Source organism: Mirounga leonina, unplaced genomic scaffold, assembly GCF_011800145.1.
Source record: "Mirounga leonina isolate KUSES-001 unplaced genomic scaffold, KU_Mleo_1.0 Mir_115, whole genome shotgun sequence".
Taxonomy (NCBI): domain Eukaryota; kingdom Metazoa; phylum Chordata; class Mammalia; order Carnivora; family Phocidae; genus Mirounga; species Mirounga leonina.
In genome coordinates, this window is record NW_023270268.1 from 71,456,509 (window position 1) to 71,517,894 (window position 61,386).

General features: G+C 38.6%; 1 protein-coding gene and 1 pseudogene across 1 annotated transcript; both read right to left on the reverse strand.

Moving 5' to 3' along the window:
• Positions 1-455: 455 nt before the first annotated feature.
• Positions 456-6,977, reverse strand: DNAJC19 (DnaJ heat shock protein family (Hsp40) member C19). The gene is made up of 6 exons (XM_034999633.1): positions 6,809-6,977; positions 5,914-5,965; positions 5,761-5,834; positions 4,493-4,572; positions 3,161-3,231; positions 456-1,923 (listed from the first exon to the last, which is right to left on the reverse strand). The coding sequence occupies exons 1-6, from the start codon at positions 6,809-6,811 to the stop codon at positions 1,853-1,855; spliced, it is 351 nt and encodes a 116-aa protein (XP_034855524.1). The 5' UTR covers positions 6,812-6,977; the 3' UTR covers positions 456-1,852.
• A 4,090-nt stretch (positions 6,978-11,067) lies between these two features.
• On the reverse strand, positions 11,068-19,265 carry LOC118000721 (annotated as a pseudogene).
• Between the last annotated feature and the right edge of the window lie 42,121 nt (positions 19,266-61,386).

Consider the following 61,386-nt stretch of genomic DNA (forward strand, 5'->3'; position numbering starts at 1 on the left):
GTGCTATTTGCATTAAACACCTGAAAATCTACCCACTACATGAAGTTTTCCCTTCTAGGGCCAATGCTTGATGGTCTCTGGGCATATTAGCTCATATTTCCTATTTGTCTTTCAAAAATTTGCTTTTAACTTACAATTGATAATCTCTTAAGGAAACTTTTGATTAGTCCAAAAGACTGAAACAAAACATTAGTAAGCCAAAATAGTTGATCCTCATTATTAGCAGATTCCTTGTTAGCAAATTGACAATCACCCAACACCCAAAGTGATGCTTGCCTTGTTTCAGTTACCATACTGTAAATAAGCATTTCTTCTGTGGTCCAGGTAATGCTGAGTTTTTCATATTTTTGTGCTTACTGGTGATTTTCCTGTTTAAGAGGGCCCTCAAGCCTAGTGAAGTGCCGCCTAATGTTCCTAAACACAAGAAGGCTGTAATGTAACGACAGGAGTTAGTGTTGGTTGCAAGTTTAACGTTAATGAATCAACAACATTAAGGTCTTTAAATAGAAACACATATATATAAAACAAGGTTATATATTGACTGGTTGATAAAAACATGACCCAGAGGGTCAGAGGAACCTTTATTTCCCCTATGAACACATGGTTCAGTATTTTCTGATTTCAGTGTTTTCAGTAACTTCATAGAACATTACTACTTTGAATAACAAAGTGTACCTTCATATCCCTTCTCCCTAGAAATAACTAAAAAGATTTATCTTACATAAAAGCCATGGCTGCCTTAAGCTGGTGCTTTCTCCTACTCTAAATCATAACAAGTAGACTTGATCAGATTTTAAGGAAACAGGAAAATAAAGAGCAGATCTAACCCAAATCTGAAGTGCCAGTAAACACATTCCTACACCAAACAGGATTGCCGCCACTATTTTGATCTTAACGGACCTTGAAAGTCTTGTGTTCTCCATTAATTAGAACTTTTAAGATGATGTAAAGTAGGTAGTATACTTTATCATCTTACAGCTAAAGATAACATTCCTGCTGGTGGCCACAGACTTTGACTTCAGATGTTTTTACAGGTCCTCTAGTTAAGATCCTTCTATATTTTATGTTAGACCAATTATAATAAGCCAATTTACCCATAAACGTTATTTAAATATATGAGTTTATAAATTCTCCAATAGTCCATGCTGGGTATTTTCCATAAATGAGAGCATTTCAGTTTTTAGTTTTGCTAATTGTGTTTAAGCTTGGTCATAACAAATGCAAAAACTTACTACATAAAAAACCCCCAATAATTTATAAACTTTGTTTCTTTAAGTGGCTCGTGGCTAGTTCAATACATTGTAAATACTTCTTGATTAAAAACAAGACCTCTACTGTCAAACCTTATGCGGTTAACAATTTTTAATGTATGAAATCTAAATTCTGCCAATTATATACATATAATTAGATATATTTCTTAGATCAAAGTTGTGGCTAAACTCACTTTTAAAATTTGAGGTTCCAAGCAGTGGGGTTGGTTTTCTCAACTTTGAGTGGCCTTTTCTCCCAATAGGATGAATCCCTCCTATAACAACCTATGCAAATTTCATCCTAATATCACATTGTATTTTAATTACCAATTTTTCACTATCCCATTAGATTGGGGGCTCCTTCAAAGCCAGAGACGGTCTAATTTCTATTCAAGTGGTATCTATAATTACTGAATGTTAAATCTCCAAATATTCTATAATCTCATTTAAAATCCTCACATTCAAAGAAACTTCTACCAAAGCTTTGGTTTAGTTTGTGCCAAATCATTCTTAAAATTTGTAGCTTTGAGGCATTTTATTATAAAAAGCTAGCACTTGTATACATAAACTAACAAGAACTTAAAATTCATCACACATTTACTTCATTTTTTAGCTTGACCTTCTAGTAAATCTTTAGCTTCATTGATTTTGGCTGCTATATAAGGAGATCCTCCTATAGGAAGAAAGAAAAAAGGAATAGTTATAATACGGCTTCTCAATTTCTGCTTGGTGAACATTCTCGTTTAAAGGATTCCTATTGCTTATCTGAGAGGTGGAATTAGCAGAAACGGCATTTTGACTTTTTAAAATAACTATGACACAGCAAACAGATGACCAAATGTATGGTAGTATCTTTCACCAATGGGAAATGAAGTAATTCACATGAAGATTTCCACAAAAATGGCACCTTTAAAGACTTAAACTGATAGAAATAGGATTAAAAAACCCCTACATATGTGACCTTGAAATAGTGTTACTATTTATGATGATTATGTCATACATGAACATGAATTTATTGTACTATGTTACTTTGAAAATATGTTCTCAGAGGTTTCTGAGCTTTGTTGGAAAGACCCCCCACTATGATTTGTACTCTTTTTCTGTCCACAGTTTTTCTCTTTTCCTGTTACTAATTGTGCCTTCATAATATTGGGTGCTTTCCTGTTACTCCGCTGGAGCACTGATTCTCAAAATGTAGTTCTCAGAGCAGCAAGCATCAACATCCCAATAAGAAAATACACCTTTATAGGCTCCATACTACACTTAATGAATCAGAAGCCCTTCAAAAATAGAAGCTAAATTTTGTAAAGGAGGCTACTACAGTCCAATACCAAACAATCACAGCCCTGTTTAAAATCAAAACATTCTTAAAAGGGCCTATTCGTTTTTGAGCAGTGGAACAAGGATTTTGGGATCTATATTTTGGTATTCCTAGTAATTATTTGCTTTCAGCACAGTCAAGTCTGCTTAGAAATAGAAACAAATCTTACAGGTTTCTAGATACAGATAGAAGTGGATAATGGATAGGAAAAATTAAATTTTTAGTTTCCTTAACTGAAACTTAACATTTCCTTTAATAATATAGACCCCCCCCCCCCGCCACCAAAACAGTATTGATGGTATTTAGACTAGGAGAAGTCACATTTATCACTACTGCAGATCTGAAAATGGTAATGTTATCACCACTTTCAAATTACAGTAGTTACTAGATAAACTTATTCTATAAATTTTTCATTCAGGATTTATTCTTTTAAGACATTGGAAAAGGATGGATCCAGCCTGGGCAACAGTGCTCCCACACAGATTTAGGCATTTCCCTTGAAATAGCCAAGAATTAAGTATGAAATTATTCCACTAGTAACAATTAGTGACTTAAAAACCTGTACAAGAAGAATTTAATGGCTACTTACCCTTGTCTGGGTGGTTTAAAAGCATAATTCGTCGATGAGCATCTCTTATTTTTCCTTTATTGGCAGTAGGGCTAGTTTAAAAAGAAAAAGGTGGAGTTTACTTCTGGATCATATAAAAAAATTGTACATAAAGGCTAATTAAAGATATTGTGAAACTGGAGTCAAGTCAACACAACAATATGGAAAGTGGTTTAGGAACCTCTTCCCTAACATACAAGGATGATGAATCTTCTGAATCAGGGAACTAAATAGCTCCTTATTTATTTATTTGACACAGAGTGAGCGAGCATAAGCAGGGGGAGTGGCAGGCAGGCAGAGGGAGAAGCAGGCTCTCTGAGCAAGGAGCCCGATGCGGGACTCGATCCCAGGACCCTGGGATCATGACCTGAGCCGAAGGCAGCCGCTTAACCGACTGAGCCACGCAGGCGCCCCTTCCTTTTTTTTTTTTTTTAAGATTTTATTTATTTGACAGAGAGAGAGAGCAACAGCAGGAACACAAGCAGGGGGAGTGAGAGAGAAGCAGGCTTCCTGCCAAGCAGGGAGCCCGATGCGGGGCTTGATCCCAGGACCCTGGGACCATGACCTGAGCCGAAGGCAGACGCTTAACGACTGAGCCACCCAGGCGCCCCCCCCCTTTTTTTTAAGATTTTATTTGAGAGCATGAGAGAGCACAATTGGGGGTAAGGGGGAGGAGGAAAGGAAGAGGAAGAAGCAGACTCCCCGCCGAGCAGGGAGCCTGACATGGGGCTCAATGATGACCTGAGCCGAAGGCAGACACTTGACTGACTGAGCCACCCAGGCACCCCATAAAGGCATTCATAAAAAATTAGTTGAGGGGCACCTGGGTGGCTCAGTTGGTTAAGTGTCTGACTCTCGATTTTGGTTCAGGTCATGATCTTGGGGTCCTGGGATAGAGCCGCTTTGGGCTCTGAGCTCAGCACGGAGTCTGCTGCTCCCTCTCCCTCTGCTCCTCCCACCACTCATGCTCGCTTGCTCGCTCTCAAATATTAAAATTATTTGAACTTCATAATCATAAAAGTCCTTTTACTGAAAGGGAAAGCATGTTTAACTATCTGGAAGTGGAGAATTTCACTACAAAAAATGCTATAGAGAACAACATTGAGCGCTGCAACTGTCGGTTTAAAAGCCTATCTTTCAGTGAATTAAAAAGTGCTTATGTGCCAGTGTGCCTTCTCAATGTACTTTTGTAGGGAGTGTTTAGATCTTACAATGTATGTAACACTATTATAAGTTTTAATAAAAGGTCTTTCTACATTTGCTCATAGCTCTAAGAGTTGTACAAAAATGTTACAAATATTAGAAATTATTTACCTTACGCCTAGTATTAATGCTGCTTCTCGTTTTGTCATTTTGGGTTCAAACCCACCTCTATAATAGCCACCACTGAAGGCCTGAAAGAGGAAATGCATCCGTAAAAATAGATTATTAGAATAAACTGAAAATTGCTAAAAAAGTGTTGAAAATGTTCATAGAAAAATTAAGACATTTCAGAGAACCTTAACTGCAACTCTTACCGCATTTTAGCTTTATAAGTAGCAACGAATATTTTAATGATCATTAAACATCCATTTTTTCCCCTCAGAAAAACTATCTTAAAAATATAAGACAAAAGAACAGTGCCTCAAAGCCAGTTCTTGGAATAAAGGGAAGATTATTCCATGTTAGCTATGTTATAGATAAAATTTGATCTAAGAGGGGCGCCTGGGGGCTCAGTCGGTTAAGCATCTGCCTTTGGCTCAGGTCATGATCCCAGAGTCCCGGGATGGAGCCCCACATCAGGCTCCCTGCTCACTGGGGAGTCTTCTGCTCCCTCTGACCCTCCCCCCGTCTCATGCTCTCTCTAAGTCTTTAAAATATAATTTAAAAAATTTGATCTAAGAATATATGTTAGAAAAACAAGTGCTTTAAGAAAAGGATTTGGAGATCCCTTCAAATGAGTGGTTCAAGGGTATTTTGAGGGTAAAGGTAACTACTAAAACAAGACTTTAAGATATGTATTGAGAAAATCAGGCTACCAGGTCCTCTGACCTTGTTATGTCAGAGATGATATTAGTAAAATCTACCGTCACCCTATTCTGTCACATTCAATCACAACAGTAAAAATAAATACTGAACAAGCTGTTACAGCCAAACATCACATCCACTCATACTCTATAGCCTACTTAACTCCAGTGCTACCCAAGAATCTTATTAGGGAGTGCCAGGGCCACACAGTTAAGAATGGATCACTTCAGACCCCTAGATCTCTCCGTGTTTGTCATGCAGAGCAGATAAGGGAAGGCAAGAATTTGGACAAATGCTGCTGAAGTTAACAGTATCTAAACAATAAAGTGATATAATTTTCATGATACTAGAATTGTGTTAATACCCCAATTCTGTCATACAAAACATTTTTTTAGGGTTAACAATATTACAAAGCTCAGAACTTCTAAGAAAACCCTCTTTGTGGGAAGGAAGAGAAGGGGCCCAAAGCAATCTCTCAAAACTCCACGGATGTTTGGAAATTTACCCTCTTCAAGTGTGACTCTAGGCTTCATATACAGGAATGAGAATTAGCAAAAATGTTTAGTAAGTCTTACAGATTTTGGTAGACTCTGAAAAACTTGTTTTACTTGCGGCTCCATATGTTTCATGGCTTGCAAAACATAACGGCCTAAAAACAAAAGCAATAAACTAATTAAGCAATCTCCAACCTCCCCTACTTCACTTCCACTCCCAAACCATAAACAAACCTGCAAATCCTGCAGCAGCAATGGTCAGTCCAACTGCTACCACTGTACTGGCCTGGTAAGGGGAAGCAGAGTAAATAGTTTACTTCTCGAATTCTCACCCTTCCCCATGGTACCTATTGTCCCATCCCAAACTCATTACAAGTTTTATTTCAAAAGGAGAAACAACTTTTAGGAAGTAAATAGTCTGCCCATGATCCTTTAACTGCAACTTTTACCTCCAATTCCTCGTAAAGGTATGGGATTTTCACTGTGAAAGACAAGAGCGAGTGGATTTGCTTAATTTACTTCTACAACAGTGAAAAAGATTACCCTCCCTTTGAAAACCTCTCACCTCCGGGCAAATGAAACCACATTAATGTTCAATCAAGAACAATGGAAATAAAGTTTCTGCTAGAGAAAGAACTATTTAAAGTCACTGCAGAATTCTGACAACACGTTTCAACGTTACACGTGGGCTTAACGAGAAGAATAGCTTTTCCCAGCGCCTTCGGCACTGTGGCGTCTCACGGTCACTGTACAGAGGCTCCAAATGTATTCAGGAAAAGATGTGTCGGCAAAAGCCAAGGGGAAGGGTACAGCAAAGTAGAGAAGGTACTGTGAGGCTGTATCAGAGGAAGGGCAGGTATAATCAAATGCGTTTCCACTAATCACTGAGCCTCGGGGACGACGAACCAGGGACTGCAACCCCCTGTAGAAGGGCCATATGAGAACATAAAGGCCCTCGAGAGTTGGGCCAACAGCTCTTGTGTCCTGGAGAGCGTGGCTCTCTGCGGTCCTGTATCTCCAGCCCAGAGTCGCAATGGGGAGACAACCTCGGCTCCCCTGCTCCGAGGTCGCAACTTGAGATTGAGGCCTGGACCCGAGATCGCTAGGGAGACCAGAAGGCCGCACTCACCATGGCTCTGGCTCGGCTCCCCGGCCTCCACCGAGAGCGCGGTTCATCCCAGCCCAAAGGCCGCAGCCACCAACTCCCAGTCCTCCACCAGACACCGATGCGGCCACCACCAGCGGACACAAACCGCCCAGATACGGACGCCCCAGGAAATACGGCAGTAGCCGCCGCAAATAGGTCGGAAAACTGTCGTAAAAGGGGACGCAGTGGGCCAGAGGGAAAAGGTCGCTCAAGCAGTGGGCAGGTGCAGAACACGACTTTAGATTGGTTGATGGGTGGGCGGATTGCCTCCTTGCTTGGGCTCAGAGCTGGGGCTTCTCTGTGTTTTGCCCTTTGCTACCGGGCCGAAGGTGCTTGGAAATTCCTGTGGGGAAAGGTATTGGTGCAGAAGGGCGAGAACAAATACTGTGTAGCCTTACTCAGAACACCCGCCCCACCCCATTTTTCAGCAAGTCCATTCGCCTTTCATTTTGTTTTTAACTGTCAAGGGTAATGAATATCCTTAAAAATGCCGTAACAGTTCCACCTTGAAGCCAAATAAATACGCAGCAAGCCAGTATAGCAAATGAGAATATGTCCCAGAAAACCAAAACAACAAGCCAAATTGTGTTTCAGGGGTGCTCGGTAGCATTTTCTTATTTAAAATAATTATTTTAATTTGTGATTTGACCTTGTATAAATATTTGCGGTTTTGTTTTGTAGAACGGAATTATCACTTCAAAGTCAGTTAATACTCTGATCCTGGGATTCCCCAAATCCCAACTGAAAAATGCTATTTAAAATTTCTCTTCCTCTCCTCAAAAACTAAGGTTTGGTTTTGCCATTACAGGGCATCAGTTTTATATATCCCTCCATAAATGCTTGAGAAGAGGAAAGTAATGGAGACAGTAATGGAAGTTTTACAATGTTTGATCAAGTAAGTTTGGAGTTACTTTCCACTTAGAACTTATAAAGTACTAGAAATCGGTTTACATTGCAATGAAATTCTGCTTTGATGAGCTGGTTGCATATTAGACAAGTATGCAACTTTGTTGGCCTTGTTTTCCCCATCTGTAAAAAGATTCTGCATTTGGATCCTTAAGAATTCATCTAGCCCTGAGATTTTTGTAATGTAATTTATTGTCAACCAAAATTTCTCATGTATTATATAAAGAATTTTCTATTATGTATATTTTTGGTATGTACAAACTACAGCATATAGGTTGCTTGAGGAACAGGTTAACATACAGAAGCCCAGTCTCAGGAAACTAGGGATAGGTAATATAGGGAGACACTTTAAGTGGACAAGGCTCTGTTTTTGGAGGCAAGTCAAAGTAGCTGTACAACCTAGTTCTGTCACTAGTTGTATGATTTTAGATAAGTTATTTCTCACTCTGAATTTTCTCATTTGTAAAACAAGGGTAATGATGACTACCTCACCAAATTTTTGTGAGGATAGAGAATTATGTACATGGTCTGCTCTGCATGTAATTATCACTCAGTGTGTTGGCCATTATTATGAGGCATGTTGAAGTACAAATTGGTGTGCGGGAGGCCCTCTCAATTCTCATGATACCTCACTCATGGATGTAAGTCTGGTAATCTTTTCCCTTCCCACTAAGGACATGGAAAGAAGCTATAAAAGTAATCTTTTGAAATTTCCATCAACTGATGAATGGATAATCATTCCTTGCTTCTTCTAGCTTCTGATGACTGCCAGCATTCCTTGACTTGTGACTGCATCACTTCAATTTTCAAGGAAGGTCAGTATCTTGAAATCACTCTCTACTCTGTCTTCACATTGGCTTTCTTTGTGTGTAGAATCTCCTCTTCCTTTTGAAGGATACATATAGTTGCATTTAGGGTCCAATTCTATAATCCAGGATAATCTCCCCATCTCAAAATCCTTAATTTAATCATAGCTGCAAAGACTTTGGTGTGTGAGAGGTGAGAGTAGAAAGAAGTGTTCTTGATTGTGCCTTTCAAATACTTTTTGACCATGACTCTTAGTAAGAAATACATTTTATATTGTGACCCAGAGAACAAATACATACTTGAACACAGACACACAGAAACACACACATATGCACACAGAAATACACATTGAATTTAATGTGTATTTATTTATTTATTATTACTTTTTATGACTTTTTTTTAAGTGCTTGAAAGGCAAACAGAGTTTAGAGCATATAGCAGAGAAAGTGGTAAATGTTCTCCAATAGAGAAGCTACTACACCAGAGATTTATAGTAATAGGTACAAACTATTCAGACCTCTTAAATAGGAATATTAAAGAATCTTTGAAAGGAAACAAAATCCTATATAATTTGGGGGACAGATCAGCAGCCTCATCAGGTTAGGAAGACTTGACATTGCTGAATCACTTTCTACATTGATGCTATATTGCCTTCTTCACCTTTCCTTCTCAGTAATCAATTTATATTCTAGGACAGCTCAGTGGAGTGGCTCATTAATATGTACCCATAGAGCTCTGAATCTAAAGTGCTATGTTCTATTACTAATAGGAATCCAAGTATCAGTGAGATCATTCTTAGGTGGGTATAGCCAGGAATTCCCACGACCACTTACCCTGAAATGAAAACGACACTCTCAAATTAGTTTAAAATGTTATGCACAATCAAAAGTGATTGTTAGAGATGATCTCTCAGAGTGATGTAACCTATCATTACTTCTAGATCTGTATTAAAAACAGCAAAAGAGGGGCACCTGGGTGGCTCAGTCAGTTAAGCACCTGCCGTCAGCTCAGGTCATGATCCTGGAGTCCTGGGATCCAGGGATCCAGCCCCGTGTCAGGCTCCCTGATCAGTGGGGAGTCTGTTTCTCCCTCTCCCTCTGCCACTCCCCCTGCTTGTGCTTGCTCTCTCTCTCTCTGTCAAATAAAAAAAATAAAAAATAAAAACAGCAAATGACTCGACTAGAACCTGAAAGAAGATGACATAGGACATGAGAAACTATGGGAATACTTAGCATACTAGTAGAGCTGCAAACCTCTTCAGAGAAAAGCCTCCTTATTGACCATTTTGTTAAAACACACTCCTCTGCTCCATTCAGAGCTGAGGAGTTTGCTGAAACCAGAGGTGACTCAGGAAACTGGATAGTCTCCTGCTTTCTGCCAGTCCAAAGCAAACTGCTGTCTGTCTGCATGTCTTGCATCCTGAGCCCTCAAATAACTGCTCTGCGAAGTTAACAATGTCAGAATTCTAATTTGCATTTCTTGTTCTAAGATATTGTTGGCAGAATGTTTGTGCTTTTCTTTTTAAGAATATAAAATGAATGTTTAATTCAGCATAGAAAAAAACGGAATAAATGTTCAATTAAAGAATAGTTACATAATTTGTTTCATTCTCTGTAAAGTCGACATAATACTAGTACTTCATTGCATTGTTTTAAGAATGAAATTAGATAATATACGTAAAGCATATAGTATATAAATAACATAACTGCTCAGAGAGCATATTATTTTTACTTCAGCTTATCTCCTCAACCCTGTATTCTCTAATTTAGCCCTTTCCAGCTCAGGTCAAAGTTCTCTAACCTGGCCCCACAATTCCAGAGAGTCTCATTATTCTCTCAATTTTTAGTCTCCAATGAGATGAGATTATTCTGTCAACCCAGTAGATACCAAGGAAACGTATTCCTCTGTGTCTTATTTCTCACAAAGATGAGTTCTGCTGCATCGTTTTGCAGGTATTCAATATGTCTCTCTGATGGACCTAAATCCATCTTCAGCCACAAATTACCAACTCTAAGGAATTAGGGCTGCTTGGCCTATACCCCTGGTTTGTCCCTTTCTCTTTTGACGGCTACTTTGTCCAAGTTTTCATTCACTTCCTCTCCCTGGGGATTGTGGTTTTCTTTTTTGTCCTCTCAGAGAATATTTAACATCAAAGTTTATTTTCCAAGGATTAGAAAAAGCCAAGTTTTCTCACAGATTGCTAAATGATAGTTTGTCTTGCCAATGGCTAAACATTCAGATAACCAAGAGACAAATTTCTTAAAACATGATATATTACAAATACTTTCTTGCAGTTTTGAGATACAGCTTTCTGAGACTCCATATTCAATCCAGTGGGTTCCAAATGGATCTAAAAGGGTTCAGTTCAATCGGAAATTGATGTTGGGTGCTACAGTCAGTTCTAAGATAACCAAATTGGAGAAAAATTATTAAAACTATATGACTGGATCTGGTTTTAGACTGGTTTTAGGTAAGTTCACTTCAAAAAAATAGGATTGTGGCATGTGGCAAGGAAACAGAACTTCTGATCAGTTATATGTCAGAAATCTTGGATGGATTTGAGAAAAAAGCAAACTTAAAGGCCCGTGCATGGGCTTCATCTTACTCTCTTGCAGAGGCTGAATGGGCGAGAGGGTAAGACCACCTTTCTGATGCAAAAGAACAACTCTTTCTCTTTTCTGCCTGAACTTGGATCAGTTCTCTGACCTTCTCTCTTGCCACAATATATATCTGCTTTCCTAGGGCCCTGGAAGCCATTGCCCTGCTGGTTTTGGAGTGTATTCAACCAAGAATCAAGTTTCCTCTTTTTGATACATAAATCATTTGTCTGATGAAGCTTTGGGTGTGCTTTTTTGTCTTTGTCATCAGCTCCCATTGCACTTGAGCAAGCTTTTCCTATTACATCTTCCTTTGCATTCAATAATTCCTTTCAAAGTTTCTTGATCTTTAGCTCTTCAAATGTGTTCACAGAAACTGTCTGAAGGGTTTCTAGGTCCATCCCACAGCTAAACTTGCTGATCATTAGTTGTTTCTTCCATTTTGCTTATTCTTTTTACCATCTCTCTCTTTTCTCAGATAAGCTGTTTACACCTCTTCCAACATTCTTTGTTAAGTTTTTGTTGCTTGGAATTTTCCTCATGGAGTTGTACAGTTTGTTCTTGCAGCCTTCCCAAGGAATGGTTAGAAAAGACCAAGGTTCCAGAAAGATCATTAGGTATTTCTCCAAATACTACATGATCTATCCGGTGGAGCTTGAGTGGAATCATAACCAGCAGTTCATTCAGCCACTGCTGTGTCTCTCATTGGTAAACCTCTAGGGCCTCCTTTGCTGCATTCAGGTTATTTGTCACAATTTTTACTTTTTTGGATAGTGCATCATATTTCTTTTTGAGGTTATTGGTAATTTTCTTTCCTTCAACTAAGGCCTCCTCAGTGTCCATCCTGTTCTATCAGAGTTGAAGGGCCAGTTCAAAAAGACCCATATCACAATTTGTTGGGCAAATAATATCATCAAAAACCTTATTATGAGATTCATATGCATCCTCATCACTCTCCCAGCCGGATTCTTCACTTGATTCATCATTATCTTCAACTTCATCAGCATCTCATTCAACCTCCTTTTTCTTCATCCACTTACTACTCTTTTAAGACTTTCATGAGGAAATTAGCAAATTTATTGTTTTCTCCAATGGCAGCTTGGAAGCCCATATAGAGTGACTTTTCTTGGTCCTGGAGCTTGGCAATTTCATTCTTTTTCTCTTCCATCTCTTTAAGAGTTTCATTTATTTTCCATTGCAAGTCCAGTTCCTCTCTGCCTCCTGAATTATGTGCTCTTGAAGTACATTCTCCTGTTTTTCAAAATTCTCAAGGAGAAGCATTTTTTGAAATAATGTGACATGGTGCAGGTCAGATCATTTCATTTGAGTATCTAGTTTTAGTTTCTGATGCCTTGGGAGATAGAGTTCTGCATCAAAAGCGACAGTTCTTTGATCCTGTTGGTCAAATACTGTTGCATGTATAAGTGTTTAATGTCATCCCTTTTTGTAATCTCCAGCTTTACATCAGTTGGATCTGCTTTTTCAAATTCCATTAACTTTGGAGTATCTAGGCTGAGTGTTGATGCCGTTGATGATCTAGACGATGAATCTCATGTCATCAGATCACTGTCCTTTCCAGAAGAGAATCTGAGAGCCTGCAAGACCCTGACTTTTCATCCTGACTCTTCGTCCGCTGTTGCTTAAAACTAGGAGAGTTTCCTCATCATACTGGAATCTCTTTTCTGGAACTTCTGGGTATATCTGGGGGGATTTGGGGAATAGGGATATGCTTGGATATGTGAAGAATCAACTGAATGCTCTTCAGTTCTTGTACCAGGCACTGTATTTCCTTGATGACAGCCACAGTGAGGTCTTAAAGAGAGAGAATGTACCTGTTCATGTGCATTTTCTTTGAATGGGCCATGGAGTCTAGGTGTCCCAGTTTCTCTTTCTTCTTCATGGCATTTATTCTCATATGCTGAGGTATCTTATAGTATAAGGCTGTCTTCAGATTTAAGTCTCCCATATACAACTGGTCTCTCTGATGGCTTCAGCATCTTGGGAATCTTCATAGTCATCATCAGGTTTACTCTTGTACAGTTCCTTCCATTCTTTTTTTTCACTGCTGAATCTTAAGTTGGGCCCCTTTCAGGTTTTAATATGTTTCTTCCTTTTCTCAATTTGATTTTTCACCATAATTTCTCTTAGGGTTTTAGGTAGAATTTCTTCCCTTTTTCTGATAATTGATTCTTTTTTTTCTATAATTGATCTGTTCATTTAAACTGCATATGCTTTGGTAATTCTTCATTCATTTCTAGAAGTTTCCAAAATTTATTCCTTAAAGCTTTGAGTTCTCTCTTTCCAGCCTTTACTCTCCCACTTCTTTCATTAACTTGTTATGTTCTCTTTTTCTTCTGGCATTCTCAATACTGTAGGCTTTAGGATTTTCCATATCTTCTGGAGTTGGCTCTGCTTCAGTTCCTAACCTGGGAGACAGCACTTTGGCTTTGATGGCTTTGTTTAGCTCAAATTCAGAAAATGTGGTGAAAACAAAATATTAATACCTGTTCCAGTGGTCACCAAAAAACGGTCATCAAAGCTAGGATAGATGCCTTTAATCCATAACCATAATTATTGGCATGCATATTGAAGTGCCAGTAGTCTACCATATTCGTCAATGAAGGATTTTTCTGGCTTAGGATACTAAGACTCAAATTTCTCCATTTTGCATTCCACAAAACATCAGTCTTGGCTAATGCTGAAAGTGATAGTTTGGATGGGATTATTCTCTGTGTCTTCAAGAAGAAAATCAGAAGGCTCATCCTTCTTTTCTGTGATACCACTGCTTTTGTCATATGGGGGAACTCACAATGATACAGAAAACCAGAGTCATAGTCACCCAAAGAAACCCAGAACTTCCTTGGCTCAGAGTAAAATCCACAGAGGATGTGACAGGGAATTGATGGAATAAAGATTTCTGGTAATGGCTCCTCTTCCTCCTCTTCACCCTGGAATTCCTTTTCTCCATCTTCTCCCATCTCTGCTGCTAGCCTCTTCCTCCTTGCCTTCTCCTTTGACTCCATTTGTTTCTTTCTCTTTTTGTTTCTATTAATCTCAGAATCTTAGATTTGACACTTGAGAAATGGAAACATTTTATGCACATGTCTTTGATTTCATAGGAAACGACATTATGATCTTCCTCTTCCTCCTTTGTTTTTTTAAAAAAGATTTTATTTATTTATTTGAGGGAGAGAGAGAGAGCAAACCTGAGCAAGTGGGAGAGAGCATGAGCAGGGGTGAAGGGGAGGGAGAGGGAGAGGGAGCGGCAGACTCCCCACTGAGCAGGGAGTGCGACATGGGACTTGATCTCAGGACCCCGGGATCATGACCTGTGCTAAAGGCAGATGATTAATTAACTGAGCCACCCAGGTGTCCCCCTTTTCCTCCTTTGTAGTTGGAAATGGATTTTCAAGAACATGGCCATTCTCACAGATAATCAGTAAAGTACTTTCAGGATGGGAGATTGAAGACCATGTTAACTGGCAAACACATCCATATTATATAATATAATCGATTGGCTTATAATCTTTTTCTACCTCAAAGAAGAAGACAGTTTGATCTTTACTCCCTGTAGCTAGAATTTCTCCATCATGTTCCTAAGCTAAAACAGTGACACAAACAGTATGGGGTTTGAAAACCTGTTTCAAATGAATATCTGCATTTGAAATTTTCTTCTGTCCTACAAAATTATGAGTCATTTTGGATCATAAAGTTCAAGAATTTGAACAACTCCATATTTGAATCCTACAGTAATCTGTGTTTATGTGTAGCTAACCAGTCAGGGTACATAAGCAAGGGCAGTACCTCCTAGTTTGAATTTCATTTGAGCCAAAGGAGTTTTGCTAGCAGAATCATAGATTTGAACAGAGCGTTCAAGGCAGTAGTGGCCATGAGATACATGAGGGGAGAGATAGCCAAGGCTTCAGGAGCTTCAGAATAGAAGGAGAAGAGGCATTCTGGGTCTTGAGTCATATTTGAAGTTTGAATTTTATGTGTGTTCTAATTAAATTTAATTGAATGTTTTTTTTCTTTTATTATGTTATGTTAATCACCATGCATTACATCATTAGTTTTTGATGTAGTGTTCCATGATTATTGTTTGCATATATCACCCAGTGCTCCATTCAATATGTGCCCTCTTTAATACCCATCGCCAGGCTAACCCATCCCCTGACTCCCCTCCCCTCTAGAACCCTCAGTTTGTTTCTCAGAGTCCATAGTCTCTCATGGTTCGTCTTAATTGAATGTTTTTGAGACAATACTTATCTTTACTTCATGAGACATATGCTGGTCATTTCTATTTCTTAAAAAAATGCTGGGAAACCCTTTAAATTCACAGCCCACTGATTTGTCATGATTGTAAGTATGGAAAGCATCATGCCATAAGATTCCACACTTGGAAATATGATGCCAGGCAAATAAGAGTTGTTTTTTTCCCTAAAAATTATGTGGCAGACTTTGTGCTGTATTCTTTATGTAGATTATTTCACTTTATTCCATGACAGTAATACTTATTTCTGCTTTGCAGATGAAGATATTTTGCTGGATGTATTTATTTTTCCCTCTAGATCCCTTCTCTGTTATTTTCCATTCTGCTCTGTATCCCAGAGGAACACACAAAGTTAGGAGCCTCTCTCTTCTTCTGGCTTAGGATTCAGTTATATCCATGATCAGAAGATCAGAAGGTAGGAGAACAGTGAGTTAATGATGTTCATTTCTCCATCTTCATTCCTGGTGGTTGCCACAGGCTGATTGAGTTTGTCCACTGAAGAATACAGTTTCTGTTGTGTGTGTGTTCAGGTAATTATTCCCACTCTTTGCTCCTTCAGGTCTAAGAATAGTAGTGACTTCTTTGGCCCCAGTGGCCTTACCATACTCAGGACAGTTGGCCATCATTTGTGAATTTCTCTTAATCTTGTGTGTACCTTTGTAAACAGTCCCTTTATTAAATTCTCCTCAGTTACTCCATTTGAGTATAGTTTGCATCTGTTTCTAGCATGGATGGTGATTATTATAAGAAGCTACTTCAATAATTCAACTAGGAGTTGATGGTAACAGTGGAAATGGAAAGAAGGGCTGGACTCCTGCTTATGTGTTGAAGAAAGAACCAATAGAATTTGCAGATGGACGAAATGTAATGTGTGAGAAAAAGAAAGGATTCAAAAGTGACTCCAAAGCTGTAGTCTTGAGCAGCTGGAAGGATGGAGTTGCCACTTAATGGGACTGGAAAGACTTCGGGAGGAATAAGTTGGGGAACTTTCGTCATGTTAAATTTGAACTTAACTAGGTATCCAAAGTGTTTTCACATAAACATTTGGATGTACAAGTGTGATGTCAAGAGAGAGTTCTGGGAGTCATCAGCCCAGAGATAGTCTCCAAGGCCATGGAACAGATGAAATCATCCATTGCCTGAGTGGAGAGAGAAAGAAGAGGAATAAGGGCTGTCTTGTAGAATCTTCCATATTTGGAATTCAGGGAGATAAGGAAGAACCAGAAAATTAGATTGAAAAGGGGTGACCAGCAACGAGGTGAGTGTGGTGTCCTGGAAGCCAAATGAAGAAAGTGTTCGGTGGAGGAACTGTGTAAAATTCTGCCAACGGTCAAAAGAACAACTCAGAATTGACTACTAGAGAGATCACTGGTGACATTTATGTGAAGAGTTTCTGTTCTGTGATGGGGACAGAAGTTTGATTGGAGTGGATTCAAGGAGGATGGGAGGAGAAAGAGTAGAAATATGGATTATAAGACATCTCTTTCAAAGAATTTTGCTGAGGGCGCCTGGGTGGCTCAGTTGGTTAAGCGACTGCCTTCGGCTCAGGTCATGATCTCAGGGTCCTGGGATCGAGCCCCTCATCAGGCTCCCTGCTCAGCGGGAAGCCTGCTTCTCCCTTTCCAACTCCCCCTGCTTGTGTTCCCTCTCTCGCTGTCTCTCTCTCTGTCAAATAAATAAATAAAATCTTTAAAAAAAAAAAAAAGCATTTTGCTGAGAAGGGAATTTGAGAAATAGGATAGTACCCAGAGGGAGAAGCAATATAAGGAGAGTTTTTTGTTTTTGTTTTTGTTTTAAGATAGAAGAAATAAAAGCATATTTATCTGCTACAGGAATGACCTTATAGAAGGGGAAATCTGACAATTCATTGAATCACATAATCATATAGTTAATATTAATACTTTAATTCAATAATTTTAATAATATTAATTAGATAACATAATATTAATAAATTATATAATTTAAATATGAGAAGAAAGTATAGATACCATTTTTTCCCCCCAACGGCATTGCTTTATTAATGAGAACACGGGGCCTCAGAGTAGCTTACTGACTTCTAAAGCCCTGGCAGAGTCCAGTACCTGCCCACCCTTACTGTCCACTTTCCAGATGTGTATAATGTTAGGGTCATAAGATGAGAGATGAGAGGGTCACAGAATTGCCTTTCCCTGTATTTCCTGACCATTGTTTTTAGGAATTATCTCAGATCTGGATTAATGGAGTTGAAGTTCCTGACTAGCAGCCATTTAGTCTAGGGAGTATTGTCTGGGCAGTTGCTCACATAATGCTATATGTAAAACTAAATGGCACTCAGTAAATATTTTCTTCCTTTCCTTCTTCATTCCACCTCTGCTTATCCTTTTCCTTCCCTCCTTTCCTCCAATGATCCTGCTGTGACCTGATAATCTACCATTGGGAATTCATCTTGTTGTCCCCTGTTTGGATATGAATATTCTTGGTAGATGATCACACTGAACTGTGGTCTATAGCTCTCTTTGAAGTATTTTAAGAGATCGTTTTGGGGTTATAACTAGTAAAGTGAATACTTTAATGGGGTATAGAAAGGAAGGAAGAAGAGATTTCAAGCAACAGGGACCAAGGACAGGCCCAGGTAGGAGTCATGTGAAGACTAGGGTGGCGGAGAAGTGGAGGGAATGCTGCGAAGCCAGAAGGGAGGGCCCAAGGTACAGCCGCTCTACTCCAGTCATCTGCACCCAGTCAGCTAAGCTCACCCTGCCCTGTGGCTATTATAAAATAATTTATAGCTATTTCTCCTGTGATTTTTCTCTCCCCTTTTCTCAAGTTGTTTCATTTTTTCCTCACTGCATCTGTTTTAGTTTGATTTCCTACTTTGCTTTTTAATTACAAGAACTGTTGTCCTTATTTAGTCTGGAGTAGGAGTAGAGGGCCAGTCAGAGAACTGAAATATGTTTGACCAGAGTGACAGCACTTAGGAGGCATGTATTTGTGGATAAAGTCTTTGCTTTCAGTCTATGAGGAAGGAAAATTGAGGCACTCAGGATTTCAGGGGACTTGGAAATTGGGGTAGCCTTGGCATCTTTTTGCAAATGGAGATTTTCCATTCAGTCCTCCATTTCATTCCATCTTTGCATGTCTTTTTCTGTTGCATTTCTCAGTTCTTTTTCCCCCTTCCCTAGCCAAGGTTCCATTTGTATGTAGCAGCTTTATGCATTGAATAAATCAAGCCCTCCCTGCTGAGCTGTCAGCAAATGGAACTGACCAACAGAACAGCCTGTGTAAGTGCATCTTGTGCTGGGGCCAGACAGACAAGCACAATTATTTGATTGCAGGAGATTGCCACTAAATGAGAGTGAAATAGTGGGTCTGAGACTTGTTGGTGAATATTATTAATAATATAGTGTCATGCATTAATAACATAGTGTCATGTGAAACAAAGCTACACTGGAGGGTCTGTCTGAAGTCACATTTTAAATCACATTTTCAGGGAGGTAGATGATGGAGGAGATGAGATAAAATAAAGCAAGGTGTCTTTAGGCACCCATTTGGGAGTTTCAGTTTGACCTAGGCTGAAGTTAGGAGAATACATGTTGCCATCATAAGTTATTTGGTGGCCAGAATGAAGTATGGGATTTGTTTCTGGCTAATTGTCATAAAAATCTCATTACTATAATGCTCTATTGTGAAAATCATCTTCACTCTTATTAGAGTCCTTGAAGAGAGGCCATTGCAAAAACTCCATGAAAAATGGAGTGTGATGTCCTTCATTATTGCATAGTCAGCTTCCTTAGCCCACCCACCACAGACAGTCATTCCATACTCTTCCACCTCTCCCTTCATAAACCTCATCATCCTGCCAAATAGGATGCATCACCATCATCCTCTAGGCGTGCTTTGAAGTTCACTGCCCCTGGGCTTTTACTCAAGTCATTCTCTCTATTCCAAGTGCCTTTTCCTGGTCTTACCGCTGTCCATCAGTTAAAGGCCCAGATCAAATGTTCCTTCTGTGAAGCTGTCTTTGTTTATTCTTCTTTGTTCATTGTGAACAGGTGTCCACAAACTTTATGTAAAGGAACAGATAGTAAAATTAGGCTTTGTAGACTACATATAGTCTATTTATTCTTTGTTTTATCAAAATGTGAAAACTAGCTCATGGACCTTGACAAAAACAAGTCGCAGGATGAATTTGGCTCATGGGCCTTAGTTAGCCAATCCACGGTCTAAAATGATCTCTCCTTTCTCTGAACTTCTGTACAATTTTGTTTGTGTTACACATGCCACTTACCACATGTAGCCTTGTATAGTAATTAGTGGTATCTGAGTATTTTCTCTATTGGACTGAAGATTCTTGACAGTTGAAATCATGTCTCATATACTTTACAACATCTATTGTAATATCTGAACATAGAAAGTAGCCAAAGAATATTTGTAAAATGAATGAATCTATTACTTATAATCTCTTTCAGCAAGAATATAATTTATTTCCCAACCCTTCCAAGCTCTTCCAACCTTTGACTTTCTGACAGGTAGGTCTTCCACCTTTACTCTGACGCTGGACCCCTTAATAAGGCCATTGTGCACCATAAATACAATACAATGTATTGTATTCTGTACATAGAATATTGTTTTCACTTATTCAATATTGTATTCATTGAGCACTTATTATGTGCAAAGCTCTGAGAAAACATCAATGGATAAGATAGACAGCAACCTCAGCCCCTGTGGTGCTTTTACAGTCTTGGCTGGGAAGCATGATCTTAATATGAGCTCCCTTCCTGACATGTCTCAACTGCACTTTTCTGTTTCTCAGATCACCACTTAATATTTGCTACTTGGTTTACCTGGGTAGAAGAAATAATAAAAATTATAATACTAGAAGCTAACATATATAAAAGTTTTTATTTATTTATTTGACACAGAGAGAGAGAGCACAATGAGGGGGAGAGGGGGAAGCAGCCTCCCCGCTGAGCAGAGAGCCCCATGTGGGACTTGATCCCAGGACCCTGGGATCATGACCTGAGCTGAAGGCAGCCGCTTAACCAACTGAGCCACCCAGGCACCCCTAGAAGCTGACATTTAGTATATACTTTAGACAGTAATAGATATCCTCTTTAATATGTACACCCATAGGGACATTAGGGAATTTATCCATAAGGAATTTCAGGAAGCAATTAACTGTGTTTAGTTATTTTGTTGTCAATCTGGATAGGCTGGTGATCACAGCTGTGACTTAACCAGATTATAGGAGATAAACCAGTCTACTAGAGGCAGTATCTTGATCACCCACTAAAGTAAGCAACATCAGTTAGCATAGGCACATTAGTGGTGGTTTAAAAAGATAACTTAGCCAGTAAGTGAAGGACTAGAGATTTGAGGTCTGTTTGAGTCCTAAGCCTGATATTTCCAGTGTAATCAAAGTAGTGTTGCCTCATGTTGTTTCATTCTGAGCACAGATTTGCATTGATAGGAACAACAGTGAAGTAAAACATAAAAATAAGAAACAAAAATAAGTACACATACAATTTGTTGAAAGACATTAAGATATTTATGGCAATCTCTGAAGAAAATATTTAAAGAGGGACTAAGTTCTTAATAAGAACTTAATAAAAGTTCAAATAGACTAAGTTCTTTGTCTGCCTCACACAAAATCCATTACCAAACAAAGCTTTTAGCTCTCCCAGTTCCCCCCAGTGCTGTTTGCTCAGCTCTTTTTCCTCTTGCCACCATTCCTCAATCTGTTTTATTCCCTTTTCCAGTTACTATGTGCACATTCAAAGTTTTCCTATTCCTTTATATTGTCTGCCCCCCCACAGTCCACACTGTGGTAAGTCAAATTCTAAGATGGTTCCCAAGATTTCCTAGGCACTGGTGTTCACCTGCTGTATGATTTTATCCCCATGGGTGTGGGCTGGACCTGTGAACACAGTGGGATCATCGCCCCTTGATTAGATTAGGTAATGTGGCAAAGGTGATTAGATAGTCATTCCTGTGGTTATAGTACTTTCTGTAAGAAACTGTTGTAGCAGACCAGAGTGAGATTCTCATGCTTGCTTTGAAGACTTAAGCTGTCATGTTTCAAAAGGCCTATGGTTAGGACCTGAAGGTGGCTTTTGGGAGCTGAGAACAACCTGTAGGAGCTGACAGCCCCAAGAAAATGGGGCTTAGTTCTACACCTGCAAGAACTGAATTCTGCCAACAACTTCACTGAGTTGGGAAGAGGCCCCCAAGCCTCAGATGAGATTGCAGCCCAGGCTGATATCTTGGTTTCAGCCTTGTGAGAACCTGAGCAGAGAATTTAGCTACAGTCTCCTTTCTTACCTTCTTCTGGATTAGTCAAGTGTTTTTTTTTTTTTTTTTTCAATTCCATTTCTGGGGTGCCTGGGTGGCTCAGTAAGTTAAGCGTCTGCCTTCGACTCAGGTCATGATCTCAGGGTCTTGGAATTGAGTCCTGCATCTGGGTCCCTTCTCAGTGGGGAGTCTGCTTCTTCCTCTTTCTCTCCCTCTGCCCTCCTGCCCACCGCACCCCTGTGCATGCATGCTCTGTCTCAAATAAATAAAGTCTTCATTTTTTTTTGTTTTATTTTTTTTATGTAAAGTTAGCCACTGTATAGTACATCATTAGTTTTTGATGTAGTGTTCAGTAATTCATTAGTTGCATATAACATCCAGCGCTTATCACAACACATGCCCTCCTCAATACCCATCACCCAGCTATCCTATCCCGCCACCCCCTTCCCCTCTGAAACCCTCAGTTTGTTTCCCAGAGTCCATAGTCTCTCATGGTTCGTCTCCCTCTCTGATTTCTCCCCCTTCATTTTTCCCTCCCTCTCCTATGGTCCTCCATGCTATTCCTTATGCTCTACATATGAGTGAAACCATATGATAATTATCTTTCTCTGCTTGACTTATTTCACTTAGCATAATTCCCTCTAGTTCCATCCATATCAATGCAAATGGTGGGTATTCATCCTTTCTGATGGCTGAGTAATATTCCATTGTATATATGGACCACATCTTCTTTATCCATTCATCTGTTGAAGGGCATCACAGCTCCTTCCACAGTTTGGCTATTGTGGACATTGTTGCTATGAACATTGGGGTGCATGTGCCCTTCTTTTCACTACATCTGTATCTTTGGGGTAAATACCCAGTAGTACGATTGCTGGGTTGTAGGGTAGCTCTATTTTTAACATCTTGAGGAACCTCCATACTGTTTTCCAAAGTGGCTGTACCAGCTTACATTCCCACCAACAGTGTAAGAGGGTTCCCCTTTCTTCACATCCTCGCCAACATTTGTTGTTTCCTGTTTTGTTAATTTTTGCCATTCTAACTGGTGTAAGGTGGTATCTCATTGTGGTTTTGATCTGTATTTCCCTGATGGCTAGTGATGTTGAACATTTTTTCATGTGTCTGTTAGCCATTTGTATGTCTTCTTTGGAGAAGTGTCTGTTCATGTCTTCTGCCCATTTTTTGCTCCCCCAAAACAAGAGTCCAGGGTCAGATGGCTTCCAAGGGGAATTCTACCAAACATTTACAGAAGAATTAATATGTATTCTACTGAGGCTGTTTCAAAAAAATAGAAACAGAAGGAAAACTTCCAAACTCTTTCTATGAGGCCAGCATTACCCTGATCCCCAAACAGGCAAAGACCCCATCAAAAAGGAGAATTACAGACCAATATCCCTGATGACCATGGATGCCAAAATACTCAACAAGATCCTAGCTAATAGGATCCAACAATACATTAAAAGGATTATTCACCACGACCAAGTGGGATTTATTCCTGGGATGCAAGGGTGGTTCAACATTTGCAAATCAATCAATGTGATAGAGCACATTAATAAGGGAAAGGACAAGAACCATATGATCCTCTCAATTGATGCAGAAAAAGCATTGACAAAATACAACATCTTTTCCTGATTAAAACTCTTCAGAGTGTAGGGATAGAGGGAACATTCCTCAATATCATAAAAACCATCTATGAAAAGCCCACAGTGAATATCATTATCAATGCGGAAAAGCTGAGAGCTTTTCCCTTAAGGTCAGGAACACAACACGGATGCCCACTCTCACCACTATTGTTGAACATAGTACTAGAAGTCCTAGTCTCAGCAATGAGACAACAAAAAGAAATAAAAGGCATTCAAATTGGCAGAGAAGAAGTCAAACTCTCTCTCTTTGCAGATGACATGATACTTTATGTGGACAACCCAAAAGACTCCACCCCCAAATTACTAGAACTCATACAGCAATTCAGCAATGTGGCAGGATACAAAATCAGTGCACAGAAATCAGTTGCTTTTCTATATACTAATAATGTAACTGTAGAAAGAGAAATTAAGGAATCAATTCCATTTATAATAGCACTAAAACCCATAAGATACCTAAGAATAAACCTAATGAAAGAGGTAAAGGATCTGTACTCTAGAAACCACAGAACACTTATGAAAGAAATTGAGGAAGACACCAAAAGATGGAAAAACATTCCATGCTTATGGATCTGAAGAATAAACATTGTTAAAATATCTATCCTTCCCAGGGCAATCTACACTTTCAATGCCATCCCTATTAAAATACCATTGGCATTTTTCAAGGAGATGGAACAAACAATCCTAAAATTTGTATGCAACCAGAAAAGACTCCAAATCATCAAGGGAATGTTGAAAAAGAAAAAGCTGGGGGCATCATGTTGCCCGACTTCAAGCTATATTACAGAGCTGTGATCACCAAGACAGCATGGTATTGGCACAGAAACAGACCAATGGAACAGAATAGAGACTCCAGAAATGGACCTTCAACTCTATGGTCAAATAATCTTTGACAAAGCAGGAAAAAATAGTCTCTTCAATAAGTGGATGCTGTATTTTGTCAAATGCTTTTTCTGCATCAATTGAGAGGATCATATGGTTCTTGTCCTTTCCCTTATTAATGTGCTCTATCACATTGATTGATTTGCAAATGTTGAACCACCCTTGCATCCCAGGAATAAATCCCACTTGGTCGTGGTGAATAATCCTTTTAATGTATTAATTAAATTAATTAATTAAGTTAAAAAACTAATACTACACTGCAGATTAACTAACTTGAATTTAAATAAAATCTTTTTTTTTAATTTTAAATTTTTATTTTTTTAATTTTATTATGTTAATCACCATACCTTACATGATTAGTTTTTGATGTAGTGTTCAATGATTCATTGTTTGTGTATAACACCCAGTGCTCCATTCAGTACGTGCCTTCTTTAATACCCATCACCGGGCTAGCCCATCCCCCTACTCCCCCCCCCCCCAGAACCCTCAGCTTGTTTCTCAGAGTCCATAGTCTCTCATGGTTCGTCTCCCCCTCCGATTTCCCCCCTTCATTTTTCCCTTCCTGCTATCTTCTTCGACTTCTTCTTTTTTAACGTATAATGTATTATTTGTTTCAGAGGTGCAGGTCTGTGATCCAACAATCTTACACAATTCACAGTGCACACCATAGCACATACCCTCCCCGAAGTCTATCACCCAGCCACCCCATCCCTCCCACCCCCACCACTCCAGCAACCCTCAGTTTGTTTCCTGAGATTAAGAATTCCTCATATCGGGCGCCTGGGTGGCTCAGTTGGTTGGGCGACTGCCTTTGGCTCAGTTCATGACCCCACGGTCCTGGGATTGAGTCCCACATCGGGCTCCCTGTTTGGCGGGGAGTCTGCTTCTCCTTCTGACCCTCTCTCCTCTCATGCTCGCTCTCTCACTCTCTCAAATAAATAAAAATCTTAAAAAAAGAAAATAATTCCTCATATCAGTGAGATCATATGATACATGTCTTTCTCTGATTGACTTATTTCGCTCAGCATAACACACTCCAGTTCCATCCACGTCGTTGCAAATGGCAAGATTTCATTCCTTTTGATGGCTGCATAATATTCCATTATATATGTATACCACATCTTCTTTATCCATTCATCTGTCGATGGACATCTTGGCTCTTTCCATAATTTGGCTATTGTGGACATTGCTGCTATAAATATTGGGGTGCATGTACCCTTCGGATCCCTACATTTGTATCTTTGGGGTAAATACCCAGTAGTGCAATTGCTGGGTCATAGGGTAGCTCTATTTTCAACTTTTTGAGGACCCTCCATACTGTTTTCCAGAGTGGCTGCACCAGCTTGCATTCCCACCAACAGTGTAGGAGGGTTCCCCTTTCTCCACATCCCTGCCAACATCTGTCATTTCCTGACTTGCTAATTTTAGCCATTCTGACTGGTGTGAAGTGGTATCTCATTGAGGTTTTGATTTGGATTTCCCTGATGCCGAGCGATATTGAGCACTTTTTCACGTGTCTGTTGGCCGTTGGATGTCTTCTTTGCAGAAATGTCTGTTCATGTCATCTTCCTATTTCTTGATTGGATCATTTGTTCTTTGGGTGTTGAGTTTGATAAGTTCTTTATAGATTTTGGATACTAGCCCTTTTTCTGATATGTCATTTGTAAATATATTCTCCCATTCTGTCAGTTGTCTTTTGCTTTTGTTGACTGTTTCTTTTGCTGTGCAAAAGCTTTTTATCTTGATGAAGTCCCAATAGTTCATTTTTGCCCTTGCTTCCCTTGCTTTTGGCGATGTTTTTAGGAAGAAGTTGCTGCGGCTGAGGTCAAAGAGGTTGCTGCCTGTGTGCTCCTTTAGGATTTTGATGGACTCTTTTCTCACATTTAGGTCTTTCAACCATTTTGAGTCTATTTTTGTGTGTGGTGTAAGAAAATGGTCCAGTTTCATTTTTCTGCATGTGGCTGTCCAATTTTCCCAACACCATTTGTTGAAGAGACTGTCTTTTTTTCCATTGGAGATTCTTTCCTGCTTTGTCGAAGATTAGTTGACCATAGAGTTGAGGGTCCATTTCTGGGCTCTCTATTCTGTTCCATTGATCTCTGTGTCTGTTTTTGTGCCAGTACCATACTGTCTTGATGATGACAGCTTTGTAATAGAGCTTGAAGTCCGGAATTGTGATGCCACCAGCTTTGCTTTTCTTTTTCAACATTCCTCTGGCTATTCGGGGTCGTTTCTGGTTCCATACACATTTTAGGATTATTTGTTCCATTTCTTTGAAAAAAGTGGATGGTGTTTTGATAGGGATTGCATTGAATGTGTAGATTGCTCTAGGTAGCATTGACATCTTCACCATATTTGTTCTTCCAATCCATGAGCTTGGAACGTTTCTCCATTTCTTTGTGTCTTCCTCAATTTCTTTCATGAGTATTTTATAGTTTTCTGAGTACAGATTCTTTGCCTCTTTGGTTAGATTTATTCCTAGGTATCTTATGGTTTTGGGTGCAATTGTAAATGGGATCGACTCCTTAATTTCTCTTTCTTCTGCCTTGTTGGTGTATAGGAATGCCACTGATTTCTGTGCATTGATTTTATATCCTACCACTTTACTGAATTCCTATATGAGTTCTAGCAGTTTTGGGGTGGAGTCTTTTGGGTTTTCCACATAAAGTATCATATCATCTGCAAAGAGTGAGAGTTTGACTTCTTCTTCACCGATTTGGATGCCTTTTATTTCTTTTTGTTGTGTGATTGCTGTGGCTAGGACTTCTAATACTATGTTGAATAGCAGTGGTGATAGTGAACATCCCTGCTGTGTTCCTTACCTTAGGGGGAAAGCTCTCAGTTTTTCCCCATTGAGAATGATATTCGCTGTGGGTTTTCCATAGGTGGCTTTTATGATACTGAGGTATGTACCCTCTATCCCTACACTCTAAAGAGTTTTGATCAAGAAAGGATGCTGTACTTTGTCAAAAGCTTTTTCTGCATCTATTGAGAGGATCATATGGTTCTTGCTCTTTCTTTTATTAATGTATTGTATCACATTGATTGATTTGCGGTTGTTGAACCAACCTTGCAGCCCAGGAATAAATCTCACTTGGTCATGGTGAATAATCCTTTTAATACTGTTGGATCCTATTGGCTAGTATTTTGGTGAGAATTTTTGCATCCGTGTTCATCAAGGATATTGGTTGGTAATTCTCCTTTTTGATGGGGTCTTTGGTTTTGGGATCAAGGTACTGGTGGCCTCATAAAACGAGTTTGGAGGTTTTCCTTCCATTTCTATTTTTTGGAACAATTTCAGAAGAATAGGTATTAATTCTTCTTTAAATGTTTGGTAGAATTCCCCTGGGAAGCCATCTGGCCCTGGGATTTTGTTTTTTGGGAGATTTTTGATGACTGCTTCAATTTCCTTAGTGGGTTATAGGTCTGTTCAGGTTTTCTATTTCTTCCTGGTTCAGTTTTGGCAGCTGATACATCTCTAGGAATGCATCCATTTCTTCCAGGTTATCTAATTTGCTGGCATAGAGTTGCTCATAATATGTTCTTATACTTGTTTGTATTTCTTCGGTGTTGGTTGTGATCTCTCCTCTTTCATTCATGATTTTGTTGATTTGGGTCCTTTCTCTTTTCTTTTTGATAAGTCTGGCCAGGGGTTTATCAATCTTGTTAATTCTTTCAAAGAATCAGCTCCTAGTTTCGTTGATCTGTTCTACTGTATTTACAGTAGATATTTACAATTGTTAGAAATTCTTGTTTGATAGACCCTTTAAGTATGATATAGTGTCCTTCCTCATCCCTTATTATAGTCTTTCATTTAAAATCTAATTTGTCTGATATAAGGATTGCCACCCCAGCTTTCTTTTGGTGTCCATTAGCATGGTAAATGGTTTTCCACCCCCTCACTTTCAAATGGTGGTGTCTTTGGGTCTAAAATGGGTCTCTTGCAGACAGCATATTGATGGGTCTTGTTTTTTTATCCAATCTGATAGCCTGTGTCTTTTGATTGGGGCATTTAGCCCATTTACATTCAGGGTAACTATTGAAAGATATGAATTTAGTGTCATTGTATTGCCTGTAAGGTGACTGTTACTGTATATTGTCTGTGTTCCTTTCTGGTCTATGTTACTTTTAGGCTCTCTCTTTGCTTAGAGGATCCCTTTCAATATTTCTTGTAGGGCTGGTTTCGTGTTTGCAAATTCCTTTAATTTTTGTTTGTCCTGGAAGCTTTTTTCTCTCCTTCTTTTTTCAATGACAGCCTAGCTGGATATAGTATTCTTGGCTGCATATTTTTCTCATTTAGTGCTCTGAACATATTATGCCAGTCCTTTTGGCCTGCCAGGTCTCTGTGGATAGGTCTGTTGCCAAGCTAATGTTTCCACCATTGTAGGTTACAGACCTTTTGTCCCAAGCTGCTTTCAGGATTTTCTCTTTGTCTCTGAGACTTGTAAGTTTTACTAGTAGATGTCGGGGTGTTGACCTATTTTTATTGATTTTGAGGGGGCTTCTCTGTGCCTCCTGGATTTTGATTCGTGTTTCCTTCCCCAAATTAGAATTGGAAGTTCTCTGCTATAATTTGCTCCAATATAATATACCTTCTGCCCGTCTCTATTTCTTCTTCTTCTGGGATCCCAATTATTCTAATATTGTTTTGTCTTATGGTATCACTTATCTCTCAAATTCTGCCCTCGTGATCCAGTAGTTGTTTATCTCTCTTTTTCTCAGCTTCTTTATTTTCCATCATTTGGGCTTCTATATCACTGATTCTCTCTTCTGCCTCATTTATCCTAGCAGTTAGAGCTTCCATTTTTTATTACATTGCATTAATAGCCTTTTTGATTTCTACTTGGTTAGATTTTAGTTCTTTTATTTCTCCAGAAAGGGTTTCCCTAATGTCTTCCATGCTTTTTTCAAGCCCAGCTAGTATCTTTAAAACCGTCATTCTGAACTCTAGTTCCTACATCTTACTAATGTCCGTATTGATTAGGTCCCTGGCAGTTGGTACTGCCTCTTGTTCTTTTTTTTGAGGTGATTTTTCTGTCTTGTCATTTTGTCCTGAGGAGAATAGATGAATGAGAGAACAAAATGCTAACAGGGTAACAATGGCTGCAGAAAAATATACTCTAAGCAAATCAGAAGAGACCTGAAACCAGGGGAAAAGAAAGGGAAAGAAAGAAAAAAGAGAAAAAAAAAAAGAAAAAGAAAAAGATAAAACAAACAAACAAAGAAACAAACATAACCAGAATCTGATCAAATTTGTTCAGGCTGGTGCATAGATCAGTGCCACACACTAGATTTTGGGTGTATTTTGGTCTGTTAGAAGAAAATGCCTCCCAAAATTTTAAAGAAAGAAAAGCTTATATATGTACAAAAATAAGGGTAAATACGATAAAGGATGGAATATGACTGTAACGATGAAAATTATAAAAGATTTTATAAAAGGAATTGATAAGAAGTTGGTTGAAAAAAGAAAGAAGAGGATTAAAAAAAAGGGGAGAGAATGTGATCAGGCTGGAGACTAGAACAAAGCCATCCACTAGAGATATAGGGTGTATTTTGGTCTGTTAGAAGAAACTGTATCCCAAAATTTTAAAGAGAGAACAACTTATATATATATATATACACACACACACACACACACCAAAAATAAGGTTAACTACTATGAAGGGATAGAATATGACTCTAAAAAATGAAAAATAAAAAAGATTTTTTAAAAAGGGATTGATAAGATATTGGTTGAAAAAGGAAAAAAGAAAAATTCGAAAAAAAAAAGAAGAAAATTTAAAAAATTAACTTTGAAAGACTAAAGAATCATGGGGAAAAAGGCCCTGAATTCTATGTGCAGTATTCCCTTAGCGCTGGAGTTCTGCCGTTCTCATTGATCGATAAACTTGGTCTTGGCTGGCTGTTCTTGCTGATCTTCTGGGGGAGGGGCCTGTTGCTGTGGTTCCCAAATGTCTTTGCCTGTGGCGGGATTGCCCTGCCCTTGCCTGTCCGGGCTAAGTAATCTGCTTGGGTTTGCTCTAGGGAGCTTTTGTTCCCTGCAAGCTTTTCATACAACTTTGGAGGAGGAGAGTTTAATGGCGGCCTCCCAATCTCTGCCTGGAGGACTGAGAACTCGGGACCCCACTCCTCAGTGCACCCCCAGAGAAAAGCAGTCAATCACTCCCGTCTTCCCGGTCTCCGGCCACACTCCGTGCTCATGCGGCCTGTGACCGAGCGTTTCTTTCTCTGGCACCCGATCCCATGTGGGGTCTCCAAACCCAGGAGATCCATGCGGTGCGCTCCCACGCCACTCTTCTCAGGGGAGGAAGGGGATTCTCCCCGGATCTGCCGCTTCTTGGGTCCCTGCTGGAGGAGCAGTGGCCCAGCTGTGCCGTGGATCATGGTTTATAGCAAACCTGAGCTGAGAGCCCGTGCCTCGGCTCCATCTCTGTAGCCGGCTTCCCTGCTCCAATACCTGGGAGCTCTGCTGCCCTCAGGCACCCCCGGTCTTTCTGTGACCCCGAGGGTCCTGAGACCACACTGTCCCAGCAAGGGTTCCACCCCCCACTTATCTGCTGGAGCGACGTCCCTCAGTGGAGCAGACTTATAAAAGTTCTGATTTTGTGCTCCGTGCCTCTATCACTTGCCAATAGCGGCTGATGGAGCCCCCCCTACCCCGCCGTCTATCTTCCTGAATATCACCTCGGATTCATTTCTCCACACGTCCTACCTTCCAGAAAGTGGTCGCTTTTCTGTTCAGAGAGTTGCAGCTATTCTTTTCTTCAATCTCCTGTTGAGTTCATAGGTGTTTCAGAATGGTTTGATCCCTAGCTAGCTGAATTCCTGGGACCAGATGAAATTTAGGTCTCCTGCTCCTCCGCCATCTTGCTCCTCCTAAATAAAATCTTGAAAGAAAAAAAACCCCAAAAAACCTTACCACACTCTCAGTTCTGTTTTGTCCATTCTTTTCTATTTCTGTGCTTTATTCTTAAAGTATTTTTTCTGATCTTTCAGTTTACAGAGTCTCTCATTAGCTGAGTTTAGTATGCTGTTAAACATACCAATTGAGTTCTTAATTTTGGTTCTTTTTCAATTCTAGAGTTTCTATTTGGCTTTTTTTTTTTTTTTTTAAGATTTTATTTATTTATTTGACAGAGACACCACGAGAGAGGGAACACAAGCAGGGGGAGTGGGAGAGGGAGAAGCAGGCTTCCCGTGGAGCAGGGAGCCCGATGTGGGGCTCGATCCCAGAACCCTGGGATCCTGACCTGAGCCGAAGGCAGCTGCTTAATGACTGAGCCACTCAGGCACCCCTCTATTTAGTTTTTTATAAACTTTTGGTCCCTGGGTATAGTTTCTATCTCACTGACAACATTTTTAATCTTTCCAATGGAAAAAAAAAAGCATGGCTCTTTTAAGTTCATAGCTGATCAGTTCAAATCTGGAGCTGTTTGTTGTTTATATTTTTTCTTGTTTGTGTTGTCTTGAATTCTCATGTTTGCTTATACTTGATTTTCTGCTGGATATTTCATTTGAAAAATTATTTGCAGAAATTAGCTGGAATTTGAGAGATGTTATTTTCTTCCATAGGGGATGTTTTCCCCTTCTTCCAAGTGTCTACAAACACCTACCTTTGGGATTACTTTAATCCAGCTTATATTTTCTGAACCACTCAGATGACTTGAAGTTGGGTTTTCATTCTAGTTCTCCTGAATCACAGAGTACAGCTCTTTGGGAGTGCCAATATAAAGATGGATGGTTTGCTGGGGCTCCTATCATTTGGAAGCCTGGAATCAAGTTTGTCATCCTTGCTGCTAAGCCTGTCAAAAAGTGTTCTTCAGTACTTCAGTCACCTCACCCAAAATTGACAAATGCCATCAAGGCAAAAGAGGCAATGTTTGGCTAACCTCTCTGAATCTCTGACTTCTCCAATATCTCAGATAAGTTATTTTTTAATCTTGTTAGCTCTCCTGACCCATCCAGGTCAATGTTTTATGTATGTTATCTATTCTTTCCAGTTTTCCTTTGTTGGTAGGATGATCTGAATTACTTTGGCCACCATCACTGAAATACAGTCTCCCTTTTCTTTATAGCAATTATAAAAAAACTAGCAAGATCTGATTTTAAACAAATAAAGGCTTTAACAAAAAATATGAAGAAATTATAAGTTTTTTCCTTTGTTGCAAAAATATTGCTTGTCTTTTGGAAATGGACATAGAAAATCTTGCATACCTTGCTTGAAAGCACAAATGATCATTATCCCATTTATTTCCAGTGAGGAGGAACCCAGTTGAATGGTAGTGAGGGATCTCTGGCTTCATGAATATTATTTTCCTTGGGAGCTCTTATACAAGGTTATGTGGCATTTTGAATTTAGTTGATGAGGGAGGAAAGAGAGAGGGAGAGAGGAGGGTGGAGGGAGAAAGAGAACAAACTAGTTTGCAGTGATATTACTGCAAGCCTTAACAGATTTATATGTATGCCTGTGGGATTCACTGTCATGGAGTTTAATTGCATAAGGATTGTGGTTGGATGTGACTGGAAATGGGGAGGAGGAGAGCGTGGTACTTTGGATTTGAGGCTGAGTCCTGTGGAGAGAGGAACTTCAGGCAGAAGCTGAAGTTGTTGTTTTAATGATGGGCTTATTGAAATGAGGGCATCACCAAAGCTCTTCTAATTCCCAGTGGCAAGTGAGACACAGAATGGCCCTGAGAGGGTTTGGCACTGAGAACTCTGTGGGAATCAAGTGCCATTTAAGTTAAGTAGTTTGGTGCTGTGACAATGAGACATCTAATGAAAGTTCAATAGGCAAGTAGAATTACGGAGTGTGAGTTAGATTTTAGTATGGAAAAAATCAAATTTGGCAGCCATTAGCCCAGAGGTGAGATCAATACTCTCAGAAACAAGGATATTGTTAAAACTAGTGATGCTATATAAACTGTAAAAAAATTTTTATTTTAAAGACATAGTTCATTTATCCTTGCATTTCTTTATTCTGAGTTGAGAAGATTAGATCATAGTTGAAGGGTTTTGTAAAAGGAACATAAAGAACAGTGAAGCAGTGATGCCATTGAAAGGAGTCTGTCAGGGGCACCTGGGTGGCTCAGTCGGTTAAGCGACTGCCTTCGGCCCAGGTCATGATCCTGGAGTCCCGGGATTGAGTCCCACATCGGGCTCCCTGCTCTGCAGGAAGCCTGCTTCTCCCTCTCCCACGCCCCCTGCTTGTGTTCCCTTTCTCGCTGTGTCTCTCTCTGTCAAATAAATAAATCTTTAAAAGAAAAAAAAAAAAGAAAGGAGTCTGTCAGGTAGCAGAGTAGGATTAGCTTGCAGGTGAGGGCTTAGTGAGGGTTAAAGAAAAGAAAAATGGAATTAAGAACGAATCATTCATTCATTCCATAAAGTGGAATGTAGTTTATAACAAATTAACTGCCATAGTTAGAAAGACATAAGGGCTTGGTCTCAGATACCAGAAAGCATTCATTAGACAGAATCAAGGATAAATTTGGAGTTGAATGAGTTCTGTGAACTTCTTTTTCTTTCCTCAGGTCACCTTTCATACAGTTGAGAATTCACTGCCTGGGACACTAGGAAGTCTTTTTCCCTTTTGTTCTCCTGTCTTCTTCCCATTTTACCCCTCCCTGTACCAGGCTTCTGGCTTGTCCTGGATATTCACATTCTCCACACTGGAGACCTGTTGAACAAACAAAACCTTCCTGGTGCAGTTAATTTATTATTATGGTAAATTTCTCCTTTCCACTTGGTGTGAGCATGGGGTGGGATGAAAGAGATCAAGAGGAGAGAGAATCCTGTCCCACCCTTCTGGTGAAGATCAGGTGGAACAAAGGTAGGAAAGGGACAGAGTTTCCAGTCCTGTCTTACATATGAATGATGAAAATACGTACTCTTTTTTTTTTTAAGATTTTACTTATTTATTTGAGAGAGAGAATGAGAGAGAGAATGAGAGAGAGAGAGCACACATGAGAAGGGGGAGGGTCAGAGGGAGAAGCAGACTCCCTGCTGAGCAGGGAGCCGGATGCGGGACTCGATCCTGGGACTCCAGGATCATGACCTGAGCCGAAGGCAGTCGCTTAACCAACTGAGTCACCCAGGCGCCTGAAAATACGTACTCTTTACATGGAAATATAGTAGTCAAGAAATGGCCATGTATTACAGAAGGCTTTTAAATGTTTCAAATGCTATTTTAAGATTATCAGAGTGTAGTCACTGAAGGGGAGGGTGTAGAAATATGCAGTCAAACATTCTTTTTAATGAGGGCATTTACAGCTATAAATTTTCCTCTGAGTCATGCTTTGACTCAATTCCATGTTTTTGTAAGTGGTATTTTTATTTTTATTAATCTCACAGTATTTTCTAATTTCCTTTCTGATTTCTTTTGACCCATTGGTTATTTTGGAGTATGTTGTTTAATTTCCCTAATTACCTTGTTATTGATTTCTAGTTTCATTCCATTGTTGTCAGAGAATATGCATTGTATGATTTCAGTTCCTTAAATTAATGAGAATTGTTTTACGGACTAACATATGGTCTATTTTAGATAATATTCCATGTGTACTTGAGTCGAATATGTATTTTCCTGTTACAGAACGGAGCACTCTATAGATGTCTGTTAGGTCTAGTTGGTTTATAGTGTTGTTTAAGTCTTCAGTCTCCTTACTGATTTTTTGTCTAGCTGTTCTGTCCATCATTAAAAAAACGAGGGTATTGAAATTTCCAACTATTGCTGTTGAATTATCTGTTTCTTTCTTTAATTCTGTCAGTTTTTTATTCCTGCATTTTGGGGCTCTGTTGTTAGATGCATATGTATTTATAAATGTTATATCTTGGGGGGCGCCTGGGTAGCTCAGTTGGTTAAGTGACTGCCTTCGGCTCAGGTCATGATCCTGGAGTCCCGGGATCGAGTCCCGCATCGGGCTCCCTGCTCGGCAGGGAGTCTGCTTCTCCCTCTGACCCTCCTCCCTCTCATGCTCTCTGTCTCTCATTCTCTCTCTCTCAAATTAAAAAAAAAAATCTTTAAATGTTATATCTTGGTTGACATTTTTTATCATTATAAAATGTCATTTTTTGTCTCTAGTAAGAATTTTTAAAATATTTAATTTATTTGCGAGAAAGAGAGAGAGAGAGAAAGAGAACAAGCTGGGGAGAGGTGCAGAGGGAGAGGGAGAAGCAGACTCCTCACCAAGTAGGGAGCCTGATGTGGGTTTGATCCCTGGAACCTGGGATCATGATCTGGGCTGAAGGCACATGCTTAACTGACTGAGCCACCCAGGCACCCCTCTAATTACAATTTTTGCCTTTTTTTTGGTTTGTTTTTACTAATTTTTAAAAAATTTTATTTTATTTTATTATGTTATGCTAGTCACCATAGAATACATCATTAGTTTTTGATATAGTGATCCATGATTCATTGTTTTCATATAATACCCAGTGCTCCATGCAGTACGTGCCCTCCTTAATACCCACCACTGGGCCAACCATTCCCCCCACCCCCCACCCCTCCAAAACCCTCAGTCTGTTTCTTGGAGTCCATAGTCTCTCATGGTTCATCTCCCCCTCTGATTTCCCCCCCTTCATTTTTCCCTTCCTTCTCCTAATGTCCTCCATGCTATTCCTTATGTTCCACAAATAAGTGAAACCATGTGATAATTGACTTTCTCTGCTTGACTTGTTTCACTTAGCATAATCTCCTCCAGTCCCATCCATGTTGATGTAAAAGTTGGATATTCATCCTTTCTGATGGCTCAGTAATATTCCATTGTATATACGGACCACATCTTCTTTATCCATTCATCTGTTGAAGGGCATCTCGGCTCTTTCCACAGTTTGGCTATTGCGGACATTGCTGCTATGAACATTGGGGTGCATATGGCCCTTCTTTTCACTACATCTGTGTCTTTGGGGTAAATACCCAGGAGTGCAATTGCTGGGTCATAGGGTAGCTCTATTTTTAATTTTTTGAGGCACCTCCACACTGTTTTCCAAAGTGGCTGTACCAACTTGCATTCCCACCAACAGTGTAAGAAGGTTCCCCTTTCTCACAACCTCCACAACCTCTCCAACATTTGTTGTTTCTTGCCTTGTCAGTTTTGCCATTTTAACTGGTGTAAGGTGGTATCTCAATGTGATTTTGATTTGAATTTCCCTGATGGCTAATGATGATGAACATTTTTTCATGTGTCTGTTAGCCATTTGTTATGTCTTCTTTGGAGAAGTGTCTGCTCATGTCTTCTGCCCATTTTTTGACTTATTTGTTTTTTGGGTGTTGAGTTTGAGAAGTTCTTTATAATCTTGGAAATCAGCCCTTTGTAGTATCATTTGTAAATATCTTCTCCCATTCTGTGGGTTGCCTCTTTGTTTTGTTGACTGTTTCCTTCGCCATGCAGAAGCTTTTTATCTTGATGAAGTCCCAAAAGTTCATTTTTGCTTTTGCTTCACTAGCCTTTGGAGATTTTGAAAGAAGCTGCTGTGGCCAATGTTGAAGAGGTTACTGCCTGTGTTCTCCTCTAGGATTTTGATGGATTCCTGTCTCATGTTGAGGTCTTTCATCCATTTTGAGTTTATCTTTGTGTATGGTGTTAGAGAGTGGTCGAGTTTCATTCTTCTGTATATGGCTGTCTAATTTTCCCAGCACCATTTATTGAAGAACTGTCTTTTTTCCATTGCACATTTTTTTCCTGCTTTGTCGAAGGTTATTTGACAATAGAGTTGAGAGTCCATATCTGGGCTCTCTATTCTGTTCCATTGGTCTATATGTCTGTTTTTGTGCCAGTGCCATGCTGTCTTGGTGATCACTGCTTTGTAATATAGCTTGAAATCTGGCAACGTGATGCCCCCAACTTTGTTCTTCTTTTTCAATATTTCCTTGGTGATTCAGGGTCTTTTCTGGTTCCATACAAATTTTAGGATTGTTTGTTCCAGCACTTTGAAAAATGTCATTGGAACTTTGATCGGGATGATGTTGAAGGAATAGATTGCTCTGTGTAGCATAGACATTTTAACAATGTTTATTCTTCTGATTCATGAGCATGGAATGTTTTTCCATCTTTTTGTGTCTTCTTCAATTTCTTTTATGAGTGTTCTGTAGTTCCTGGAGTACATATCCTTTACCTCTTTGGTTAGGTTTATTCCAAGGTATCTTACAGTTTTTGGTGCTATGTAAATGGAATCGTTTCTCTAATTTCTCTTTCTACAGTTGCATTGTTAGTGTATAAGAAAGCAACTGATTTCTGTGCATTGATTTTGTATCCTACCACATTACTGAATTGCTGTATGAGTTCTAGTAATTTGGGGGTGGAGTCTTTTGGGTTGTCCACATAAAGTATCATGTCATCTGCAAAGAGAGAGAGTGACTTCTTTGCCAATTTGAATGCCCTTTATTTCTTTTTGTTGTCTGATTGCTGTTGCCAGGACTTCTTGTACTTTGTTGAGCAATAGTGGCAAGAGTGGGCATCCTTGATGTGTTCCTGATCTTAAGGGAAAGGCTCTCATCTTTTCCCCATTGAGGATGATATTGTCTATGCGTTTTTCATAGATGGAAACCAGTGAGAAGGAAAACACATTGGTCCAGAACCTATAGGATATTGCAAAGGCAGTCCTAAGGGGGAAATACATAGCCATCCAAGCTTTCTATTTCAAGAAAATAGAAAAATCCCAAATTCACCAACTAACTTTACACCTTAAAGAATACAGAAAAAGCAGCAAAGGATGCTTAAGCCACACATTAGAAGAAAAATAATTAAGATTACAGCAGAGATCAGTGAATTAGAAACCAGAAACACAGTAGATCAGATCAACGAATCTAGAAGCTTGTTCTTTGAAAGAATTAGTAAGATCGATAAACCACTGACCAGACTTATCCAAAAGAAAAGAGAAAGGACCCAAATTAATAAAATTATGAATGAAAGGAGAGAGATCATGACTAACACCAAGGAAATAGAAACAATTATTAGAAATTATTATCAACAATTATATGCCAATAAATTAAGCAAACTGGAAGAAATGGATGCCTTCCTGGAAACCTATAAACTACCAACACTGAAACAGGAAGAAATTAACAACCTGAATAGGCCAATAACCAGTAATGAGATTGAAGCAGTGATCAAAAACCTCCCAAAAAACAAGAGCCTGATGGATTCCCTGGGCAATTCTACCAAACATTCAAACAAGATATAATAACTAATGTACTGAAGCTGTTTCAAAAAATAGAAACAGAAGGAAAGTTTCCAGACTCATTCTGTGAGGCCAGCATTACCTTAATCCCCAAACCAGGCAAAGACCCCATCAAAAAGGAGAATTTCAGACCGATATCCCTGATGAATATGGATGCCAAAATTCTCAACAGAATCCTAGCTAATAGGATCCAACAGTACATTAAAAGGATCATCCACCACGACCAAGTGGGATTTATCCCTGGGCTGCAAGGGTGGTTCAACATTCCCAAATCAATCAATGTGATAGAACACATTAATAAGAGGAGAGAGAACCATATGGTCCTCTCAATTGATGTAGAAAAAGCATTTGACAAAATACAGCATCCTTTCCTAATTAAAACTTTTCAGAGTATAGGGATAGAGGGAACAATTTTTGTCTTAAATTCTATTTTGTTTGATGTTAATATTGTTACTCCAGATCTTTTCATTCCTTTTGCATGGTATATCTTTTTCCATTCTCTTTCAACCTGTTTGTGTCTTTGAATCTGAAGTGTGTCTGTTGTATAAAGCATATAACTGGAACATGTTTCTTTGTTCATTTTGGCAATTTATGCCCTTTAATTGGAGAGTTTAATCTGTTTCATTTAATATAATTACTAATAAGGTAGGAATTACACGTGCCATTTTGCTGTTTTTAATATATCTTATGTCTTTTTTTTTGATACTTCAATCCTCCGTTACTCCTTTCTTTTGTGTTAATAGAGATTTTCTAGTACAGAAAATATCAGTTGTCAGTTCTTTTACTACGTATCTTAAAGCAACTGATTTCTGTGCATTGATTTGTAATGAAGGCATATGCTTTTCTTCAGTGGTTGCTTTGGGGATTACCTTTAACATCTTAATGTTAGTTTATAAAACAGTTTTCATTAATTTAAGGAATTGAAATCATACAATGTATATTCTCTGACAACAATGGAATGAAACTAGAAATCAATAACAGAAGGAAATTAGGGAAATTAAACAACACTCCAAAATAACCAATGGGTCAAAAGAAATCAGAAAAGAAATTAGAAAATACTGTGAGGCTAATAAAAACAAAAATACCACTTATAAAAATATAAATAACTTAGTAATTGTTACTTGATGATTTTGTAGAAGATTAACAAGTAAAGACTCTTTGGTCCTGGTTTCTTTTTCTTTCTCTGTCTTTCTTTCATTCATTGGAGAAAACTGGAAATGTAGATCTTTGCCACTTCAATTTATTCTGTTCTGTTTACTTCTTTTTTAGTCACTTTTGTTAATTTTTCTTTTATAACAATCAAACATTTCATCTAAAGTTTTTAATAGTTTAGAGTTGTATATAACAGCAGTCTTTAGAGTACTTATCTCTGAGGATATGACAATGTTCCTAAGGGTCTGTATCCCATGATTTTTTTTGAGAGTTCTAGAGGAGCATAGCTTTTATCCATTCCAAATCTTATCATGGTATATTGTTCCAAGGTGTCAAAATCCCAGTGTATCAAACAAGAGATAAGTTTAAGGGGCGCCTGGGTGGCTCAGTCCTTCGTCTGCCTTTGGCTCAGGTCATGATCCCAGGGTCCTGGGATCAAGCCCCACATTGGGCTCCCTGCTCGGCAGGAGGCCTGCTTCTCCCTCTCCCACTCCCCCTGCTCATGTTCCCTCTCTCACTGTGTCTCTCTCTGTCAAACAAATAAGATAAAATCTAAAAAAAAAAAACAAAAACAAAAACAAAAAAACAAACCTTCAAAATTAAAAAGAAAAAGAGGTAAGTTTAGAATATTTGGCTCAGCAAAGTCTACTTCAATTAGGGCATACTTCTTAAATTGTTTTGTTTCTCTGAATTCTTGCTTTTTCATCCAGAGACAATTTCTTTCTATACTTCCCATATTTTTTCTCTGTCATGCTGTAGATTTCTTTCAAATATCTGATGATTTTTACCTGGAAGTGAAGGAAAATGAAGATTGACTGGGAGCTCAGTGTGAGGGAACCATACATTGTGTTGGAGGACCCTGAATACCAGGATTAAGAAAGCATCATTATGGTACTGGCACCCACAAAATACTAACAAACTGAATTTAACAGCATAGGAAAAGGATTATACCCCACGATCATGAAGGATTTATCCCTGAGATGCAGGGATGGTTCAACATACATAAATTAATAAGTGTGATACATGTTAAGAGAAGGAAAGATAAAAATCATACAGATATCTCAGTAGTTGTAAACAGAACATTTGACATAATTCAGCATCCTTTCATGGTAAAAACTCAAACTGGGCATAGAAGAAATATACCTCAACATAATAAACAGGCCATATATAACAAACCCACAGCATCACCCACACTAATGGCCCTGGTTTTCCCCAATGGGTCATTCAGTTTTTTTAGAACAATTTTGGCGATGGTGGCACTGATAGTAGGGTATAGTCCGTCAAAGAATCTCATGAATCTCCCTATTTTTTTTTTAAAGATTTTATTTATTTATTTGACAGAGAGAGAGAGAGCGAGAGAGAGAGAGAACACAAGCAGGGGGAGTGGGAGAGGGAAAAGCAGGCTCCCCACCAAGCAGGGAGCCTGATGTTGGGCTCCATCCAGGACCCTGGGATCATGACCTGAGCTGAAGGTATATGCTTAACGACTGAGCCACCAGGTGCCCCTTCTCAGTTTTTAAATAGGATTATTTGTGTTTTTGCTATTGAATTGTATGACTTCTTTATATATTTTGGATATTAACCCTTTACCAGATCTATGATCTGCAAATATCTTTTCCCATTCAGTAGATTAACTTTGTATCTTGTTGATTGTTTCCTATGTTGTGCAGAAGCTTTTTATTTTCATATAGTGCTATTTGATATTTTTGCTTTTGTTTTTATTTTTAGTGTCAGATTCAAAAAAAATCATTGTCAAAACTTAGGTTAAGGAATTTACCACTTATGTTATCTTTTTTTATGATTTCAGGTATAACATTCATATCTTTAATCCATTTGAGTTAATTTTTCTATATGGTATAAGAAAGTCTGGTTTCATTCTTTTGTATGTGGCTGTCTTGTTTTTCCACACTATTTTGAAGAGACTCTCCTTTCTCCATTATATATTCTTGGATTCTTTCTTGTAAATATATGTATGCGTTTGTTTCTGGGCTTACACTATTCTTTTCCATTGATTAATATGTCTGTTTTTATGCCAATAACTATACTGTTTTTAATTATTATAGTTTTGTAATGGAGTTTGAAATCAGGGAGTGTGATGTCTTCAGCTTTGCTCTTTTTTCTCAAGATTGCTTTTGGAATTTGGGATGTTTTGTGATTCCATACAAATTTTAAGATTGTTTTTCTATTTCTGTGAAAAATACCATTGGAATTTTGATAAGGATTGCATTGAATCTGTAGATTGCTTTGGGTATTATGGACATTTTAACAATGTTAATTATTCCAATCCATGATCACAGAATATTTTTCAATTTTTTTTGTATCTACTTCAATTTCTTACCTTAATGTCTTGTAGTTTTCAGTATATAAGTCTTTCATCTCCTTGGTTAAATTTATTTCTAGGTATTTTATTGTTTTTGATGTAATTATAAGTGGATTGTTTTTTAGTTTCTCTTTCTGATAGTTTGTTATTAGGGTATAGAGATGCAGCAGATTTTTGTGTAATGATTTTATATTTTGTAACATTAGTTCTAATAAATGAATTATGGTAAAATTCATAAAACATAAAATCCAACATTTTAACCATTTTAAAAGTGTACAATTTACTAGCATTTAGTATATTCACATATTGTGTAACTCACCACTATCTAGTTTCAGAACATTTTCATCTTCTAAAAGGAAATCTGTGCCAGTTGATTACTCACTTCTCATTCTCCCCTGCCTCTATCTTCTGGAAATCGCTAATCATCTAATAGGGGATGTTATATTAGGGACTTGGTATCTGTATTAGTCTTCTAGCTTTGCTATAACAAAACACCCCAGAATGGGTGACTTAAACAACAGAAATTTATTTCTTACTATTCTGAAACCTGGAAGTCTAAGACCAGGGTGTCAGCAGGTTTGGTTTTTCCTGATGCCTTTCTCCTTTTATTGCAGATGGCCATCTGCATTCTTTTTTATGGATTTTCCTACTCTGTTATATAGCTATGCTATATTTTTTATCCATTCACCAGTTGATGGACATTTGGGTTGTTTCTACCTTTTGGCTATTGTGAATAGTGCTGCTAGAAACATTCACGTACAAGTTTTTGTTTGAACACCTGTTTTCAGTTCTTTGGATATGTACCAATGGTTGGAATTTTTGGGTTATACATTACTTCTATGCTTAAATTTTTGAGGAAACACTAAACTGTTTTCCAAAGGAACTGCACAGTTTTATATTCCCACCACCCTTCGGGCCTGAGAAAGCTCCAAAGTGAATATGGAGGCAGTAGAGAAGCCCCTGAGCTGATCTCTCAGTGGGCTACCAGATAGGTCAAAAACACAACAACAGTTGTTTAAGAACAAGGTTCATATTGCTCCTCTTGTCACTAGCAAGCTGCATCAGGAATCTGGGCCACCATCTTCATGGTTGCCACTTGATCTGGGAGTGGACAGTGGGGAATTTTAGGAGTAAGATAAATGCCACAGTCCTCTCTTACCAAAATTCAGTAGTTTCTTTCTTTATTAAGTGTTCTCTTGGATGTTGTAAGTCTTTAATTAGATTCCAGAGTTCTGAAAAAGTTGATTCTGACTTTTTTTTTGGTCAGCTTATTGATTGCTTTAATGGGGGGTGAAGGTTTGGTGTTCTCTGCCATTTTTGGTAATGTCACTTGTTATTTTTTTGAAGATACTGATTTTTTTTTTTTGTCAGTTTGACTCAGCTCAAACAGAAATTTGGTCTTTCCTGTAAGAGAGCAATAGCTGAAGTTTCATTTTATTTCCTCTAGACTTATCTAGGCTGATTGTAGTTTGCCCTGTGTAGACATGGTTCAAGAGTTAGCCAGAGATTTGAGCAGAGATTATATAGAGAATTTGGGACACTTTTTTTCTGGCTCTCTTTGTCCTGGGGTGTCATTTTTTCTCCCAGGTGTTGTGGTCACCTTGGAGTCTTTCCTTAACCTGTCAAGCTTGTAAGACTGGGTGTTTCTATGTAGTTTTTAGTGTCCCACATGTCATGTACTTGGTCCTCGGTTGTGAGCTTTTAAGTAATTTAAGAGGAGTACTTAATGGTGAAGTTTCAGGCACCTTCTAATAGGGGATGTTATATTAGGGATTTGGTATCTATATTAGTCTTCTAGCTCTGCCATAACAAAACACCCCAGAATGGGTGACTTAAACAACAGAAATTTATATCTTACTATTCTGAAACCTGGAAGTCTAAGACCAGGGTGTCAGCAGGTTTGGTTTTTCCTGATGCCTTTCTCCTTTGATTGCAGATGGCCGCCTTTTTGGTGTATTCTCACATGGCCTTTTCTCTGTACATGCATAGAAGACTCCTGACGTTTCTCCCTCTTTTTATAATGACCCAGTTTAACTGGATCAGGACCTCACTCATATAACCTCATTGATCCTTAATTACCTCTTTAAAGGTCCTGTCTCCAAATGCAGTCACAGGGGCGGTTAGACTACAACATATAAATTTGGAGGGACACATTTCAGTCCATAGCAGCATCTTCTTAGTCTCATAACATAAGTGAGATCAAGGAGAGCTGTGTTTGTTCCTCTGAGGCAAGCATGTAAAATTTAAAAATAAAAAAAAGAAAAATTCAAAATCAGCTTTCCAAAGAAAACATCTGAATTGTGGCGTCACTGGCCACTCCTGGATGGCTGGGCAACAATTGAATACCAGAGCATTCCTTTATTTTCCTGCTAGTAAAAACAAAAGCTTCTCTTATAAAAGTAATTATCTGAATATTTCCAACTAATTACTGGTCCTATTTATTAATTTATTATGTTTCTAATTTTAATTCCAGTATAGTTAACATACAGTGTTATATTAGTTTCAGGTGTACAATATAGTGTATCATGTTGATTGATTTGCAAATACATATATATATATGTATATATAAAGATTTTATTTATTTGACAGAGAGAGAGCGCACAAGTAGGCAGAGCGGCAGGCAGAGGGAGAGGGAGAAGCAGGCTCTCTGCTGAGCAGGGAGCCTGATGCAGGGCTTGATCCCAAGACTCCGGGATCACGACCTGAGCCGAAAGCAGCCACTTAACCGACTGAGCCACCCAGTTGCCCTGATTTGCAAATATTTAACCACTTTTTCATCCTGGGAATAAATCCCACTTGATGTGGTGAATGCTTTTTTTTAATGTATTGTTGAATTGGGTTTGCTAGTATTTTGTGGAGGATTTTTGCATGTGTGTTCATTAGAGATTTTGGCTTGTGGTTCTCTTTTTTTTTGTGGTATCTTTATCAGGTTTTGGTATCAGGTCATGCTGGCCTCATAGAATGAATTTGGAAATTTTCCTTCCTCTTCTATTTTTTGGAATAGTTTAAGAAGATTGGTATTACTCTTTTTTTTTATTTTTTGAAATTTAAATTCAATTAATTAACATAATGTTACCTATAATAATATGCATTACATACATAATAATTATATATTACATATATAATATATATGATATGCAATACATACATAATAGTATATACATATACATATATAATATATACATGTATAATAATTATATATATAACAATACACATAACATAATAATACATATTATTAGTTTCAGGGGTAGAGTTCAGTGATTCCTCAGTCTTATGTAATACCCAGTGCTCATTACATCACATGCCATCCTTAATGCCCATCACCCAGTTACCCCATCACTTCACCACCCTCCCCTCCAGCAACCCTCCGTTTGTTTCCTATGATTAAAAATCTCTTATGGTTTGTCTCCCTCTCTGATTTTGTCTTTGATAGGGATTGCATTGAATGTATAGATTGCTCTAGGTAGCATACACATTTTAACAATATCTGTTCTTCGAATCCATGAGCATCGAATGTTATTCCAGTTCTTTGTGTCTTCCTCCATTTCTTTCATGAGTGTTCTGTAGTTTTCTGAGTGCAGATCCTTTGCCTCTTTGGTTAGGTTTATTCTAGGTATCTTATGGTTTTTGGTGCAATGGCAAATAGGATCAACTCCTAAATTTCTCTTTCTTCTGTCTCATTGTTAGTGTATAGTAATGCAACAGATTTCTGTGCATTGATTTTATGTCCTGCCACTTTGCTGAATTCCTCTATGAGTTCTAGCAATTTTGGGGTGGAGTCTTTTGGATTTTCCACACAGAGTATCATGTCATCTGTGAAGAATGAGAGTTTGACTTATCTATTTGGATGCCTTTTATTTCTTTTTGTTGTCCGATTTCTGAGGCTAGTAGGACTTCTAATACTATGTTGAATAATATAGTATGGTGAGAGTGGACATCCCTGTTGTGTTCCTGACCTTAGGGGAGAAGTTCTCAGTTTTTCCCCATTGAAAATGGTATTCACTGTGGGCTTTTCGTAGATGGCTTTTATGATGTTGAGGTATGTTCCCTCTATCCCTACACTGTGAAGATTTTTAATCAAGAAAGATGCTGTACTTTGTCAAATGCTTTTTCTTTTTCTTTTCTTCTTCTTCTTCTTTTTTTTTTTGATAGAGACACAGCAAGAGAGGGAACACAAGCAGGGGGAGTGGGAGAGGGAGAACAGGCTTCCTGTGGAGGAGGGAGCCCGATGTGGGGCTCGTCCCAGAGCCCTGGGATCATGACCTGAGCTGAAGGCAGCCGCTTAATGACTGAGCCACCCAAGTGCCCCTCAAATGCTTTTTCTGCACCCATTGAGAGGACCATGTGGTTCTTGTCCTTTCTTTTATTAATATAGTATATCACATTGATTGATTTGCAAATGTTGAACCACAATTTGCAAATGTTGAACCACCCTTGCATCCCAGGAATAAATCCCACTTGGTCATGGTGAATAATCCTTTTAATGTACTGTTGGATCCTATTGGCTGGTATCTTGGTGACATTTTTTGCATGCATGTTCATCAGGGATATTGGTCTGTAATTCTTCTTTTTGGTGGGGTCTTTGGTTTGGGAATCAAGGTAATGCTGGCCTCATAGAAGGAATTTGGAAGGTTTCCTTCCATTTCTAATTTTGAAACAGCTTCAGAAAAATAGGTATTAATTCTTCTGTAAATGTTTGGTAGAATTCCCCTGGGAAGTCATCCGGCCCTGGACTCTTGTTTGTTGGGAGATTTTTGATTACTGCTTCAATTTCCTTGCTGGAAGTTTCGGTTTTGGTAGTTTATACGTCTCTAGGAATGTATCTGTTTCTTCCAGATTGTCTAATTTGTTGGCATATAGTTGCTCATAATATGTTCTTATAATTGTTTGTATTTCTTCGGTGTTGGTTGTGATCGCTCCTCTTTCATTCATGATTTTATATATTTGGGTCCTTTCTCTTTTCTTTTTGATAAGTCTGGCCAGGGGTTTATCAATCTTATTAATTCTTTCAAAGAACCAGCTTCTAGTTTCATTGATCTATTCTACTGTTATTTTGGTTTCTACTTCATTGATTTCTGCTCTCCTGCTGGGTTTAGGCTTTTTTGCTCTTCTTTCTCCAGCTCCTTTTGGTGTAAGGTTAGGTTGTGTATTTGAGATCTTTTTTGTTTCTTGAAAAAGGCTTGTATTGCTATATACTTACCTCTTAGGACCACCCTTGATGCGTCCCAAAGATTTTGAACAGTTGTGTTTTCATTTTCATTTGTTTCCATGAGTTTTTTAAATTCTTTTTTAATTTCCTGGTTGACCCGCTCATTCTTTAGTAGGATGCTCTTTAACCTCCATGTATTTGAGTTATTTCCAAGTTTCTTCTTGTGATTGAGTTCCAGTTTCAAAGCATTGTTGTTTGAAAATATGCTGGTGCCCCAGGTGGAACTGCACTGCCCTTGCCGGTGGTGGGGCAGCGGCAGAGGGCGAGGTGGGGGGGTGGTAGGCTAAGTAACTGGCTCCGGATTGCTCTTGTGGTTTTTGTTCTCTGAAGGCTTTCTGCACTGCTTTAGAGGATGCGAATGAAAATGGCGGCCTCCTAATCTCCAGCCCCAGAGCCAAAACCTTGCATCCCCCACTCTTCAGTGCACCCTCAGGGAAAAGTAGTCCTTTCACTCTTGTCTCCCTGGTCTCCATCTGCACTCTGCTCACTCAGCTTGTGACTGAACATTTCTATCTTTGGCATGTGATCCTGCTTCAAGTCTCCAATCTCTGCAGACTCCTGCAGCCTGCACCCATGCCACTCCTCCTGGGGGAGGGAGTGGGGTTTTGCCATGATTCTGCCACTTGCTGGGCCCCTGCTTGGAGAGTGGTCACCTGACCTTGTTGCAGTTTGTGGTGTATAGCAACACCAAACTGAAAGCCCACTCCTGGGCTTGCTGACTGCAGCCGGCTTCCCTGCTCTGATACCTGGGAACTCTGCCAGACTCAGGGACCACCATTCTTCCTGGGACCCCGGGTATCCTGAGACCACACTGTCCCACCTAGGATTCTGCCCTGCTTCACGACCTAAGCACCTTTCAGGCAGGGACATCCCTCACCAGAGCAGGCTTCTAAAAGTTCCAATTTTGCACTCTGCTGTTATATCACCTTCTGGTTGCCAGCTTATGGAGGCTTGCTCCCCCGATAGTTTACTTTCTGATATATTGCCTCGGATTCACTTCTCCACACCCCCAACTTGCAGAAAGTGGTCACTTTTCTATTTGTAGAATTGCAGCATTCTTTCCTTAGACCTCTGGTTAAGTTCACAGGTGTTCAGAATAATGTGATAGCTATCTAGCTGAATTCCTGGGACCAGACAAAACTAAAGTCTCCTACTTCTCTGCCATCTTGGAAAATCTCTGGTATTACTCTTCTTTAAATGTTTGGTAGAATTTGCCTGTGAAGCCAGCTATGTGGTCCTGGGCTTTTCTTTGTTGAGGTTTCTTTGATCACTGATTCAATTTTATTTCTGGTAATCAGTCTGCTCAAATTTTCCATTTCTTCTTGCTTCAGTTTTGGTAGGTTATATGTTTATGGGAATTTATCTATTTCTTCCAGGTTGTCCAATTTGTTGGCCTATAATTTTTCATAATATTCTCTTACAATCCTTTGTATTTCTGTGATGTTAGTTGTTATTTCTCCTCTTTCAATTCTGATTTTATCTGAGTCCTCTTTCTCTCTCTCTCTCTCTCTTTCTCTCTTTCTCTTTCAGTCTCTTTTTGTGAATCTTGCTAGAGGCTTATCAATTTTGTTGATCTTTCCAAAGAACCAGGAACCAGCTCCTGGTTTCATTGATCTGTTCTACTGTGTGTGTGTGTGTGTGTGTGTGTGTTTAGTTTCTACATTATTTATTTCTGTTCTAATTTTTATTATTTCTTTCCTTCTGCTGGTTTTGGGTTTGTTTGTTCTTCTTTTTCTAGCTCCTTTAGGTCTAAAGTTAGGTTGTTTATTTGAAATTTTTCTTGCTTGTTGAGGTAGGCCTGTATTGCTATAAACATTCCTCTTAGAACCACTTTTGCTGCATCCCAAAGATTTTGGACTGTTTTATTTGATTTTAATTTGCTTCCATTAATTTAATTTTTGATTTCCTCTTTGATTTCTTGGTTGATCCATTCGTTGTTTAATAGCATGTTGTTTAACCTCTCAGTATTTATGCTCTTTCCAGATTGTTTCTTGTGGTTGACTTCTAGTTTCACAGAGTTGTAGTTGGAAAACATGCATGGTATGACTTCGATCTTTTTGAATTTGTTGAGACTTGTTTTGTGGTAATATGTGATTTATTATGGGGTGTGTTCCATGTGTACTTGAAAAGAATGTGTATTCTGCTGTTTTAGGATGGAATTCTCTCTCTCTCTTTTTTTTAAGATTTTATTAATTTATTTGCCAGAGAGAGACTGCAAGCAGGGGGATTGGAAGAGGGAGAAGCAGGCTACCCGCTGAGCAGGGAGCCCGATGTGGGGCTTGATCCCAGGACCCTGGGACCATGACCCAAGCTGAAGTCAGATGCTTAATGACTGAGCCACCCAGGTGCCTCTAGGATGGAATTTTCTAAATATATCTCTTAAATCCATCTGGTCCAGTGTGTCACTCAAAGTTCCTGTTTCCTTGTTGATTTCTGTTTGGATGATCTGTCCATTGATGTAAGTGGGGTGTTAATGTCCCCTACTATTACTGTATTACTATTGATTAGTTCCTTTATGTTTGTTATTAACTGTTTTATGTATTTGGATGCTCCCATGTTTGGTGCATAAATATTTACAATTGTTACATCTTCTTATTGGATATTCCCCTTTATTATTAGTAGTAGTATTTGTAAAATATTTTATTTTTACTTTTTTATTATTTTTAAAAAAGATTTTATTTATTTATTTATTAGAGAATGAGCGAGACAGAAACAGCATGAGAGGGGAGAGGGTCAGAGGGAGAAGCAGGCTCCCCGCTCAGCTGGGAGCCTGATGTGGGACTCAATCCCAGGACTCTGGGATCATGACCTGAACTGAAGGCAGTCGCTTAACCAACTGAGCCACCCAGGTGCCCAAATATTTTATTTTTAAGTAATCCCTATATCCAACATGGGGCTGGAACTCACAACCCCTAGATCAAGAGTTGCATGCTCCAACAACTGAGGCAGCCAGGTGCCCTGTCCCATTTGTTATTATATAGTGTCCTTTATCTCCTGTTACAATCTTTGTTTTAAAGTCTGTTTTGTCTGATGTAGGTATTGCTATGCCCCACTTTCTTTTGACATCCATTTACATGATAAGAAAGTCTCCATCCCCTCAGTTTCAATCTGCAGATGTCTTTAGGTCTGAAATGAATCCCTTTCAGCACTTTGAATATATCATTTCACTCCTTTCTGACCTGTAAAGTTTCTGCTGAAAAATCTGTGAATAGCCTTATGGGGGTTTTCCTTGTATATAACTGTGTAACTGCCTTCTTTTCTTTTCTCTTGCTGCTTTAAAAAATTTTTCTTTGTCACTTCCCCCCCCCCCATTTTAATTACTATGTGTCTTGGTGTGGACCTCCTTGGGTTGATTTTGTTGGGGGAATCACTGTGCCTCTTGCATCTGGATATCTGTTTCCTTCCCCAGATTGGGGAAGTTTTCAGCTATTATTTCCAAATAAATTTTCTGCCCCCTTTGCTCTCTCTTCTTCTTCTGGAATCCCTATAATGTGAATTTATTATGCTTGATGGAGTCACAGAGTTCCCTAAGTCTATTCTCATTTTGCAAATTTTTTTTTTTCCTCATTTGTTAAACTTGATTACTTTCCATTACTCTGTCTTCCAGGTCATTAAGTAGTTCTTCTGCTTCATCTACCCTGCTATTTATTCCATTTACTGTATTTTTAATTTCATTTATTGTGTTCATTTCTGGTAATTTTTTAAATTTCTTTGTTAATGGTCTCACTGATGTCCTCCACCCTTTTCTCAAGTCCAGTGAGTATATTTATGACCATTACTTTAAATTCCCTATCAACATATTACTCATATCTGTTTTGCTTAGGTCCTTGCTGTGGTTTTGTCCTGTTCTTCCATATGGGACATATTCCTCTGTCTCCTCATTTTGTCTAACTCTCTGTGTCTATTTCTGGTAGGAAAGTCAGTTACATCTCCTGCTCTTGAAGGTAATGGCTTTATAAAGAAGAGGCCCTGTAGTGTCCTGCAGCGCAGTGTCTCCTGTTCCCTAGGACCTGGCGCCTCAGGTGCCTGTCTCCTATATGTTTGCTGTGTGTGTCTTGCTGTTGTGTTCTGGCTCCTTTTTCCTTCAGTCCAGTCATCTGCAAGGCTCTCTTTGCCTTTTATAGCCATGGTTGGTCCCCGGCTATATGGGGCATGTTTTAACAAGTTCTGGTCTGCTTATGAAATGAGCAGCCACCTCTGGAACCAATGCCCCAGGTTGGAGATGCCATGTTGGTGGGGTTTGTGGCAGTCTTCTGGGTGAGGGGACCTGCAGCACCAGGACTGAGGCAAGCATGACTGAAATGGGCAGATCCACTGAAGCATGTAGGGGCAGGGTTGGTGTAAGCAAGTTAGGGAGGGAATCTTGGTGTGGTGCTGGTCCCTGCAAGTGGTTGCATGTTTATGCTGTGGGGTAGGGGAGGGAAATGGCACCGGCCAGCTTCTTTGCTCCTGGATGGGTCTCTCTGGGATCTCTGTCTCTCAGTCCATGCTCTAAAATGAGTGAATACCTCACTCCCATGTACCCCAGGCATTTTTCAAACTGGGGCTTCTATGCCATAGCTCTGCTGTCTCTTTTAGTGTGTGAACTCAGCTTCCTAATGCTGTCTGGGCTCTCCCAGTGTTGAGCCCACTGATTTTTAAAATTCCAGGCTTTAAGAACTCATGAAATTTTGCCCCTCTTGCTATTTTAAAGCCAAATGCTATGGGGATTTGTCTTTTCCATGTGGGTTCCCTGGTATGATAGTCTATTTCTCACCCTTCTTGGCTTCCTCCTGACTGTGGATGACCACAGTCTGTTTTTCTCCCAAACCACATCTCCACCCTTCCTACCTTCTTAGATGTGCCCTCTTCTCTACCTTTAATTGTGGAGTTTTTTTCTGCCAGTCTTCAGGTTGTTTTCTGGGTTATTTACAGTGATGTGAGTGTTATTTAGTTGTATTCATGGGCCAAAAGCAAGCTTAGTATACTATTCTGCCATCTTCGTAGCCTCCCATGAGTCCTCTTTAAAAGCAAAGAAGAGATAACGAAAGTTAAAGTTCACAGATACTTTTTCCTCTCTCCCTAAGTAGAACAAATAAAAGTGCTATTAGCAATGCAGAATCCAGAATGCTTAGGAGTTATTTTATAAAGAGAATTTAAATTGTTCTATAAATATTAATTTCCTTTTAGATGGTACTTCTGGATACAGATAGTGCCTCAGTTGGAGAATGTTCTTTGAACACAAATATTTCAGACAGTGGTATGAGTAGTGTCATGTTGTGGCTGGTATATGTAGTTATATAAATATTTTCAGAATGGGAGTATACTCTTGACTTACCAGTCCATGGTCACTAAATTCATAGCAAGATGCAACCTGAACTATCCATTGGTCCTCTTTCTAAGAAACTGGCTTCCACAAGATGGTAACCAGGAACTCACCTTTAATACAAAATTCTAGGCCTGCTTTAAAGATTTGGGAGTACGCCTAAGGGGACCTTGTTGGTTCACTTTTGTATCAAGTCATAGAGATCATATTTCTTTAGCCAAATATTGAGACTCATGATTCTGATAATGGGATACAAAAATTGAGATTGAGACAATTCCAGCAAATCTAGGATATATGATATAGTATGTGGTCTTTTATAAGGACAGGCCTAAAATGCCTGGCAAAGAAAACCAGGGTGTCTACTGACTAAATTGTTGCTAAAGAGAAACCCCTATGAGAATGGGTTGATGCTGGGTTTTCTGTAAGTCTTCAGAACAACTTCAGCAAGAAACCAGAGGATTCTGGTTCAATTAGGACCTTAATGAAATGGAAATGATTATAATATCCATGGGATGTCCACAACTTCCAGTGCACTTTCTGGAACTCATGACCAGTATGGACTTTGTTTTTCATCCTGTTTGCTAAAGCCTTTTAAGCAAACTAAATGAATCTTTCTTTTGATTATGTTTCTAACTGAATTACCATCTGCTATTTGGAAATCATAATTAGTTTTGAAATTTACATTTAAATATAAATTGTGCACTATCACACTGATTGGTCTGAGTCTAGGATAAGGAGAAAAGAATTATTCTTATAGTTTGGTCTTATTATTCACTCCAATGCTTCATCTATTACATGGAATCCCAAATGTATCTTAAAAACCCTGATTGGTATATAGAGGCTTCAAATGCTTATTATTCTTTCCTCAGCTTCTCATATTTTCAGCATCTCTCATTCATTTAAGATGCAGTTTTAATTTCCATGGCCACTGTGGCTTTTCTGTGCTCTCTTAAAGGAAAACTGCCAAGTTTGATAGGCTCAAATTTGACTTGTCTTTCTAAGTGCATTTATACATTGCCAGGATCGTCCTGCTTTTTTACATGCTTTTGATTTTAATGGTTGATGCACTGCCAGTTGACTCAAGGACCAAGCAATTACAATAATGTCAGCCCTCAAATCTGATTGTATAAATCCAGAACAGTATGCTGCTTTTCTTTATACTTGAAAGAATGTAACAAGAACAGGGCCCAGGAATCAATTTAAGAACAATAGCCTGTTGAGTTAAAGCATCATTATCATTAAGAGGCATTTTTACAATGCTTGGCATTTTTCAGTAGATGCAATGATTAGATCTAGATTCCTAGCCCACTGCTACCATGACTTATTAGGTGACCTTGGGCAAGTCATTCTAATGCCTCTGAGCTTCCTCATTGGTAAAATAAGGGGTTGGACTGGATATTTTACCAGGGTATTTTAGATTCTTAAATTTATGATTAATAAAATTATTCTGCTGAATACTTTTTAAGTTAATCCCACTTTTATGAATGAAAATGGAACCACAGTGGTATTAGAACTCAGGGTTATATAATAAGGCTTTTATAAAATTGATTGAAATTCCTAATTTTTGATCCACATTTACACTGCTTTATTGGTTTTAAAACTTGAGTAATATAAAGACAACTTTTAGAGGAAATAATATTTTAGACTTATGTTGACATAAATTATTTATTGTAAAATATGTAAATTTTTAAGAACATAAAATTAGGCATACATTTGTTATGCTTGTAACTTCTATGCAATTGAAAGGAATCAATAAATTAAGCATAAACAATTCTAAAAATTTAATTACATAAATTGGATGATTTTTTTTTTTTTCCCTGAAACCAAATCATCTTTTGAAAGTTGTGTTTGATCCTGTCTGTTATGGGGTGGGTTTCTTTGAATTTGGCATTTCTAATTCATAGTGCCATGTCATGACTCAGCTGTTTAACCAATTTCTTTTATTTATTTGCACAGCAAACTGGGGTATTATTTGGCCTCAACTAAGTACAAACATATAATTTACTTACTTAGTCTACCTTTCCCTTTTTCTCTTGTAGCTTTTAACAATAGAAGCAGGACAACTTAGTGCCAGTGTGAATGTGACACAAACATGGGCACTGAAGTCATGTGGCAGGAATTATGAGTTTATTTGTTCATTAGTAATTCATATGCCAGATACTTCTATGTTTCAGGCCCTGCTTTAGGCACTGGGGATATAGTAGTGAATAAAAAAGAAAAAGGCTCTGCCCTCAGAGAGCTTATGTTCTATTAGGAGTCATCAAGATTGATTTGGAATATTAATTTTAGATTATTATAAAATGGACATGAAAATATTCCTCTAAGGAACTTGTTGACCATTGGAAATAAGTCTATGGCACATCTCGAAGAGGTCATTGGATCCATATTTGAGAAAGATTGCTCTCTTTAGTTTCTTCCTTTTGCATTATGAACTTCCTAACTTTTGTAATATATTTGAAAATAGACAAGTTTATCAAGTTCTTAACTTTTAATAGAATTTTAATTGCAAGGATTTGCAGGCTGGGTCATCCTGACCAGTGAACTAAGTTAAGGCAGTATGGCAACATGGAAAGAGCATTTGTTCAGGGATGAGAAGACTGGGATTTTTGCCTTATTCTGACATTAACAGATTGTTGTGACCTTGAGGAGGGCATTTAATCTTTCTGAACCTGTTTCCTCATCTGCAAAATTGCAAGGGAGCCCTGGTGATTCATTCTTTCCTTTTTTGGGACCTACAACCCTTTGAGAACCCATATCCATTCTAAATGGCTATGCACACAAAATCTTGCTTCTAAGTTCAGAAGATTTATAAATTCCCACCACTCAGAGGTAATCATTATTCATGTTTTGTTGTAAATGAATTTTTTAAATTCTTTTAGTTACTCTTTCCCCCATCTTAACAATGTATTGGGGAAATCTTTCCATGTAAAAAACCAGTCTTTTTCAACATAATTTTAATAGATGTACCATAATATATTTGAGCAGTGGCTTATTGCTGGACATCATAGGAGATGCCTGTGTCTATTGCCTAGTATCACTTCTCCCTCTTAGTGGTAATTGTATTCCATATTTCTTTGGTAAACTCCCACTACCTGATTTTTAGCCATATGTTTTGGGTGAGATTGTTCTAGCAAAGCCATATGATCAGGGTGGATATATAGCCAAGTTATGATTTGGATAGTATGATGTAAGAAGACATTGGTTAGAACTTCTGGGAAAAAGATTTTCATAATCTGTGTTTGGTAGTGTTCAAATGATAACCATGAGGTGGTCCAGTTAGAAGATGAAACTGACCTTCAGAATAAGTAGACTCAAAGGATGGGTGCTGATGACATTGTTGGAACCTGAAGATAGCCCTAAAATCTGCCTCCTTTGGAGATTTTTCAGTTATAAGAGCCAGTAAATTTTCTTTTTGTTTAAACCCTTTTAAGTTGAGTTCTTGGTCACTTGTGAACCTAAAACACTCTAAATACAGGCATTTAGATTATTTTCAAGATATTGCCTCTTTATAAATAATGCTATAGTAAATAGCCTCACATTGTTAACTCTTTGAATAGCTTTAATTATTTCTTTAGTGTTAATTCCTAAAAGCAGAAGTCATGTTAATTTTTCAGCATGATTGTTGGGTTCTGTTTCTGAATCATGTATGGCAGTACTGATTCAGTTAAAAATTGATATAAATTGAATGGTTAATTGCCTTAAATCAGTGAAAGTGTTAACATTTTTTTCTTTCTGACCCAGAAACCAATCCGCTATCATGCATTGCACTTTGTTGTTATGCTTCTGTAATCTCCTGTTAGAAAGAGCTTTTTGTTCTTTCTTTACTCATTTATTCATTCATTCACTCCTCCATTCACTTATATTTACTATCAGTATGTACTCTTCCATTCTTCTTTTCTTAAATGGATTATAATTCTTTATCATTTTTTTAAATAAACTTTTTATTTTGAAATAATTTAGATATATAGAAAAATTATAAAGATAGTATAGGGAGAGTTCTGGGGTGGCTCAGTTGGTTGAGTCCAGCTCTTGATTTTGGCTCAGGTCATGCATGACCTCAGGGTTGTGAGATTGAGCCCCGTGTTGGGCTCCACGCTCAGCAGGGAGTCTGCTTGAGATTCCCTCTCCCTCTGCCCCTCCCCCTGCTCGTAAGCTCTCTCTCTCTTTCTCTCTCTCAAATAAATAAATAAATCTTAAAAAAAAGAAATATAGGGAGAGTTTCTGTATAACCCTCTCACAGTTTCACCTTTACATGAACATGATATATTTATCAAAACTAAGAAACTTAACTTTGGAACATGCTATTTGCTAGATTAGAGACTTTATTTGCCTTCCACAAGTCTTTCCACTAATATTCTTTTTCTGTTTCAGCATTCAGTCCAGAATACCACAGTTTATTTATTGATTGATTTTTTGAAGATTTATCTGCCAGAGAGAGAGAGAGAGAGAGAGCACAAGCGGGAGGGAGGTAGAGGGAGAAGCAGGCTCCCTACTGAGCAGGGAGCCCAATGCGGGGCTCGATGTGGGGCTCGATCCCAGGACTCTGGGATCATGACCCGAGCTGAAGGCAGGCGCTTAACTGACTGAGCCACCCAGGCATCCCCAGAATACCACAGTTCATTTAGTCTATATGGTTCCTTAGTTTCCTCAGATCTGTGATGGTTTCTCAGTCTTCTCGTTTTCATAACCTTGGTAGTTTTGAAGATTACTGGTCAGGTATTTTGTAGATATCCCCTTACTTTGGGTTTGTTTAATATTTTCTCATTATTAGACTGGGGTTATGGGTTTTGTGGAAGAATACTACAGGGGTAAGATACTCTTCTCATTGCATTTTATTAGGTGGTACATGATATTAACCTGCTTTATCACTGAAGATTTTAACTTTGATCACTTGGTTAAGATAGTGTCTGCCAGATTTCTTTTGAAAATTTCTATTTTTCCATTTCCTTTCTCTATTTTTTGGAAGTTAGACACTATTCTTTGGAAGGTATCCTACACTGAAAGGGATTTAAATTAAGCTCTACTTCTCAAAGTGGGGGATATCTACATATATTGTTTAGACTTCATCTGTAAGGAAATTTGTCCCTTTGCTCCCATTTATTTATTTATCAAATCATTTATATCAGTATTAACTCATGCCTATTTATTTTATACTTTGTGTTCAATTCAGTACTACACTATTAATTTTGTTGCTCAAATTATTCCTGTTTCAGCCATTTATAGTTCTTTCAGTTTGGCTTCTGAGTTTTTTTACATGTTCCTCCCTAGCCCAGCACTTTCTTACTTTTGGGGCATCACAAATATGACTCAGCACTGAAAAAACAAACAATCCAACTGAAAAATGGATAGAGGACCTGAACAGACATTTTTCCAAAGAAGACATACAGGTAGTCAAAGACACATGAAAAGATGCTTGACACTATTAATCATCAGGGAAATGAAAATCAAAATCACAATGAGGTATCACCTCACACCTATTAGAATGGCTAAGATTAAAAGTACAAGAAACAAGTGTTGGTGAGCATATGGAGAAAAGGAATCCTCATTCACTGTTGTTGGGAATATAAATTGGTGCTGCCACTTGGAAAGCAGTATGGAGGTTTCTCAAAAAATTAAAGATATAAATAGTGTATGATCCAGTAATTTCACTATTGGGTATTTACTTAGGGAAAACAACACTAACTTGAAAAGATTTATGCACTCCTATGTTTATTGCAGCATTATTTGCAGTAGCCAAAACATGGAAGCAACCTAAGTGTCCATCAATAGATGAGCAGATAAAAAAATGTTGTGTGTGTATGTGTGTGTATATATATAATATATATATACACACACATACTACATAATATTAAACAGCCATAAAAAAGGATGAGATCAAGACATCATGGATGGACCTAGCGGTTATTATGCTAAGTGAAATAAGTCAGATTGACAAAGACAAATACCATATGATTCCACTCATAAATGAAATCTTAAAAAAATGAATAAAAAAACAGAAAGCAGACTCAGGACAATAAATACAGAGCATAAACTGATGCTTGCCAGAGGGGAGGGAGATGGGGGGTTGGGCAAAATGAGTGAAGGAGAGTGGGAGATTTAGGCCTCCAGTTAAAAAGCAGAACATAAGGAATACAGTTGGTGATATTGTAATAGTGATGTAAGGGGACAGATGGTAGTTATACTTGTGGTGAACATAGTGTAATGTATAAACTTGTCAAATCACTAAGTTGTACACCTGAAACTAATGTAACATTGTGTGTCAACTATACTCAAATAAAATGCTCCAGGCTAATTTTCTAATTTCCTTCTCTATCCCTAGAATTAACTATTTCTCCAAATATTATTTTTTTATTTTAAAATTTTCTAAGGTTTTCCCAATGAGAACCTTTTTAAGCTGGCTTCTTGGTTATTTTAACATGTCCCATCAATTTTTGAATCATATCATGAATGGCCCTGTATATTGTCACATATTCAAATACCAATACTAATAATATTACTACTACTAAAAATAACAAAGAAATAATGAACATTTATTGAATATTTCCTATATTCAGACATGTTTTAAGTGTTTATGTGTATTAATAGATTTAAGCTAATTTTATTTTAAAATTCTGTAAGTAGGTACAATTATTATTCCCATTTTACAAATTAGAAAAGTGAGTCACAGGGGAGACAAATAAATTACCCAGGGTCACACACCTACTAAGAGGCTGAGCTAGAGTAAAATACTCAAGTACTGGTTTAAGTATTTGAAATTATTTCAGCTCAGTGAGGATATATAGTACATTGCAGATATATGTAGCTTCATATAGAGAAATAAGGTCACAAAATAAATTTATTTCCAAGATATTATTTATTCCAAAACTTCCCTCCTCGGGACACCTGGGTGGTTTAGTTGGTTAAGCATCTGCCTTCAGCTCAGGTCATGATCCCAGAGTCCTGGGATTGTGCCCCGCATTAGGGCTCCCTATTCATCAGGGAGCCTGCTTCTCCCTTTCCCTCTGCTGCTCCCCTTGCTTGTGCTCTCTTGCTGTTTCTCTGTCAAATAAATAAATAAAATCTCAAAAGAAAAATAAAATTCTCTCATGAATGGGCGATGGCTATGGGTGCTTCCTGTGGTTGGGTCAGACTCTGAAGTTGTATGGAAGAAGGTTGAATATGGTTATTGGCTTTCAGAACGTGGAGCCAAGGGAGCTCTGAAATGCAAAGTTCAGGGTGTGGTGGACATTGTGGTTGCTTCTTCATCTGTTCCTCCTCTTGGTCACCTGATTTTCATTTGACTATCTACTCCTCTTTGACTCAGCCCATGTGTTTGTGGGAATTTCACTTCACTCCTGTCTCTTGGAAAGGGGTTGTACAAGTAGCAACATAATCCTGTCAACTGGTCAAAATTTTGGTTCAGAAGTGATGCATGGACTCATTTGGACCAGAGATACTGGAAAAAATATTTTCTGGCAACATATAAGAAAGAATCCTTATCTTTCTCATCTTCTGGGCTGTTTTATTCAGATAAGAAGCTTGGAAGTGCTACAGCCATATTGCTACAATGTGTGAAGCTGGCTTTAGGATAGAGCTGATATCATGCAAGAGAAAGCAAAGAAAGAGCGAGAGTAGATCTTAAGTGTTCACACCACACCAAAACTGAAAAACAAATGGTAACTATGTGAGGTGATTGATGGGTAAATTAGCTTGACTGTGGTAATCATTACACGATATATACATATATCAAACTACTACATTGTACACCTTAAATATATACAATTTTTGTTAATTATACCTCAGTGAAGTTGGAAATAAAAGAGTGGGGTCGTCTTTTAGTCACTGAATCAAGTGACTCAGAATCTTGACCCACCACCCGATTTCTGACCCACCACACAAACACTCTGTTTTATGAAAGTTAATTTGAGTTGGATTTTATGTCATTGTAATGTAATGCATGCCATCTGATACAAGCAGTAAGGAAAGAACTTTGGCTAGAAAAATAGGTCAAAAGGTACATCGGTTTGAAAGAATTGATCTGAGAAGCGGAGACTAGGAATATAGCATGGGACAGAAACTAGAGACGTTAAGATAAAGTCAGGAGAGTTTAGAATGTTGGACAGGAGGGAGAAGAGATAGAAGAAATTATTTGAATTGAGGGACTGTTTTTGCAGGCGAGAGGAAAAAACTAAGGAGACCAAGGTGGATCAGAGCTTCTGGATGCTTGCATTACACATAGATTGCGCTGGAGAAGGGGTCAAGAAAAGTACCTTAATATCATCAACTTTGGCTTTGACAACCAGATTTCAGATGAATGCAGACCACAGAATGTGAAGGCTGACTTGTTTTTTAGTTGTTGTTGTTTGTTGTTTTTATAATTTTTATTTTTAAGTAGTGTTTACACCCAATGTGGGGTTCAGACTCACAACTCCCAAGATCAAGGGTCACATGCTTTACTGAGCCAGCCAGGCGTTCCAAGGCTGACTTGTTTTTATAATGTAATTAAGACTTATACTTCTGGGGTGCCTGGGTGGCTCAGTCAATTAAGCATCTGACTCTTGATTTTGGCTCAGGTCATGCTCTCAGGGTCGTGCGATCAAGTCCCGCATCTGGCTCTGCACTGGGCATGGAGCTGCTTGGGATTCTCTCTCTCCCTCTTCCTCTGCCCGTCCCTACCCCCCTGCATCCCAGCTCAGGCTTTATCTCTCTCTCTCTCTCTATCTCAAAAAAAAAAAAGACTTCTATTTCCTCCCATAACAGTGAACTGCTACACCGGGCACCTGGGTGGCTCAGTCAGTTAAACATCCGACTCTCTATTTGGGCTTGGGTCTGTGATCTCGGGGTCGTGGGATTGAGTCCCAGGTCAGACTCTGGCACTCAGCACAGGGTCTGCTTGGGATTCTCTCTGTCCCTCTCCCTCTACCCTACCCCCTGCTCATGTGCATGCTCTCTCTATCCAATAAATAAAGCTTTAAAAAAAAAAATGAACTGCTACAGGAATTGCCTCTCCATCATAAATAACTAGAAAATTAAAGAAAATATATGGAATGACAGATA

Excerpts from the sequence above, each read along its gene's own strand:
- DNAJC19 (XM_034999633.1), bottom strand. Across the intron at positions 3,232-4,492 it reads GCATTAATACTAGGCGTAAG|CCCTACTGCCAATAAAGGAA; the intron begins GTAAATAATTTC and ends TTTTTAAACTAG. Across the intron at positions 1,924-3,160 it reads TTTAAACCACCCAGACAAGG|GAGGATCTCCTTATATAGCA; the intron begins GTAAGTAGCCAT and ends TTCTTCCTATAG.